Below are 72,089 nucleotides of genomic sequence, written 5' to 3'. Positions count from 1 at the left end.
GCCTTCTGGTCATTCATTTAGTACTGTAAGAAAGAACCATCTGATACAATGTATCGACGCATCCTTTTGGCTCACTGTATGACTGAATTATCTCTGTTTTTTGTCTTCTTGGTTTTGAACAGTAGGTTGGGAATGCATAGAGCTGAATAGGGTAACAACTTTGTTTTTCTTGGGACAGAATGATGCAATTATCACGTCTTTCTGGAAACCAAACAGAGTAGGGTAGACATTTCAGTTTTTTTTTGTGGTCAAATTCTTTTTTGTTTTAACAAATTGTTCCAACAACTGTGATTTTCTTCTCCGGAGATGTTTTAGTTAACTGCAGGTGTGTGAAGAAGTTATTGCAAGTGATGTTTCTTCCAGAATGTAAAATTCCTTGAGCCAAATCCATTACCACTTGCTCCTCCTGATTTACTTCCCTTCCTTGGTCTTGACATTTTTCCGGTGTACACCTGCATATCGTATGCATAGGAAGTTCTGTTGTCGCATATTGCCCATATTTTTATGCCATATTTCCCTGGCTTTGTTGGAATATGTTGTTTGAAAGGGCAACGGCTACAAAAAGGTTGTTCGTCAACTGTCATCGACTGTCCAGGATCAAATGCTTCAGAAAGAGTTTCCTCCCCACAGATCAAAGCATTCTCAAATGGGCTGCAACTTATCAGTAAAACCATTTTGTTGTCTGGCAGCAGCATCATTAAATCTCAGAACTCTGGAAATGTTCTGAAAGCGAGTTCTGCTCATTTATTTGTTGAATATTGGGGCGACCATGTTCTCTGCTCGATAAATGAGACACTTCTTCATTCTTACCCTTGTAGACGCTGATCAAAATGAGTACATCAATGAACTTGTACAATTGTATAGTTAGACCTTCGAGCTCTATATACAGCCGAACCTTCTTTATCGGTCCATTAACAGATAGTTTCAACAAAGGGTTTCTGTGAAAAAAGATTGTGTCTGTCTGTCTTTTTTGCAAAACGGCTGGCACCTGTTTTTTTTTCAAATGATGTTCACTTGCCTAGTTCTGCCTTGTGGAATTATGATAAGAACAGAATTCCATTTTTCATTCTTATCTTTTTAATAGTAAATAGTTATATTCGCAGATGAAGATGGAAAATCAGCTTGGGTGGTAGGTGCTGTGAGGTGCTATCATCAGAATCCGAGTTGTCTTTTACAAGGATGTCATCTACTTCATTTTCGTCATCCGATGGCTCGTAATCTGATGCATGATGATCTTCTTCAGAATCTGAGTTCAACAAACTATTGTAAGTATTTCTTCATTACTGAGGCGTTTACGAGCCATGATGAAACTACACCACCAAGTCGGGAAAGAATAACAAATCTTCAAAAGCTAAGAAAGCAAGTCCTAACATGCAGAAACATGTCCTAACTTGCAGACTAAAAATGGCTCACAGAGTGCAGTACAGTAGTCATGAGGCTTGAGGAGTCATACCAGAGAAACCATTGAAGAGCAACTACGGACTATGGGTCCGATGGACCCTGTCAGTGTACTATGCTATAATTAGAATTTACAGAAAAATGTAAATACAAAAAAATCATGCTTTCAGATTTATAACTGTCTAATTATCAGTAAAAAAGTCATAAGTTCTTATCAAATAATAAATTCCATTAAAAAAGCACAACACAAACTACCTACAGGGTCTGCTGGACCCTGCCAGTAGGCTGAGGGTTAACATACATAATGCTTTAACAAACTATATGTAGGTGCTGGACTACAGAAACATTGAGACATTTCAATCAGTGTACTTTCACTTTCTGCTGTTATGCTGAATGATGTGTAGCACTATCCCCTCCACTCAGCAGAGGGAGAACTTTAGCCAGGAAAGCCTTTAGACTTCTACATGTATGCAGAACACTAAGGATGATAAGAATTGTAGTCTGAAGCATCAATCACAGAATGGGATTTATAGACCTTTCCAACACAGCTCCCATAGGACAATGAGGAGGTAAGGGAGTGGTGGAACAGGTTTTACCAGACTGCACTGGAAACCTCACTGGAGGCAGCGCGGTACAGACCACAGTGACTGAATCTGCACACTTGCTGCAGAGAGACCAGAGCATCCTTCCATCCTCTGCTTCCCACTGCTGAATCTCCGGAAGCATTCTGTGGAGAGACTGAGGGGGCCCCCACTTTTTACAGCGAGAGGTCATCGCAGCATCCCAGGAACTGGTGCGAAGGCTATTCGCCCATTGCTGATACTGCAAGTAGGGACTTAGCCTCTGAGAGCAGGACACCAAGTTTACCCAATCCATACCACATCCATACTCTACTCTATACTGCACTTATTCCTAACCTAGACTGAACCTATACCAAACCTTTACCGCTTTATACCAAACCTTTACTGCATCTGAACAACATCTACATGGCACCTGTGGCGAGATTATACCATACCTATACTGTACCTGTACTGAATACAGGTTAACTGTGACTGTTTTTAAGTGAACCAGCACTCTTTAAGTGTCCCAATGATAGCTGGCAAAAGATGATCTCGAAGGACTGTACCTCCCATAATAATTATTCTACAAACCCTTTTGTTCCCCTGCCGCCCCTCCTCTACCATCCTCCTTTTTTTGGACAGTGCATACCTAGTCGGTCCAGGACCAGCATCACCATGATAAATGTGATACTCTGGCAGTATAGTTCTATCACTCAGTAGATTAAACTTTACTACTGTGTATGCTGATCAAGATGCTAAATGTATTTTTATGCCTAATCCTTACTGTTAATCACTTGTAATGCTAAATTGTGTTAATACAATTGTTAATTCATGTTTTACTTGCCAAGTTACCAACAATATTGGATGACAATATATAAAATTTGCCTTTACTACCTAGGTTGGTGCCTGTATTCTTTGATATAGCGCTACTACTAGATACTAAGAATTACTTAGTGATTTCTTACAATATTGTATGTTTGTACTCTCAACCAGATGTGTTGAAAGGGCTGGGGTTTTTTGGAAAAGGTTGATGCAAAGAACAGATGACCCATCCTAATCAGCAGCTCTTATATGTTTAACGCTACATAAAAAATATCCAGTTAGGGAAAAAACATGTGCCATACTACTGTGAATCAAAAAACATAATATAAACATACTGTATAAACTATACCCATATTAATTACATGCAAAATTGCAAAAAAAGGCCCAACGTTAATCAATTATGCATAAAGATTCAATGATGTGCAATAAGACTGCAAAGAAAACCAATCCACAACCTTACCAATTAATATGTGGTCAGATTATGTGTAATAATGATGTTCAGTGATGCCACAACAACTCCCTGTCTCAGTCTCATAGATCCACCAGGTCCCCCTTTTTGCCAATTTCCTCTTCCATTTACCACTCCTCCAATTTCTACGTGTTCTTTTAGTACCACAAAATTGTAAAACTCTAGGGTTTTTATTATAATGTGTGAGAAAATGTTTTCTCACACATGTTCCCAGTTCTTGTTGTCGATCCAATAAACTGGAGACCACTGGGACATTGCAATACATACAGTAAATGACACCCTCAGTGTCGCAAGAAAAGAAATAATCAATATTGACTTTCCTGCCCATAACATTTAAGATTAAGGCCCCATGCACACGGGACGTTTTTAACGCCGCTGTAAGCAGCGTCAGGCGTTTTCTTTTTGCAGCCTAAAAACGCCCCTCCATGTTATTCTATGGCCTCATGCACACTCAGACGTTTTTGAGCTGTAAGTGGCTTAGACGTTTTTAGGCTGCAACAAGAACCCACCACCTGCGCGTTCTGAGGACCAGCGTTACAGCGTTAAAAACGCCTGACGCTGCTAAAAGCTGAATAACTTTGCTATAACGTTGCTTAACGTGCGTTAAGCCACGTTATACGTTTTTTTTTCTTCCATTCAAAATCAATGGTTCCCTATGGGAGCCTATTGATTTGAATGGAGGTCGCACCGCAACACCGCAAGTCGGATCCGACTTGCGCTGTGGGAATCTTGAGGGGGAACGCCACGCCAAAATGGGAAAAAAACGGCGTGGGGTCCCCCCCAGGGTTCCAAACCAGGCCCTTCGGGTCTGTTATGGAATTTGAGGGTAGCCCCATGCCGAAAAAACGGCATGGGGTCCCCCCCAAAATCCATACCAAACCCTTATCCGAGCATGCAGCCCGGCAGGCCAGGAAAGGGGAGGGGACGAGCGAGCGGCCCCACCCCCCCTGGACCACACCAGGCCACATGCCCTCAACATGGGGGGGTGTTGGTGCTTTGGGGCAGGGGGAGCTCTGCACCCCCCACCTCAAAGCACCTTGCCCCCATGTTGATGAGGACAAGGGCCTCATCCCCACAACCGGGGGACGTCATCTGTGACATGAGGGGGCGGGGTCTCCAGATGACGTCATCGGGGCCACGCCCCTAATGGCTATATAATAAGCTGAAGAGACCGGAGATAGGCATAATCAGCGGAGACGTCGTCGTCGGAGGACCGGAGGAAGAAGACAGCCGACAGCCGACAGCAAAAGAGCAGAAGACCGGAGAGGAGAAGAAAAGAAGAGAGGACAGCAGAAGAGGGGACAGTAGAAGACCCCGGAGAGAAGAACACAAGAAGAGGGGGACAGCAAAAGAGCAGAAGACCCCGGAGAGGAGAAGACAAGAAGGGCGGACAGCAAAAGAGCAGAAGACCCCGGAGAAGACCCCGGAGAGGAGAAGACAAGAAGAGTCGGATGAAGATTTTTAATAAACTTTCCAAAACGTCTCTTGTCGTTATTTCCATACACTGCCTTTTATGGGGTGAATGGGTAGGGGTACAGTGTACCCCATACCCATTCACATAGGGAGGGGGTCCGGGATCTGGGGTGCCCCCTTGTTAAAGGGGGCTTCCAGATTCCGATGAGCCCCCTGCCCGCAGACCCCCACAACCACCGGCCAGGGTTGTGGGGATGAGGCCCTTGTCCTCATCAACATGGGGGCAAGGTGCTTTGAGGTGGGGGGTGCAGAGCTCCCCCTGCCCCAAAGCACCAACACCCCCCCATGTTGAGGGCATGTGGCCTGGTGTGGTCCAGGGGGGGTGGGGCCGCTCGCTTGTCCCCTCCCCTTTCCTGGCCTGCCGGGCTGCATGCTCGGATAAGGGTTTGGTATGGATTTTGGGGGGGACCCCATGCCGTTTTTTCGGCATGGGGCTACCCTCAAATTCCATAACAGACCCGAAGGGCCTGGTTTGGAACCCTGGGGGGGACCCCCACGCTGTTTTTTTCCCATTTTGGCGTGGAGTTCCCCCTCAAGATTCTCACAGCGCAAGTCGCCCCGCAAGTCGGATCCGACTTGCGGTGTTGCGGTGCGACCTCCATTCAAATCAATAGGCTCCCATAGGGAACCATTGATTTTGAATGGAAGAAAAAAAAACGCTGCTAAAAGCAACGTGGCAAAACGTGCAATAACGCCAATGGAAAAAGCTACTGAAAGCACGTTTTTACAGCTGCTTTTTCCGGCGTCAGAACTAACTTTGACGTACGTTTTTTCTAACGCCCCGTGTGCATGGGGCCTTATTCCTTCTTTTTCCTTATATTCCTGCATGCATAACACAGTTTAGATGCAAAGAAATCCTTCTGATCAAAGAATGTTACAATGTTAGCCAGTGGATTTACTTAACCACTTTAAGATTTGGCTGCTCAAAGACCGGGCCATATTTTGCGATTCAGCACTGTGTGACTTTAACGGACAATTGCACGGTCGTGCGATGCTGTACCCAAATAAAATTGATGTCCTTTTTTCCCACAGAAAAAAACAGAGCTTTCTTTTGGTGTTATTTGATCACCTGTGCAATTTTTAGTTTTTTTACGCTATAAACAAAAAAACAGCGACAATTTTGAAAAAATAACAATATTTTTCACATTCTTTTATATGAAATTCTCAAAAAAAATATGTAAAAATCAAAATTTTTTAACATTTTAGGCCAATTTGTTTTCTGCTACATATTTTTGGTAAAAAAAAATGGCAATAAGCCTATTTTGATTGGTTTGCGCAAAAGTTATTGCGTTTACTAACTACGGGAAAGATTTATGTCATTTTTATAATTTTTTTTTGTTTTTTTTTTAATAGTAATGGCGGCGATCTGCGATTTTTTGCGGGACTGCGATATTGCGGCAGACAGATCGGACCCCTAACTGACATTTATGACACTTTTGGGGGTACCAGTGACATTACTACAGTAATCAGTGCTAAAAATATGCACTGTTACTGTAAAAATGACACTGGCAGGGAAGGGGCTAACAGTATGGGTGATCAAGGGGTTAAATGTGTCCCTAGGGGTGTGATTCTAACTGTCAGGGGGTGTGGCTTGTGAAGTCATCACAGAGACATGCGATCCTATATAGCAGGATCACATAGCCTCTGTGATCACTTTAGGGAGAATGACAGACGGCTGTGTTCTACATCAGCTGTCTGTCCTTCTCTCTCAGCTGTGGGAGATCGCGAGTGGCCGGCGGCCATCGGAGCCGCCGGTCACACGCACTGGCTCCCCGGCTGATGAGCGGGGGCGGGAGTGCGCCGCCGGTGGCGCGCGCTCGCCCCCTAGAGTCTCCTGAGCGAGCGACGTAGTACTACGTCGGTTTGCCCAGAAGCGGCTGCTTGCCGCAGTAAATCTGCGGTAGGCAGTCGTTAAGTGGTTAAAAAAATAAATAAACAGATTTCCCCATCCACACAAGCAAGGTGGATAGAGGAATCCTGCCATTCTGACAACAGGGACTCTCTGCTGTCAGAATACACTGATCAGCGCCTGCAGTCTTTTTGCTGCAGGTGCTGATAGATAAACGTTTTCTAGCATGGCTGTTCGATAGAAGTCAATTCGACAGTTGTCCAGAAGACAGTCATTGACACCCTCCACAAGGAGGGTAAGTCACAAAGGGTCATTGCTAAAGAAGCTGGCTGTTCACAGAGTGCAGTATCCAAGTATATTAATGGAAAGTTTAGTGGAAGGAAAATGTGTGGTAGAAAAAGGTGCACAAGCAAAGGGATAACCGCAGCCTTGAGATGATTGTGAAGGAAAGGCCATTTAAGAATTTGGGGGAGATTCACAAGGAGTGGACTACAGCTGGTGTCAGTGCTTCAAGAGCCAACACACACATATATCCAGGACATGGGCTACAACGTTCGCATTCCTTGTGTCATGCCACTCCTAAACCACAGACAATGTCAGAAGTGTCTTACCTTGTCTAAGGAGAAAAAGGACCGGACTGTTGTTCAGTTTCCACAGTCAGTAATGATTTGGGGAGCCATGTCATCTGCTGGTGCTGGCCTACTGTGTTTTTTCAAGTCTAAAGTCAGCGCAGCCCTCTACCAGGAAGTTCTAGAGCGCTTCATGCTTCACTCTGCTGACCAACTTCATGGAGATGCTGATTTTCCAGCAGGACTTGCACCTGCCCACACTGCCAAAAGTACTAATACCTGATTTAATGATCATGGCAGTGGCGGCTGGTGCGTTGGGGGCGCAGGGGCGCCGCCCCCATCCATGCGTCCGGCCCCCAAATCTGCATGTGGGGCGCCGGACGCATGGAGTTCAATGTTTTTTTTTTTTATTAACCTGATTAGAGCCAGAGGCTCTAATAGGTTTTAGAAAAGGGTGGGCCCGGGGCGCAGAGCAGTGCGCCCCGAGCCCACCCATTGTGTGACAATAGCGAATGAAAATTCGCTATTGTCACACGGATCCTCCTCCTGGCCAATCAGGAAGTGGGTCCGAGACCCGCTTCCTGATTGGCCAAAAGGCAAAAACCATGCCATCAGCCGAGGAGGAGGCGGCGGGAGGACGCGAGGAGACGCCACCGCTGCAGGTAAGTGCACTGGTCTGTCTGCATTGAAGGGGGCACGGCACGCTGGTCTGTCTGCATTGAAGGGGGTACGCTGGTCTGTCTGCATTGAAGGGGGCATGCTGGTCTGTCTGCATTGAAGGGGACACGCTGGTCTGTCTGCATTGAAAGGGGGCATGCTAGTCTGTATGCATTGAAAGGGGGCACACTGGTCTGTCTGCATTGAAAGAGGGCACGCTGGTCACTCTGCATTGAAAGGGGAACGGCAAGCTGGTCACTCTGCATTGAAAGGAGCACGGCACGCTGGTCCCTCTGCATTGAAAGGGGCATGGCACGCTGGTCACTCTGCATTGAAAGGGGCATGGCACGCTGGTCACTCTGCATTGAAAAGGGCACGGCACGCTGGTCACTTTGCATTGAAAGGGGGCACGATGGTCACTCTGCATTGAAGGGGTCACACTATACCTTAATTACTGAAGGCCCCTTTCACACTTTTGTGACCGCAAAGTCACGCAATTTTTTACAGCCTTTTTTGCCGCAAAGCAATGCCTATTACATTTTTCTGTTTGCGCCCCCCCCCCCCCCAAAAAAAATTTTGAGCACCAGCCGCCACTGGATCATGGTATCACTGTGCTTAATTGGCCAGCAAACTTGCCTGACCTAAACCCCATAGAGAATCTGTGGGGTGATGAAAGACACCAGGCCCAACAGTGCAGACGAGCTGGAGGCCGCTACCAAAGCAACCTGGGTTTCCATAACACCTCAGCAATGCCATGGGCTGATCGCCTCCATGCCACGCCGCATTGATGCAGTAATTCATGCAAAAGGAGCTCCGAGCAAGTATTGAGTGTATACCATAATGCACATGAGCATACTTTTTAGTAATAAAAATTAACGTTCTGTGCTGTGCATTAAATTAAGCAGCTAACACTAATATGATGTACCCGAACAACATGAAATGATAAAAAATAGGAAAAGTGTAGCGCACTACATAAAAATGTATGTAAAAAAATTCCAAACAATTAGGTGTCCAAAGCATAGATCTTAAATGTGATGACTATCACTTGAAGGTGCAGTATTTAACATCATTCATGAATCACCACCATCACCAGATAAATTGGACACTCACCAGATTATATGGCTACCAATACAGTAGCTGTAATGCATTATACGTACATTTCAGGATTATTAGGGATATCGGAAGGAACAGGGACCTCCGCTGAATCACCACAAGTATATCCCACTAGGAATGAAGCCGTTGAGCCAGAGCCAGAAGGTGCAATCATAGTGTAGTATGTTTATTAAAAGCAACCATAAAACCAGTGTGAAACAAAAATAAATCACATATCACTCACATGCAATGCTGCTGGCATCCCGGAATCGCAGAGCAGTGGGGACATCAGTGCCAAATAGTCGCCCTAGGATCATCGCAGAGTTTGGAATTTTTTACAATAACTTTTTGGACTTATATGGTGCGCTACACTATTCCTATTTTTTATACTTTTTAGTAAGCAAACATTTCGTATTCAAAATCCTTATTTTTTTGGTCTTACGTAATTTATATTTTCGGGGATACTGAACTTTGGGTTTTCACTATTTTCAATATTTTAATGTGTGTCATGAATCTATATAATATGGTTTCATTTTTTAAATCGAATTACTGAAATTACATTTTAATGATATTCAATTTTTTTTAGATGCACCTGTAATTAGCACATATATTTGCATAGGAAATACATACAATACAAAATAGGGACTTGCAGTCCATTGGCAGTGGGCAAAAGATATGACTTATGTTTTCAGTTCAATAAATGTTTATTCTTAGATGCATTTATCAATATTATTAAGTCTATGTATAAGTTGGATATAGCCATGCTGGGACTTTTAGTCCATCTATAGTGGATGCAATATGTATGTGAAGCCTATCATTTGATATACATACTCTAGAATGCATTGGTCCCCTCTATTAGGTTTATATTGAAGTACAATAATTGTGAAGAAGATGTAACAGTCTGGTTCTGGTGCTGGATAGATTGTTTACAGTATGTCACTGTAGCAACTGTTCGATATAAAGATTGTGCACATTGTCTCCTAATTCATTTCCCTGATGAAGTCATCCATAATGTAATGTGTAGGGCAGAGCTGGGAGACAGGTTGATTTAGTCTATTTACACAGAGAGCTGATGAGAGCACATACCAGGATTGAAAGTGGTATTGCTGAACTATTGCTATTAAACCTATACTAGTGTCTGCTCATTGAATCTTGTGCGTGATCTGGGAGCACTATATCTTTATAGTTGTTTATAGTAAATTAATTGTTATGTAATGGAGAGCACTATGTAGTTTTTATTTTTTTTTTCTATCAAGCATTCTGAAAATAAAGGAAGCCAGCTCAAAGGGAGATGCTGGCTTTAGACCTTTCATAATTTAAGGTCCAACACATCAGATGAGAGTGTGTCTACTAGGGCTCTAAGGAGTGGTTGTGACAACACTGAATATTGTTATTACAAATCATCAGAGCACATATAAATAAAGAGGATTGTGGACTGATTTTTTGAAGTTTTTTTGCACATTATTGAATTTTTACACATACAGTATTTGATTAACTGTGGGACTTTTTTTGCAATTTTGCATTTGTTTATAATATGGTCACATTGCACTTTATCATAATATGGTTTAATTAGTATGTTTATATTATGTTATTTGATTTAAAGTAATGCAGCATTGGTTTTTAGTGTTTTGAAGCAGCTTTTTTGCGGTGGGATTGGCATGACATACACTCACATTTCGTTTTTAGATATATTTTAGGCATTCATAACAAATATTTATCTAACCTTAACCAATTGTTAATCTAGATCCTAAAATACCTTAAAACGGGATAAATAGGATTTGTATTACCCATGTTCTGTATGTAAGACAGCAGATGTCTGAACATTCTGCTGTACGCATGTTTGAAGTTGATAAAAGGACGAAACTGGGCGCTTATATGTTTCGAAGTTAAAAAAAAAAAAAAAAAAAAATACATGTCTCCAAACTGTCCCTTTGCCAAACAATTGCTATCCTACCCACCCTCAAGCTTTAAAGGTTAAGTCATCCTTTCAGAAAAAAATAATACATGCACATATATTTGCAGGAAAATAAAAACTGCATTTTTGACTTACTGTAAAATCCTTTTCTCTGAAGTTCATTGACAGACGCAGCTTCATATCTTCTTGACCATTGGGTTATACTGCCCCCTACAGGAGTAGGACACTAGGCAGGAAAAAGCTTTACCACGCCTATGGGGCTGTCCCTACAGGCATAACCCCACACACTCTGCTATAGCCCTCAGTTTTGTTGCAAGCAGTGTTTTATAAGACCGCAACCCCATTCAACTCATAAATAGAGGGGCGGGTGTTGCGTCTGTCAATGAACTTCAGAGAAAAGGATTTTACGGTAAGTCAAAAATCCAGTTTTCTCTATCCTTCATTGACAGACACAGCTTCATATCTTCTTGACCATTGGGACGTCCCAAAGCAGTATTTGCATGAGGGGTGGGAAAAAAACAATGCAAAAAAGAATGTCATTTCCCAAGGCTAAACGTAGCCAACCAGATAACATGGAGCTCAACCAGGAACAACTGGAGCTCACCCAGAAAAAAACATACACCCTCAAAGAGAAAAAAATTCTCTTTTAGACAGCAGCCTGCAAACCCTTGCGGCCAAATAAGGAATTCGAAGATGCCAACACATCTACTTTGTAGAATTTTGTGAACGTGTGCACTCACGACCAATTTGCCGCCTTGCAAACTTGCACCACTCACGCCTGATGGCGAAAATCCCAGGAAGCGCTCAGCGCCCTAGTAGAGTGAACCTTCACAGGGAAAGGAGGAACCTGACCCATCAGCAAATAAGCCTGAACTACCGTCTGACTAATCCATCTAGATATGGTCACAGGAGACGCAGCCAATCCTTTACGAGATCCTCTGGTAAGGAAAAAAAGAGCATCTGATTTTCTGAACGACTCAGTAGCTGCCAGGTAAACTCGAATTGCTCGCACCACATCCAAAGAATGCAATGCAATTTCCTTGGAATTCTTGGGCTTAGGACAAAGTGAAGGCAGCACAATATCTTCATCCAAATGAAAATCAGAAACCACCTTAGGAAGAAAAGACTAATTAGGTCGGAGTACCACTTTATCTCTGTGGACCACCAGATAGGGTGAGCAGCAGGACAATGCCGCCAACTCAGATACTCTGCGGGCAGAAGTAATAGCCACTAAAAAGGCAATCTTCTGAGACAAGGTAAGCAGAGGAATCTCCCTAATGTTCCCAAACTGATGTTTTTGAAGTACCAAATTCAGATCCCACGGAGGTAGCGGGGATCGCCTCGGGGGAGCCATGTGGCAAACCTTCTGAATAAAAGTGCGTAGCTAAAGGGCGTTGGAAAAACACAGGCAAGTGTCCAAAGACATTGAATCTTTGTTCCATTTGACGAGAATCTCCTTTTGTAAGAGTCTAATGTGGAACTGAGCAAACGGAAGCACCTCGAAGGTTGACACCATCAGACCCAAGGCCCGCATGCAAGTCCGCAGAGAGGACCAATTGTTTGCCAACAGCAAACAATTCACCCCCTGCAACTTCTGCAGCTTGTCTGGAGGAAGAAAGACCCTCGCCAAGGCGGAATACAGAGTAAGGCCCAGATAATCCAATCTTAATGCTGGTATCAGGGCAGATTTTTTTAAATTGATGTTCAAACCGAACTCTTGCAGAGTCCGTACCATGATCGTCAAGTCGCCCGACAGGGCTGAACAAGAGTCTGCTCTTAATAGATCATCTAGGTATCCCAGCACTGAAATCCCCTGTTGGCGCAGTAGTGCCAACACTGGAGCCAGCACCTTGGTAAAGACCCTAAGGGTAACGCCAAAAATTGATAATGCTCCTCTCCTACAGCGAAGCAAAGAAAACGCTGGTGTCCAGCGTAGATAGGGATGTGTAGATATGTGTCCTTGATATCTATAGAGGCCAAAAAAATCCCTTTGGTGTAGAGACGCCACTACCATTCGAATGGACTCCATTCAAAACTTCTGTACCCGTACAAAGTGGTTCAGAGCCTTGAGGTCTAAAATTGGACGTACTTTGCCTTCCTTTCTGGGCATAGTAAAAAGGTTTGAATAAAAACCTTGAAAGTGTTCCCGAGTGGGAACCGTCACAATCACCCCTCGTGAAAGTAGGTCTTTTGCCGCCTCTCATAGGTCCCTTAGCCGGTCTAGAGATAGGTGCAGATTGGACGGGAAGAAGCTTTCCGACGGTTGAGACCGGAATTTGATCTTGTAACCTGAACGGATCAGTTCGTGGACCCATTTGTCCTGAATCAAGGAAGTTCATGGTTCCAGAAAGAATCAAAGCCGTCCCTCCACCCAAGAAACAGGTGAGGGTGTCCCTTCATGCAGACGAAGATTTGTCCGCAGATCCAGACTGGTCAGATTCTTGCTTACCCAACGATGTCTTCTTGGAGCCCCCAGAAGACCAGAATGGCTTTGCTCCTTTCTCCTGCGACCCTGATGTACAAAAGGGCCACCTGTGAGCAGTGAAAGAGGCTCCCCATCTAGTACGTGGCGCCTTGCTCTTGGATGATTGTGGAAGAAGAGTACTCTTCCCATCCGTAAGGCCTTTTATCAGCTCATCCAAGGAGGATCCAAACAACCTGTCACGCGTAAAGGGAAGGTCAGAAAGAGCCTTTTTGGAAGCCTGGTCCGCAGACCAGCTCTTTAACCACACCATGCGTCTAATAGCAAACCCCACTGCAGACACTCTGGCCACCAGGGGAGCCGCATCCAGCGACGCATTACAAATATACAGCAGGGCTTGACCCATCTGGTCCATTAACTCAATCAGACCTGGAGAGAGCTGCTCCATTTCCAAGTCACCTTTTAGCAACTTCACCCATTCTGTAATGGTCTGACACCAATGTGATCACAAAGACCGGTTTTAGTATGGAGTCTGCTAACACATGTAAATAGCGGGACAGAGACTCAATCAGTCTATCAACAGGATCAGTAAAAGCCGGGAATTCTTCCACCGGAACTACCGTTGTTCAGTCTGGAAACTGAATGATCCACCTTAGGTGGTACAGTCCACCTAGTGGAAACCGCATCCGCGAAGGGGTAACGCCATTTAAAGGGCTTGGGCACCACCAACATCTGTTTGGTGCATCCCCACTGTTCATTGACAATGTTGTCAAAAAGATCTGGACAAGGAAACACCTTACCCGACTTCTGGGATTTGCGGGTGCCAAAAGACACTCCCAGACGCTGTAGACTCATCTGCCATTTTTAATGTTTCCCGCACTGATACTATAAAGGCTTCCATCAGCGCGCTTTCCCACGCAGCGGCTGACGAGGACATGTCCTCCTCACCATCAGAATGTGATGACACAGATCCACCAAGGTGGGGTGTGTCCGCAGCGGCCATATCTGGCTCAGAATCTGAGGATACCACAGAGGAAGGTGAAGAGAAAGGGCACTTTCAGCTAGCAGCACTTTTTAAAAACAAAATCCACTTTTGACACCAGGCTTTCCATAACTGCTGTAAAAGCAGACAGAGAGTTTCACAGCCACACTGAGGGGGTCTGTAGGTGAAATTTTGTCCTGGGACTCCATTAGCATTGAAAAGAAAAAAATGCAGTGTCACTTTAAAAAAGTCACAAAAACGCAATTCACACCACTGCACCAGTGGTACTACAAGTCCCAGCCTAACACAGCCTGCAGCAGTGTGAATGAGGAATGCCTACAGGGACCCCAAAAACATTACCACCAAACCGGTCTGGAAGCTTCAGGACGTTCCTTGCTGAAGATAGAAACGATCTGGCACAGAAAATGAAAAGCACCTGGGTCATGCCTAGAGCCTTTAGTGTCTCCCCTTGCTGTCCAGTGACTACAAGAAAATGGCCGCCCCATGCATTCCTATGGGGAACTAACAAAACACGGCCGCCCATGCATAGTAATGAGAAAACATTTTTACAGCAAGGCATAGCAGAAGTCTACAGCAAAATGGTGCCCCCCCTGACGCGCCATACGGTCTCCAGGATCCCCATGGGGTTCATCAGACCAGAGGCATCGGAGGGTCCTCAGAAGGAGACCCCACAAGAACAGACGCCCCCCCTCCACAAAACCGCCCCAGCAGCCGCAATATAACGGCCCCCCATGAGGTATGAACCTGCTACAGAGGCAGGGGAAAACAGCTAAGGGGGGCCTGGTGTGCCAGGGGAACCGAGGGATACCCAAGGGTCTGACTATTCCATGGAGGGGGCCCACGTCCACCCCAGACCGCCAGGGAATTGGGAGGACACTTACTCACCATACCACGGTATAAGGCGGGTGCCACACTGAAAAGACCACCTCCAACCCAGAGTGGGGGTGCTGACAGCCAGGGGGTACGCTGCAACTCAGAGCAACCCAGGTCATCCGCATCTCCATCCATCGGGGCTCTAGCGTGGCGAGGCCTAGTGCTGGACTATAACCTGCTCACACTCGCCGGCCAGGCTGGGAGACCTTAAGGATATAGAATATCCAGTGTGAAAACCCAGCCGGCTGTTGCTTGTAGTTCTCCAGGAACTCTAACTAAAAGATATTAATCAGAAAAAAGGTTCCCAAAAATAGACAGCTAAGACTGAAGTTCCAGCCGGGAACTTTGTCCTACTCCTAAACTAGGCAGAAACAAACTGAGGGCTATAGCAGAGTGTGTGAGGTTATGCCTGCAGGGACAGCCCCATAGGCATGGTAAACCTTTTTCCTGCCTAGTGTCCTACTCCTGTAAGGGGGCAGTATAACCCAATGGTCAAGAAGATATGAAGCTGCATCTGTCAATGAACGATAGATATGTATTAGGGGGTGTAGCGCTGATCAGAAGGATGAAACAATAAAGTTTCCATATAAAGTAATAGATATCCGCGTGACAGTATTAGATCACACTGACAGTCCTGGAAATGCAACAAGAGGTGCAATAGATCCTCCACCAAGAAAGATCTTCAAAATGCCTTTACCGGACCAATAGACCAAAAGGTCATAGGAAGCAGATGGTAAGGAGTTGAAAACCAACAATCTGAAACACCAATTTCTTCACTTCCTGCATATCATCTCAAGCCACTTATCAGCCTTAGTGATCTCTCAAGATATAAACAAAATTCCCTCTCATAGTGCAGTATTTTCAAAAACATTTATTATAAAATAGGAGAGCAGCTTACATTTCAGCAGAGTGGTAGCAGCGTATCTGTATAGTAACGATAGAGAAATGTACATTTTTTTTTCTATACCAACCTGCAAAACATTGCACCTGCAATCAGTGGATCACAGGTGCAATGCCAGGCTCTTGTAGACTCTTCTCCCAGCTCTCTGCTTGTGCTGAGGCATAGACTTTCAGCTATAGAGCTGGAGGAACTGTCAATGCACTATGAGCGTGGGGGTTACTGCACTCCTGTTTTATTGAGAACTACAAGCTGATCTGCCATGATAGCTGCCAGGGCTTGTAGTTCATTTATTCACAGATCCCTGCACAGTCGTGTCAATTTTTAAAGTGGCAACATCTGCATGGGAGAAGAACCCCAGCACGCTGTCACTGGGAGACACATCTGTACCATAGTACATTTTTCACTTTAAATGCAACATGAAACATGGTTCAAAAGGTGGAGTTAAACCAGAATCTCCCCTGCCTTAAAAAAATCTTTAAATACTAAGTTTTATTTTTTTCCCAACAGAAAAGGTTTAACACAGTGGAGGTTACAAATTTTGAGTAGCTCATTGATTTCAATTTCATCACACTTTCAATGCAGTTCAGGAGAATGATAGAAAAATACAGTTGTTGCTGCCATCTTCTGGACTATTATGTGAATGATTTTCTCACCATGCTAACGTTTGTCCTCAATAAGGATGAAGGAGTTCATCCTACTGCATTATAACTTATGCTTGTTGTTGCACTCTGTTGCAACTTGCTAATCTTTTATGTTGGTTGATTTTTAAGGTGCTGGCTTTTCTTTATCATGTCTTATCTACTGGCTCACTGCTCGGATTTAGACTATGTAGACTGGATGGTAGGGCCAAGTCATATTTTCAGTTTTCAGTTCAGTTATTCTAGTTATTAACAGACAGTCCCAATACCCCAGAAACTGTGATTTCAGAGTCAAACATTCAGGACTATAATTATCATGAATAAAGGGATGCTCAGGACTGCCAAATTTGAAGAATTTTCTGTTCTTTATTCAATTTAGTGTCAGAAGGGGTAAACATCCCCTCTCCTGTTGGACCCTTTCTTAGTGTATTCACCCATTAGCAGTCTCCTATATTCCCTGGAATAGCTCTCACCTTAGGATTAAAAGCAACTTGACATCTTTAAAGTCCGGAACTTGAGGATTTTTTTGATTATTTCAATGCTTGGATCATAAAGTCTTGGAGTAAGCCATCCTTTTGCCAGGCAATCCATCCATCTATTCTAGAGAAACTCATGTGAAAGGATATTGATCTCTCTGAATATGGATTTTATGCAGAAGTTAATCATTTACATGTATCTGCAATGCTTTATCAAACTAAGGCTAGGAGACTGCCTTAAACTTACAGTCAGTGTTACATTATGTATATAGGAAATGGCTTGCATAGAAAAAGGGAAGTGTCGCTGGTTTGGCTTAACCACAGCTATTTGTTATAGTGATCTACCGATATCCTTTTTTATTGCCGATACCGATATTTTCATACATTGAAAAACATTTTTTTTACAGGTACTCTTGTGGAGGGATCTGGGGGCCAAACCACTCCTCTGCACTTAAAATCATTCAAAACGCCAAGTTTGGCTGTTTTGAATGCTGTCATTTTTTTAAATCTGGCGCCGAGTACCCGGAAGTGATGTCATGACATCACTTCCGGGTTTTTACATGGAGACCTGATCAGAGCCAAATGCGCCTTTTGATTGGGTCTTCTCTTCGGCGGCTGGTTTCCCAGGTCTCCCGGTAGGACGGGAGACCCTGACGAGCCACGGAAGGTGGCGGAGGGGGGCGTCCCCTCCCGCTCCTTGTAATGACAGCCTAGCAGCTTCTCAGCCGCATCGGTTGTCATTATAAGACAGCCGACTGTCGGCTATGGACGCCGGTACCGGGGTGATGCCTCTAGCTGCAGGCATCACTCCGGTACAAGCACTTTCCCGAAATATCGGCAATATCGGTAACTTCAGGGGCCGATTCCGATATATCGGGAAAAATGCATATCGGCCCCCGATATATTGGCTTTGCCGATAATCAGTCAATCCCTAATTTGTAATATCATTAGGAACAAGAACACAATAAGTTTAGAAGAACATTTATGGAAAGGGTTTAGATGCAGAATTATAAAATGAGGGTGAATGTTTGGGAGTTAACAAACACACTCCACTGTGTTGAATGTGTCCTTATTTAGTACTATCATATGCTTAAGGAACACCCTTATGTCTTATCACATCCTGTATTGTACCTTTTGTCTTTTACCCTATAATAGAGGAAACGTGGAAATAAAAGTTTGAGTGTTGTACCAAGCTTGATTGTAATCTGTCTGCGTATCGCACTCCCAGTGCGGTCTCTGAGAATGCTGAATTTAGGTAAGAGGTAAACTAGAATTTGTATATGGTAAAATAAGGTAGAGACAAGAGGGGTATTGAAACGAGACTCTTACACCATGGATTGCACATTTAATCTCCCAATGTTCAGGGATTTAATTAACTTTCTTAGAGGATCAAAGAATTTGGTCAGTATTATTTGATGTGAACTGATGTGGTGGCAGTGGAGGAGACCAACTTTGACAACAGTAATGCTAAGGAAAAGAGAAAGGGAGTGGCTGCTTTTCCTAACCACTTAAGGATCGGAAAGATTTGCCCCCTTAATGACCAGCTAATTTTTGCGATGTGGCACTGCATTACTTTAACAGACTATTGCATGGTCGTGCAACACTCTACCCAAATAAAATTGATGTCCTTTTTTCCCACAAATAGAGCTTTCTTTTGGTGGTATTTGATCACATTTGGGGTTTTTATTTTTTGCGCTATAAACAAAAAAAGAAGAGTGACAATTTTGAAAAAAAAAAACAAAATATTTTTTACTTTCTGCTATAAAACATTCCCAATAAAAAAATAATAAAAAAATCCACTTTTTCATAATTTTAGGCCAATATGTAATTCTGCTACATATTTTTGGTAAGAAAAAAATCCCAGTAAGTGTTTATACAAACTAAGGGATAGATTTGTCATTTTTATTTATTTTTATAGTAGTAATGTTGGCGATCAGCGATTTTTAGCGGGACTGCGACTTTGCGGCGGACAGTGTGGCCAGAGGCTCTAATAGGATTCAAAAAAGGGTGGGCTCGGGGCACAGAGCACTGCGCCCTGAGCCCACCCAGTTGTGTGACAATAGCGAATGAATATTCGCTACTGTCAAACTGATTCTCCTCCCGGCCAATTAGGAAGCGGGTCCTGAGAACTGTTTCCCGATTGGACGAAAGGATAAGGCATCCTATTGACCAAGGAGGGAGTAGACGGCCGCCGAGGGGGGAAGCCGTTTGTCAGTCCCACGGAGCAAGGTAAGTAAACTGGCAGGGGGGGGGGGGGATATGGTGGTGCGGGCTTGAGTGATGGGGGGAGTTCGTCTGACGCCCCCCCCCCCCACCCCGGATTAATAGAACACCAGCCGCCACTGATTAGTGCTAAAAATATGCACTGTTACTGTACTGACACTGGCAGGGAAGGGGTTAGCACCAGGGGCGGTTAAGAGGTTAAATGTGTGCCTAGGGGATGCTTTCTAACTGTGTGGGGGTTGTAATCACTGGATGAACAGAGACCTGTGTTCCTATAAAAATGTACAGCAGGTAATTTTTATTATAAGGATTACATATGAGTAATACTGGAACCCTTTTAAGTGGGTATTGAAGGTGTGAAAAGCTTATCATTTTAATGAGGTCACTTCTCCTGAATTGTAAAAGGGGGTAGGTCTGACTATGTTTCCAACTCCTTGACTATTATAGTTATTATGGGTGGACAGTTTAGGTTATAAAATGAGGCTGGTGTTTACTTATCTTTATCAAGTAGGCAATGTGTTTCTTTGCTATGGGCAGTGAGGTGTATCTAAGACCTACTGTATAGCATAAGGGTGTGTGAGGTGAAGGATTTCACTTTTGGTAACATTTACAGTATGTGACCTGACACTTTGGCTTTATTGTTGAAATATGTTTTGTATTTTTGGGATGTCTCCTGCAGGTTGTGAAGAGAAAATTAGTACATAATTTGCAACAGTGCAACCCTTTTTTGACCTATCATTATGGCATGTAGAGGTGTGCGATTGACTAAAGAGATCTTGATAATGGCTCTATAGCTATGTTAAATAATAGTGGAGAAAGTGGACACATTTGTGTTCCTTTCATCATTTGGATTGGTTGTTCATAATGTAGATTCTAGCTCAGGGCGAACAATATGTATTTTAAATAAATTTAAAACTATGGCCCCAGAAACCCATAACGTGACACAGCCTAGTGATATGACTGTTATGCCCCCTTTAGGGTGTGTTTTAGCATATTCAAGACAGAGGATCTACCTTTTTACAAATCCAAATTCAGGTGCAGCAATTAAATTTGGGAGATCAGCAGCCAGACATGAGACTAATGCCCCGTACACACGTACCGATTGTCGGCCGTAAATATTCGGCCGACGACCGATCGGCCGATTGTAGGCTTGTTAGTATGATGCTTCCGACAGCCAACAGCGCATTTTCGGCCGAACAGAATCTGTCGTGCAAGCATTAAAATTTTTGTTGGCCAACACCAGAACGGCCGATTGTTCGCCAGTCAGTACAGAATTCGGCCGACAATCAGCAGATTTGCAAGACTGGGCATGCTCAGAAAAGAAAAAAACACACGGAAAGTTAACCATCACATGACATCACTTCTGCAGTCGGCTGTTGTTGGCCGACAAAATTCATGTGCAGTCTTTTGCAGTTTTCAACAGACACGACAGCCCTGGACAAAAGACGGCCGACCGTTCGGCCAACGATCAGTACGTGTGTACGGGGCTTCATTTTCAAGAGGATCTTAGCATCCGAGTTCAAGAGTGAAATAGGTTCATATGACGCTGAGGATATAGGGTCCTTTTTTTTTTTGGTGAAGTTTAAAGTGATTCTAAATCCGTCAAGATTTTTATGTTAATGCATTAAGGTAAAAAAAAAAAGAACTTTGTGTAACAAGATCTCCCCTTTATACTAAGCCGAATCTGATCGTGATCCGGCAGCTCTCTTCCCCTGCTCACAGGACAGATTAATAGCAACAGGCACCATTGCCTCCCGCTGTTATCAATCACATTCTGTGAAGTCAATGTGGACAGGATCGAGAAGAGCAGAGTCTGTAGACACAGAAAGTGTGGCTCAGGATCAAGCCTGCATGATTGCCCCCATAGAAAGCGGCTTTCTATAGGGGCACTCGCAGAAGAGAAGGGGCCAGGGGCGCCAGCGGGTGACCCCAGATAAAGAGGATCGGCGCTACTCTGTGCAAAATCATTGCACAGAGCAGGTAAGTATGACATTTTCATTTTTTTAATAAAAAAGTAATGTAAGCTTTACAATTACTTTAATGTAGGCTTCTGAGCCTACGGGCAGGTATGGACCACTCATCCACATGGTGTTGTGTAATGTGGTAAGAGTTGTTATAGTCACATTATAAAAGTCAGTGGGAAGACCATTTGATCCAGGAGCTTTGTTATTGGCCGTTTGATTAGAGTTGATGATTTTGCCAGGTGTTGTTTTGAGGTTTAGAACCCCTAGTTTGCATTGGAGTAAGGTAGGTAAAGTAATATTGGATAGGAAATCATCCTGTTGAGGGTCTAGTTGGTCCTGGAATATAGAGAGCTATAGTAATTTCTCAAGATGTTGAGGTTAGTTGGTGCATATGACTGAGTCTTCCTTTAATTTAGATATATGGGTAAGATATTGACTTTGCTTTTGCAGGGTTACTGTCACCTGATCACTAGAAGAGACCTCCACCCCCCACAATGGTTCATTGGCGCTCCTTTCCCCTGGGGACCCTGGGCCTGTGGCAAAAAATCAGAACTCCCCCACCCCCCCACCGGGGTGATGGAGGAACATCCATCCTCCTCTTTGATGAATGAAGCCATAAGCAAAAAAAGTTTTTAGAACAGTCTTTCCCTTAGGGCCTGTTCACACTACATGCAGTGCTTTGTTTTCTGCATCAAAAACATATGGAAAGTAGGTTTTATGGGTTTCAATGGCATAGTTCACACCAGTGCAGTGGGTTTCAGTTACAGGAAAAAAAAAAAAAAGTACAACATGCTGCTTTTTTCCTGCACATAACTGTACTGGAATGTGGTAAAAAGCATTAACAATGCATCCGGAAACGCATCAAAAACACGCATTCAGAAAAGCATCCGGAACAGATCTGGGGGACGTTTTTGTGGTGTGAACAGGCACTGAATGTTACAGCCAGGGAAGCAGCTGATCATCCACGATCTGTGGTTGATAAGCTGCCTTGAAGGGCAGAGGAGACATCTAATAATAAATTTAATCCCTATAAAGAGCACCTGCCAAGTCGTTACCACAAGGGGGCTTGTTCACCCCCCCCCCCCCCCCCCCCGTGATAGCAATAAAGGCAACTAGAAAAAAAAAAAAAAGGTTAAAAATGAAAATAAATGTTTTGCCGTGAATGTCACAGCCCAAGCAATAAATTTGAATGCCATAATTCATGGTTAACTTTAAACTGACAACCTGTAAAGACTTTTTAAAGTGTCACCTATGGACAGTTTTAGGTACCGTAGTTTGGCGTTATTTCACGGATGTGCACAATTTTAACCACTTCAGCTCCATGACCTTTTACCCACTATATGACCAGGCCATTTATGTGCTATTTAGCACTGTGCTACTTTAACTGGTTATTGCGTGGTCATGCAACAATTTACCCAAACTAAATTTTAGCATATTTTTTTACACAAATGTGGAGCTTTTCTTTTGGTGGTATTTGAATTACCAGTTGGTGGGGTTTTTTTTTTTTTTTTTTTTTTTTGCAAAATAGAGATGAAAAAGCCTAAAAATGTTGGAAAAAAAAATATTTGTTTAGGGCTCTTTCACACGGCCGCTCCGTGTGAGAGCCCCGCTGCGGTCCTTTTTTTTTTTTCCACGGAGCGGATGACATTTCTGTCATCCGCTCCGTATGCCCGCATATCATCCCATCCGTTTGCGGATGATATGCGGACATAATGTAAGTCTATGGGGGTTTGCGGATGTCAGCGGATGTCAGTGGATGACACCGCTGACATCCGATTTTCCTTCCTTTCCCTTTTTTTGAACGGAACAAAAATAGGGTTTTGTTCAGTTCCAAAAAACGGAACAGAACTGACAGGAAGAAAATCGGATGTCAGTGGGTGGTATTCCCATAGACTTACATTATGTCCGCAAAAAAATAGGATGATTTGTGGACATACGGAGCGCCCGTGTGAAAGGGCCCTTACTCTCTGCTATAAACACATACAATAGAACATTTTTTTTTTTTACACTACAGTGGACAGTCTTAAGGTAGTTAAATCTTGAAATGTTTGATGTCCATTTACGTCACACATCAGGTGTTCTATTTTTATCAAAAAGTGGGTATTCTGTGTGCACTAATATCTATTTAAGTGTATTTTTACCGCGTGTGATAAACAGCTGCGCAAATATTGTTAGAGATAAACAAATTGCAACAGGCACCATTTTGTTCTTCAGGGCCTTGGCTTTCAAAAAATATATAATGTTTAGGGGTTCTGTGGGTAATGCAGTCAAATGTATATGTGACAGTTGTATCTGCCAAAGAATTAAAAAATCTGTTCAGCCAGTCTTTAGAACCAGCACAGCCAGGTGTGTAACTTTACTTAATTCTACTGTATGTATAAATGCATTTACTATGAATTGATTTTGTGGGGACTTTGTACACTTTAATTCACTTGTCACTTTATTTGGTTATTGAACTGGTTAGACATTTTTATTTAGAGTGCGGTCAATTTTATTTTATTTTTCTTCTACTGTAGTTAGCGCAAACACTTGCCCATGTTTGACTGTACAATACAGGAGCAGCATCACACTGCAATCTCCACTACTCTAAGCATGTTCACAGTGTTCGAGTGACCGCACAATGCAAAACAGTAGTCTCGAATGGCTCAGAATTCTGACACCTCCTCTCCCTGTTAGTGCGGAGAACTACAGGGAAATCAAACACATGTTTAAGTACTTCTAGAAATTGTATTTGAAATCATTTTAATTATTTAATGAATAAAATGTTATCCTGTTGGTGCTTTCCTTTAAAGCGGAGTTCCGGGCACAAAATAGACCTTTTTTTTGTGCCCATCCGCTTTGTCTCCTTCACCTGAAAAGGAATTGGATAGTTAGGTATATTTTTTTTGTTTACTCACATTGTAATTGAAGATCGAAGATACTCACCTATTCTTCACTTCCTCCCTCTGCGCCGCGGCTCCGCCGTCACTTCCTGGCTTGCAATGATTCCTGGGAGCTGAACGTCATCGCTCCCAGGAATCAATGCGACGGCACCGGCCCGCACGACACTTCCGGAGTGACGCCGCATTCCCTGCTAAACAGCTTCTGGGCATGCCCAGAAGCTGTGGAGGAATGCGGCGCCGCACCGGAAGTGACGAGAGGGGCATGTGCAGGCGCATTCTGGGAGAACAAGACACGGAAGAGGACGCAGAAGAGGACCGCGCCGGCTTCAGCTGCCCACAACAGAGATGGCAACGCTGGAGAAGAAATTTTATAAGTGAGTATTTCTTCTTGCAGGTAAGTGCGAACCGGGACAGATCAGAGGCTAGCCATTGTGGAATGTACTAGCCCTGACTGTCCCGGGGGTATGTTCACTGAAAAAAAGTTTTCGTGCCCGGAACTCCGCTTTAAATCAGAACGGTTTGGGGCAGTGTGAATTAATGTGTTTTTCACACAAACAGGTGCATTTGAATTTTTCCTAGAGCTGCTGGACAGTCACTACAGCACTAGGCAGGCCAGTACTACAGTCCGTAAACCACTTGAGTATGATGAAAACGATACAGTTGTAGTATAAGAAAAGAAAATTGTGTTTTAACAAAAAGACAGACAAGGTGAGCACATGTAGCTTGAAATCATATATAAATATTATTTACATAATCCACATTAAAAAAAGACGAGAAATGATGAGAAACAATTACTTTCATAAGACAGGTTTGTATTCAAATCTAGATCAAACTCCATGATTGTATTGTACATTTTGTTTTTAATCCATGATTTAATGCCTTTTTGCTCATTTAGGAAGCAATAAGCAATTCCTGTGAACGGCGGACAAAATAAATACAAAAAGGTTAGCAAAACATGATCATAAATAGTAAAAAAGATGCTCCTGATCCTAAGCGTCATAAAAATTACATCCAATATGTCATGGTGACAATGACAAAATTCATTACTAGAAGAACATTTAAGACATGTTACAAAGTCAACTTTTAGTGTGCAGTTCCAACAGTCTTTCACACGAGTTTTCATAGCAGTTCAATGATCAAAGCAGTAAAACCCTAGTCACTGTAGACTCGCCCCTAACTTTTTATGATGCAGTATTTTCTTTAAAAAAAATAATTTTACATATTTATATATTATACGATTCCCACATGATTTCAGAAGTCAACCAATGAAAGTGCAAAATCAAGTATCCATAATCTGAAACATTGCCATCATGACCCAGAACGTATATCTGGAGGTCGAAGCTGACGCTCCCCTTCAGCCAGGAAGATTTGCATAGCTCTGTGAAGCATGTGCACTCCCAGACGCCGTCGGCGGGTAAGTGTCCAGTTCTGTGCTTGTCCATAATAGACTCCCTTTTTTTGGTTGGTCAACATTTTTAAACCTAAAATAAATACAAAAATCATAAAGATTACGCCATTTAAAGTGACACTAAAAACTATACCATTCTCCAAAAATAATCCATACACATCCACTACTTAATGACCGTCATCTATTTGTCATGAATTGGTTTTACTGTGTTTTTCTGCCTCCTTGTAACATCTTGTGTGAGCTCCAAAACCTTTCCTTTTCCCCCTACACTTCTGTTTGTTTCGAACTAGCAGTGCACGGTAGTTCCAGTCATGTGCACTGCTCTTTCCACACTACAAATCCTATTAACCACAGTCAATTGTCAATTTTGGCAGCAAGCGAGATTTCTGCATCTCTACATACAACGGGGCCACGGAGAACAAATGTAAACATCCCCTCTCAGGAAGTCAGATCACTGCTGCAAAAAAAAAAAAAAAAAATCAAATAAAAAATCAAATACATAGATAAAAAAAAAAAAAAAAAAAAAGAATTTGAAGATTTGGAGGAGACACAGAGCAATAGGTGCTTGGCGTCAGAAATACATATTTTAACAGTATTTCTTTTTTTTTTAACCACTTCAATTTCAATACGGGCACTTTTACCTCTCTCGGCCCAGGCCAATATTTTCAGCTTTCAGCACTGTTGCACTTTGAATGACAACTGCGCGATCATGCAACACTGCACCCAAATGACACAACAACACAACTAGAGCTTTCTGTTGGTGGTATTTAATCACCACGGTTTTTTAATTTTTGCTAAATAAAAGAAAAAAGACTGACAATTTAGAAAAAATTAGTTTTATTTGTTTCTGTTATATTTTGCAAATAAATATTCTTTCTTCATAAATTTAGTTCAAAGTGCTGAATTTCTTTGATGAAAATAACCCAAATCAATGTAGATTAGTCTGTATAAAAGTTAGAGTCCACAAACTATGGGACATATCTGAAAATTGATCAATCCTAATGTACTGACGATCTCATTTCTTCTTGAGGCCCAAAAATGCCTGGACAGTACAAATACCCTCTAAATGACCCGTTTTGGAAAGTATACAATCTAAGGTCTTAAGTAAGAGGTATGGCAAGTTTTTTGAAGTTGTACTTTGTCAAATTTATTTCTTCATTTTTCTAAAAAGGAATTTATTATATATATATATATATATATATATATATATATATATATATATATATATATATATATAAACATCCATATACACACACACACATAGTGGATAAAAAAAAAGTCTACAATCCCCTAGTGCAGTGTTTTTCAACCACTGTGCCGCGGCACACTAGTGTGTCGTGAGATATTGCCTGGTGTGCCGTGGGAAAAATTCCAATTTCATTCGAAGCTTTGGCAGTTCGCAGAACCGCCTTACTGACCATCTATCATCCGCTCGTGTCCTGTGGCTGCGACGCTGCTCTCTCTGCCTCTGTCCTGTGGCTGCGGCGCTCTCTCTCTGCAGGGAGCACTGGTTGCTAGGCTAGAGGCCGCTTAGCATCTAGCAACCAGTGACGTCACCCCTTCTGAGCCTCTTCTCCTCCAGGCCGCTGCCCTGCCGCCTCCCAGTCCCCGCCTTTTACAATTTGGCTCCGCCTCCACCCACTTTCAGCACGCACTGCACTGTCTGCAGGTGCGCAGCGTGGGACTCACTGTCACAGAACCTGAAGAAGAAGGCGTCAGACAGCACGTCATGGTGGTGACAGGCAGCCTGGGCAACATTATCAGGTAGGAGGACATTGTGGTGTGGTGCTGGGTCTTCAGGATTGAGGATGGCTCTACATTGTTGCCTGCCCTGATGTTGGAAATTGATGATGAATTTACTGTACAGCAGGAGACATTGTTTTTTATTTATGGAATTTTTAGTAAAACATTTTCATGATATGTGTGTGTTAATTCAATTTTGGAGGTTATTGGGGATCAGATATTTGGGGGCACCTTTACTATAAAGGGGTTTCCACTCTAATAGGCCCCCGGCACATGCCCGTGAGTCACATGATCCCTTCTGGGAGCAAGATGTAGAGATTACATCTTTGTCTCCTCAACCTGGGAACAAGTTGCCTTACAAAGAGGGGGGGGGGGGCTTCATTTTGAAAGGTACCCTCGCAGTGTTAAAAGGGATGTGGCCTGGTATGATTCAGAAGAAGGGGGTATGCTGCCACCCCATGCTCTCTGCGCAGCCTCCCCCTTGGAAGGCACCTTGTCCCCACCACCACGCATTCATAAGTAATTATAAAATAATTTCTTTGTGTTTGATTCCTACTCAAGGAGAATTACTTTATATATAGTCAATATAGGCACAGAGTTAATTTTTTTAACATTTTCTAATGGTGGTGTGCCTCGTGATTTTTTTCATGAAAAGTGTGCCTTTGCACAAAAAAGGTTGAAAAACACTGCCCTAGTGGATATAAAAAGTCTGCACACCCCTGTTAAAATGTCAAGTTTCTGTGATGTAAAAAAAATTAGACAAAGATAAATCTTTTCAGAACTTTTTCCACCTTTAATGTGACCTATAAACTGTACAACTGTTGAACAACAAACTGAAATCTTTTAGGTGGAAGGAACAAAAAAAAAAAACTAAAATAATATGGTTGCATAAGTGTGCATACCCTTAACCTAATACTTTGTTGAAGTACCTTTTAATTTTATTACAGCACTCAGTCATTTGGGTATGAGTCTATCAGCATGGCACATCTTGACTTGGCAATATTTGCCCACTCTTCTTTGCAAAAACACTCCAAATCTGTCAGATTGCAGAGGCATCTCCTGTGCACAGCTCTCTTCAGATCACAAATCAGATTCAGCTCTGGGTTCTGGGTGGGACATTCCAATACTTGAATCTTCTTCTGTTGAAGCCATTCCTTTGTTGATTTGGATGTATGCTTTGGGTCGTTGTCATGCTGAAAGAAAGTTTCACTTCATGTTCAGCTTTCTAGCAGAAGCCTGAAGGTTTTGTGCCAATATTGACTGGTATTTTGAAGTGTTCATAATTCCCTCTACCTTGACTAAGTCCTTTGGTCCAGCTGAAGAAAAACAGCCCCAATACATGATGCTGCCTCCACCATGCTTCATTGTGGGTATTGTGTTCTTTTGGTGATGTGCGGTGTTGTTTTTGCGCCAAACATATCTTTTGGAATTATGGCCAAAAAGTTCAACCTTGGTTTCATAAGACCATACCACATTTTTCCACATGCTTTTGGGAGACTTCAGATGTGTTTTTTGCAAAATGAAGCCAGGCTTGGATGTTTTTCTTCATAACAAAAGGCTTCCGTCTTGCCACTCTACCCCATAGCCCAGACATATGAAGGATAGGGGAGATTGTGTGGCATGTACCACACAGCCAGTACTTGCCAGATATTCCTGCAGCTCCTTTAATGTTGCTTCTAGTCTTTTCATTAATTTTGGAGGAACGTCCAGTTCTTGGTAATGTCACTGTTGTGCCATATTTTCTTCACTTGATGAGGACTGTCTTCACTGTGTTCCATGGTATATCGAATACCTAGGAAATTATTTTGTACCTTTCTCCTGACTGATACCTTTTAACAATGAGATCCCTCTGATGCTTTACACACACACACACACACACACACACACACACACACACAGTATCTCACAAAAGTGAGTACACCCGCTCATTTTTGTAAATATTTTATTATACATCTTTTCATGTGACAACTTCTCATTGGCGTCTTAATGAATCTCTTTCACTGATTCCCACTGGTTTTTGTTTACGTTTTTTCAACTTAAAGCGGAGTCCCACCCAAAAGTGTAACTTCTGCTCATTTGCTTCATGCCCCCCTCCGGTGGCACCTTTAGGGGGAGGGGGGGGGGGGGACAGGTACCTGTTTTTGACAGGTACCCTTCCCCACCTCGGGGAGACAGGGCAGCGGCGCCGTCCATCGGAGGGTCTGTCCTCCTTCTTCCCCTGCCACCGAGCCTATGAAAATGCGCAGCCCGCTTCGCTCATGCGCAGTAGGGAACCGGCCTTGAAGCTGAAAGGCTTCATTGCCAGCTACCCTTAGCAAGAATGGCGGCGGCAGCCCTTTTTTAAAGGGGTGAATGTATCTCCGTTGGTTCGCTTATTAAAAGTGATATTAATCTCCAAAGATCAACACTTCTTACCCAACTGCGCATGCCGGAGATGCATCTACTCCTTTTCCCCCCCAGTGTAAAACGTCTACGTGCTGTTGTATCTCTATGCAACCGTATCAAGTTGTTGGATATGGCCAAGATCTCGAAATCCTTGCTATGGGCTAGACAGAAGTTTTATGAATATGCCAACAAACCCCATAAAATGCTAGTCTGTAGGCCTAAACCTTGTCCTTCCCTTCCATACCTGACTTCTTACATCAACCAAATGGCACTCCTACCTATTGTCCCAGTACCATGTCCAAAGTTTTTGGTGATTTTTATCATAAAAAACTTTACAATTGTCTAAGCTCTGATTCACTTTCCCATTTTTTACAGGAGAAATTCGACAACTTCTTTGAATCTCTAAAATGACCTAAATTATCCTCAGCCAATCGTTCTAAACGTAATTTGCCTATTACAGCTGAAGAAATAGCAGAGGTTATCCAACACCTGCCATTGCACAAATTCCCGGGTCCCGACAGCCTACCTTATTCTAAAACCTTTCTCCCTAGTCTTTCTCCACATAAGTTAAGCCTCTTTACCTCTCCGATGAAAGGCAATGTTCCTCATCCCAAATTTCTACATGCTTTTATCACAGTCATCCCGAAATCGGGCAAGGACCCATCGACCACTGACAATTATCGCCCTATTGCACTAATTTGGAATTACAAAAGATTTACAAAAATCCTGGCAAATAAACTCACATTTACTCCCCTCCCTCATCCACAGGGATCAGGTTGGTTTTGTTTCTACTAGGCAGGCTGGAGACAATACAAGACACACTATTGATCCTATTGCTCTTTTGCCCAAAAATAAACGTTCTGCCATAGTTCTAAGCCTAGATGGTCAAAAAGCCTTTGATCGTTTAAATTGGCCCTTTAGGTTTGCAGTCCTTTCCCACTATGGCTTTTCTGGTCCCTTTATACATGCCTTACAAGTGTTATATTGCAACCCCACCTCCCAAGTGCAGCTTGCCTCTTACTTGTCGCAACGGTTCGCCTTGAGTAATGGCACCAGGCAAGGTTGTCCCCTGTCACCTTTACTTTTTATTCTCAATTTAGAATCGCTCTCTGCTGTTATTGGCTCTCATCCTGACATCTGAGGGGTATCTTTGCGACAACAAGAGTATAAATTATCCCTTTTTGCTGATGTCATCTTATTGAGATGGACCCATCCCCTCACATCTGTACCATTCTTACATAAGACTTTATCAACTTTTGGCTCTCTATCAGGCTTCAAGGTCAATCCCACTAAGACAGAAGCCCTCCTTATTAATACCCCCCTGACTCTCCTCCCCTCTCTCCAGCAAAATTTCAACTTTCATTGGTGCTCCAACACACTTAAGTACTTAGGTGTACATCTGACTCCCTCTTTTTCTACCCTTTATCAGGCAAACCTCTCTCCTTATTCAAAGAAATTAATCGCCTATTAAAAACACTGGACTGCCCTCCCTCTCTCCCTTTTAGGAAGCATTAACATTCTCAAAATGTCTAAACTCCTGAAGCTGTTGTACTTGTTCGAGACTCTTCCTATTTCGATTCCACTATCCCAATTGAAAACAATTCAGAGAAGCTTTCTTGCTTTTATATGGAACAACGATTCCCATCGGATAGCGGGATCAGTAGTCCAGGCTCTGCGAACGAAGGGGGGATTGGGGGCTACAGATCTATTGAAATATTACTACGCCACACATTTACGGGCTGTCATTTCTTTGACATCTAGATACGCTCCGAAAAGGTGGTCTGAAATTGAAATGGGGATTACATCCCCTGTACATCTGTGTTCTCTGTTATGGCCATCCTCTGATAAACACATACCTCAACTGAGAAGCCTATGTTTAGCCCCTAAGTTATTCACCCTAATGATCTGGGAGCGTTGTTCTGGAAAGTACTCCCTCTCTTTTACTTTTGAATGCCCTCTACTTTTGAATGTGTTATTTAATCCAGATATTCCTAAAGGCTTATCCTACAGCCGTATGCTCCCATGGACTCAGGCAGGGGTTTCCAACTCCATCATGTTGCCCATCCATTGAGCCGAAAATCTTTGTCCTTTGCAGACATACAATCTAAGCATCAAATTCCGAAATCACTTTTACTCATACTTATGGATTAAACACTTTCACCTCCAAATCCTATACTTTATCCTTAGACAAACCAATCGGTTTTGAATTATTTTGTGCCAGGGGTCCATACGAGCCTCATTTAATATCTTCCCATCTATAAAATTCTCCATGAGGCTACCCCCTTAACTGAATCCACTCATTCTAACATGGTCCCATATACTTCAACAGTCTATCTCGCTAGCAGATTGGGGAAAAATCTGGGACTCCGCTTCTAGGGTAACACGCCGTGTGGTGCAGAGAGACACGGCTTTCAAAATTCTCCTCTTCTGGTATAGGACCCCAGACATTTTACATGCTCGTAACCCAGAGGTATCCCAGAGCTGCTGGAGATGTGGCACTGATGTTGACACTGTCTCACATTTTTTGGGCCTTTCCCAGCATTAAGCCTTTTTGGGTCTATGTCCAAATTATCTTGCACAGTCTCTTAAATATTTCTATTCCCTAAAATCCTATACATTATCTATTGGGTCTCCCTTTTCCAGGCATCTCCAAGCCTTCCAGGAAATTTATGGCATTTGTTTTATTAGCAGCTAAACGTGTCATTCCATGACGTTGGCTGTCTACCTCCACCCCCCCCCCCCCAACATATTCTCAACTGATATCCACTATAGCAGACATATGCAGAATGGAACATAACTGCATTAACCAATTACTCATTATCTAGGTTTAATAAGATTTGGGAGGTTTGGGATAAATCTACTTACGGTCCTGAAGCAGTTTTCTCTGAACCTTAGGTAGACATAATTTCTATTAGCGAAATCCAATTTGTTTATATATACATATACATACACACACATATATATATATATATACATATACATACACACACACACACACACACACACAATATATATATATATATATATATATATATATATATATATATATATATATATATATATATATATATATATATATATATATATATATATATATATATATATATATATATATATATACACACACACCTTTCCATCCCGTGCTCCATGTGGTTTCCTTTATCCCTATATCCCTTTTTAGTTCCCCTTCCTTTTTTATGTTTGCCTTGCCTTTAATATTTGCAATAATGTACTCTCCCAACTTTTATATTTGGGTAAAAAAACTTTCATAGATGTATATGCTGTTTTTCTACTATATGAAATGCTTTTGCCGATTCTTATATTTGAGTCCTGTAAGGTTTTAAATAATAAAATAAATACAATAAAAAAAAAAAAAAAAAAAAAAAAAAAGGTCATTTGTGATATTGTGAGAGAGGGAGGGGGTAGAGGTGGGATGGTGGAAAGTAGCCCGGAAGCATAAAGGATAAACCATTTCTTCAATAAGAATGTACATTGCCCATTTAATGCCAAAATATCTCTACAATATCTTTTTGCTTTGGCACATCATTAGGGATGTTTAATTTTGAAAGCAGATGAGGCAAGTACAAATTTTCTATTAAAGAAACCTTGTTCTCACCACACCACCTGGGCTCAAAAACCTTGTTATTGATGTGAACTATATTGAAACTGTATTATCACACAATTTTACCAAAGTGTAAAAAGGCAAGTACAATTGTGCTGAGGGGACAGGCCAGTCCATAAAGAGCTACCTCAGGTGTCAAAGGTGAGGAAACAATCTTGTCTGGAACACATGGGTTTTATACCAAGGAGCATAACCAAAGTATGTCAGCAGAGTAAACAACTACCTCCAAGATTAGCAACACTGTACAAACATGCTTTAGTGGTCTTACCAATTGCATCCACCATGCAGGCTTCTCTTGTGTACGCCTCTACAGGGATTGTGTTCTGAAAACAATGAAGGGACAGCACACCCTGACCGCTTCTCCAGATGTCTACAATATGCTGTACTTTAGAACAAGGCTGAAATTGACAGAAAACAAGTTAACTATATGTACACAAAAGGATCTTACTATTGATTGCTTTGGCAAAACCGTTCTTTGCTTCAGTTCATTGAAACCTCAGCTCCGGGTGTATTTTACATCATTACAGATCATACTACTGCTCTATGCCTACACAAATCTATTACAGGACTTATGCAGAGGGAGTGAATATTACCTAACAGTGCAGAGTATCAGATTTATAAGCAAGCCAATGGGCACCTTACCTAAAGTATACCTGCGCTGCTAACAAAGCAAACTCATAAATAGATCTCAATAAATATAGTGTATAAATAATCTGTGTAAAGTGCTAGTGCTCAACTTGAAATACACATTTCTATATCATAAATCACAATCAATATATATCAATCAATATAAAAATTCAATAAATACAAATTTTATACATGTGAGAATAATAAATGTGAATAAAGTCTTTCAATAAAAGACGTGCTTAAATAGTGACAGTCTTATTGCAAAACATGTGTCCAAAGTGCTGCGTGCTCGTAAAATAAGTGCCGGTGCTCTCTCTACACGGGTAGGTGCTCCCCTCCTGGACCCCTACTCACCAGAAGCCAAATAATACACCGCTTTCAGAATATCCTGTTGATGGTCCAAGAAGGCTTGTCCTATTTAAGGATATTCTGAAAGCGGTGTATTAATTGGCTTCTGGTGAGTAGGGGTCCAGGAGGGGAGCACCTACCCGTGTAGAGAGAGCACCGGCACTTATTTTACGAGCACGCAGCACTTTGGACTCATGTTTTGCAATAAGACTGTCACTATTTAAGCACGTCTTTTATTGAAAGACTTTATTCACATTTATTATTTTCACATGTATAAAATTTGTATTTATTGAATTTTTATATTGATTGATATATATTGATTGTGATTTATGATATAGAAATGTGTATTTCAAGTTGAGCACTAGCACTTTACACAGATTATTTATACACTATATTTATTGAGATCTATTTAGGAGTTTGCTTTGTTAGCAGCGCAGGTATACTTTTGCACCATACACTTTATAAAGGCTCACCACCTTTTATACCAGCAGCAGCCCACTATACAGTGGTATCAGAATAATTGTAATCCTCAGCGCTAGCCCATAATCCTTATTACCTTACCTAAAGGTTCTGGCAATCCAAGCATTATCTAAACAAGGCCCATGGGTGGACACATTTTCACTGGAGTGAGTGGATAACTAGGAAGAAAGCAAAGTTGACTTTTACGAACTTCCTGCCCATGACATAAAGACAGTCCATGCTAATAAATAAGAGGAAAGCTTGCATGCCCACACCACTAGAGGTCAATTAAAGAGCAGGTGCACATGTCCACACACTAGAGGTAAAAATGTCATGCCCTGACCTGCAGCTGATATTTTTTTAGAGGACACAAAAGCATGGCACAGCAAGCATGGCATAAACAGAAAGGGTTGTACAATGGGATTATAGCCAGGCACCATAGGTCAAATTGACTCTAGGTGGTGGCTATTTTGGGTATTGAATCGCTTCCATTTCACCTTGTAAGCAACGCAAGAAAGCATTGTACATCAAAAATAACTAGTGTGAAAGGATTGCATGGAAAAGATTTCAGTTCTGCTGTCTAAATATTTTTATCCTTACTGCTTGTGTCTGCATTAAAAAATGTTCGTCTTTTTATCCCACTTCATGATGTATACCATTAATGGATATAGTACACTATATATACGATTTTCTATGCTCCTAAAACATTTTCTTTAGTTATTGTTTAAAGGTAATATACAAGATAAATATGGCAGAAAAAACTCCCAGTACCTGTTTGTTGCTACCCTTATAGTGGGCCAAAGACTCATACAGATGACAATATGGACGGGCTCTCTTTCCTTTGCCCACATAAAACACTGCTTGGACAAAAATGCAGAAGCACTCAGACATAGATAAGGTACGACAGCGAGATGGAAGGTTTCTGGTCACCCTAAAGAGAAAGGAAAAACAATGGAAGAATTGCAATATTGGTAAAATGTTCCAAAGAAATAAGACACCACACTCCAGGAAAATCAGTCATAATACCCGAAAGAGACCAGGCCACACCCCCTGACATGTTTCACCCCACTCACAAGGCTTAAAGAATAGGTGGAACACATCAGGAGGGCGCGGCCTAGGAGTAGGCAGGCAGAATCCGCATCTCACTTTCGTGTACTACAGCTGACTTTCTTGAAGTGCAAGGTCATGGAGTGATATTTTGTGCACAGAAAATGTCTTACAATATAAATGCCCAATATAAACTAGCCAATTTTGTACAATTTGAAATGCATAGAGGTGAAACAATTCATTCAAAGGATGAAAAATTGACTTGTATGCTTACATACGCCCACGACAGACTCCTCAGAATGTGGAGTCCATGGATCCAGAGCTTTTACCAGTCACTTCCTGCTGAAGACTTGACATTCAGAAGTTGCCTGCTGTGGAGGGCAGGAACCCCTGGCATCACTCCCTCCCAATCTCGCTCATCTACCCACCTCCTCTTCTTACTTCTTGTTGTACTATTTTCTTTTTTAAATTTTATTTCTGAATTTTAACTAGGTACACATATACTAACTACCTCATCACACCTACCTAAGTGACCTTATATAGGCTAGATCAAGGTTTCTCAACTCAGGGCACACTAACAGGCCAGGTTTGCAAGAAAACTGAAATACATCACAGGTGATACGATTTGCTGCTCAGTAATTACAGCATTCTAGTCTGCATCTCCCCAAGGTAATACTTAAAATATGGCCTGTTAGTGTGCCCAAGGACCAGAGTTGAGAAACACTGGGCTAGATGACATATCATGCCTATACTGCCCAGCTCCCTCTCCTCTCCTCTCCTTTCTGAGGTTATAGGCTCAATTACCACCCTATTAGTAAATGAGTGTTGCTGACCTTTCAGATTCAGCTGTATAATTATTTTGGTTAAAACCAAATAAAAATGTTTACAAATCATTGAAAATGTAAAAAGGAAAATTTCCATCAGGCTTTGCCAAAAAGATGGAAAAAAGGCAAAAACCAAAAATGCATGGCCAAATTTTTCTCATACAGGGAGACAAATTCTGAAAGGTCACTAAAGCCAATCAGATATTTCCTGGATCAACATTCTCCAGTGTTCTTTACAGTGGTTGTAAACCCCCTCATATACCCACAGTGAAGTGCATAGCCACAAATGATACACAAAGATAAAACACATCCTTCTACATACAGTATCTCACAAAAGTGAGTACGCCCTTCACATTTTTGCAAATATATCTTTTCCTGTGACAACACTGAAGAAATTACATTTTGCTACAATGTAAAGTAGTGAGCGTACAGCTTGTATAACAGTGTAAATTTGTTGTCCCCTCAAAATAACACACAGCCAATAATGTCTAAACCGCTGGCAACAAAAGTGAGTACACCCCTAACTGAAAATGTCCAAATTGGACCCGATTAGCCATTTTCCCTCCCTGGTGTCATGCGACTCCTTAGTGTTACAAGGTCTCAGGTATAAGTGGGATGCAGTTGTGTTAAATTTGGTGTTATCGCTCTCACTCTTTCATACTGGTCACTGGAAGTTCAACATGGCACCTCATGGCAAAGAACTCTGAGGATCTGAAAAAAAGAATTGTTGCTCTACATAAAGAGGACTTAGGCTAAAAGAAGATTGCCAAGACCCTGAAACTGAGCTGCAGCACGGTGGCCAAGACCATACAGTGGTTTAACAGGACAGGTTCCACTCACAACATGCCTCGCCATGGTGGACCAAAGAAGTTGAATTCCCGTGCTCAGCATCATATCTAGGAGGTTGTCTTTGGGATATAGAAGTACGAGTGCTGCCAGCATTGCTGCAGAGGTTGAAGGGGTGAGGGGGTCAGCCTGCCAGTGCTCAGACCATACGCTGCACACTGCATAAAATTGGTCTGCATGGCTGTCGTCCCAGAAGGAAGCCTCTTCTAAAGATGATGCACAAGAAAGCCTGCAAACAGTTTACAAGCAGACTAAGGACATGGATTACTGGAACCATGTCCTGTGGTCTGAGGAGACCAAGATAAACTTATTTTGTTCAGATGATGTCAAGCGTGTGTGGCGGCAACCAGGTGAGGAGTTCAAAGACAAGTGTTTCTTGCCTACAATCAAGCATGGTGGTGGGAGTGTTATGGTCTGGGACTGCATGAGTGCTGCCGCCACTGGGGAGCTACAGTTCATTAGGGGAACCATGAATGCCAACATGTACTGCGACATACTGAAGCAGAGCATAACCCCCTCCCTTTGGAGATTGGGCCGTAGGGCAGTATTCCAACATAATAACAACCCCAAACACACCTCAATGACGACCACTGCCTTGGTAAAGAAGCTGAGGGTAAAGGTGATGGACTGGCCAAGCATGTCTCCAGACCTAAACCCTATTAGGCATCTGTGGGGCATCCTTAAAACATAGGGTGGAGGAGTGCAAGGTCTAACACTCACCAGCTTCGTGAGGTCGTCATGGAGGAGTGGAAGAGGACTCCAGTGGCAACCTGTGAAGCTCTGGTGAATGCCATGCCCAAGAGGGTTAAGGCAGTGCTGGAAAATAATGGTGGCCACACAAAATATTGACACTTTGGACATTTTAACTTAGGGGTGTACTCCCTTTTGTTGCCAGCAGTTTAGACATTAATGGCTGTGTGTTGAGTTGTTTTGAGGGGATAGCAAATTTACACTGTTACAAGCTGTACATTCACTACTTTACATTGTAGCAAAGTGTCATTTCTTCAGTGTTGTCACGTGAAAAGATATAATAAAATATTTACAAAAATGTGAGGGGTAGACTCACTTTTTGAGATACTGTAGGTTTTACTAGTTTATCTGCCATCTTCTCTTCTCTACAAACCTTAAGAGCACAACTGTGATAACGTCCTTATAGATCTGTCAGTAGCACAGAGGAGGGGGCAGGGAGCTGCAGTTAAAGCTCTTGTAAACTGTGTGAGAGCTGATTGAAGGAAAGGGAGACACCCCTCTCCCAATCCTGTCCCTATAGAAAAGTAACTGAAGCAAGCCATACCTATAAAAGAAGGCAGTCAATACTCACCTTTCCCGCTTTCTATGGGGGCTTCTGGGTGGGCTTGCTCTCAAGCCGTCTTCTGTCTGGGTCTATTGACACAGACAGGGTGGCTTGGCCCTGCCCCTTCCCCTTGTCACAGAATTTGATTTACAGCAGCGGAAGCCAATGTCCCTGTAACATCCTTATAAGGAATAGTGGGGAGGTTGTCACTGAGACAGCAAGCATGGACACCAATAAAAGTCATTGTTAGATATTCCAATCGTCCACTACCCCCTCCTCCCCCATTCGCTACTAATTAAGATTTGGGTCTGAAGGCCTATTGGAAACATTTCCTGACACATCATGTCATGTTACAACAGAGAGGAGAAATCTTACGAAAAAAGGTACACAGATGGCAATAAAAACCTAACGGAGGCAGTTTCTTTTCGGATTATAAGTTCCAATGAGTTGGATCAGTTGATTTCCCAAAAAACTGCCAAATACGGTGTGCGCATTCTTTGAAACCAATGGAGAATTTGATTACCTTTTACTTCCTGCTACAGCCTTAGACTTTACAGAACATAATTTCCAAAGGTGCATAAAAAAAAAAAAAAAAAAAAAAGACCCAATTAAAGAGGTTTTTTTTTTTTTTACAGTAGCACTGATTTCTTCTTTTTTTTTTTTTATGCATTAGTGGATGTCCCTTTAACGTGCACAATGGTCTATTTTATGTATATAGATGCATACCTAAAGTGTATCAAATAGAAATTATCATAGTGTGTTAGGGTTTTAGAAGCCTTAGGTCTATTAAAAGTTTGTGAATATACAGGCAGTCCCCAGGTTACAAACATCCGACTTACAAATGACTCCTACTTACAAACGGAGGGAGACAACAGGAATTGAGAAAAAAAAAAAAAAAAAAGTCGACACCTAGGAAGGGGAATTCACTTCTGTAAGAGTTATCATGGGAAAAAGGTGTCTCCACTGAAGCTTTATCAGTAATCCTTGTTTCCACAACAACCCAAAAATGTCAAACTCCAGAAAGTGAGGTGAAATCTTCTGAACAGACAGCAAAACAAATGGTACAGGGGTGTAAACCCTTCCCTATGCTATCCAAACAAAAACGTAAAAATTATCTTTTGGCTGGGGCTACACTTAAAAAATATACCTGTTCCGACTTACAAATTCGAATTAAGGACAAATCTACAGTCCCTATCGTGTTTGTAACCTAGGGACCGCCTGTGTATGTACAGTGCCTTGCGAAAGTATTCAGCCCCCTTAAACTTTGCGACCTTTTGCCACATTTCAGGCTTCAAACAAAGATATAAAACTGTAATTTTTTGTGAAGAATCAACAAGTGGGACACAATCATGAAGTGGAACGAAATTTATTGGATATTTCAAACTTTGTTAACAAATAAACTGAAAAATTGGGCATGCAAAATTATTCAGCCCCTTGTAGAATAATATAGATAGCTACCAGGTAATTGGTTACCATAATCCCGTCATAAATTGGGGGTTTCTTTTTCAAATTATTCAGCCCCTTTACTTTCAGTGCAGCAAACTCTCTCCAGAAGTTCAGTGAGGATCTCTGAATGATCTAATGTTGACCTAAATGACTAATGATGATAAATAGAATCCACCTGTGTGTAATCAAGTCTCCGTATAAATGCACCTGCACTGTGATAGTCTCAGAGGTCCGTTTAAAGCACAGAGAGCATCATGAAGAACAAGGAACACACCAGGCAGGTCCGAGATACTGTCTTGGAGAAGTTTAAAGCCGGATTTAGATACAAAAAGATTTCCCAAGCTTTAAACATCCCAAGGAGCACTGTGCAAGCGAGAATATTGAAATGGAAGTATCAGACCACTACAAATCTACGAAGACCTGGCCGTCCCTCTAAACTTTCAGCTCATACAAGGAGAAGACTGATCAGAGATGCAGCCAAGAGGCCCATGATCACTCTGTATGAACTGCAGAGATCTACAGCTGATGTGGGATACTCTGTCCATAGGACAACACTCAGTCGTATACTGCACAAATCTGGCCTTTATGGAAGAGTGGCAAGAAGAAAGCCATTTCTTAAAGATATCCATAAAAAGTGTTGTTTAAAGTTTTCCACAAGCCACCTGAGAGACACACCAAACAAGTGGAAGAAGGTGCTCTGGTCAGATGAAACCAAAATCCAACTTTTTGGCAACAATGCAAAACGTTATGGTTGGCATAAAAGCAACACAGCTCATCACCCTGAACACACAATCCCCACTGTCAAACATGGTGGTGGTCGCATCATGGTTTGGGCCTGCTTTTCTTCAGCAGGAACAGGGAATATGGTTAAAATTGATGGGAAGATGGATGGAGCCAAATACAGGACCATTCCGGAAGAAAACCTGATGGAGTCTGCAAAAGACCTGAGACTGGGACGGAGATTTGTCTTCCAACAAGACAATGATCCAAAACATAAAGCCAAAATCTACAATGGAATGGTTCACACAAACATATCCAGGTGTTGCAGAATGGCCAAGTCAAAGTCCAGACCTGAATCCAAATCGAGAATCTGTGGAAAGAACAGAAAACTGCTGTTCACAAATGCTCTCCATCCAACCTCGCTGAGCTCAAGCTGTTTTGCAAGGAGGAATGGGCAAAAATTTCAGTCTCTCGATGTGCAAAACTGATAGAGACATACCCCAAGCGACTTACAGCTGTAATCGCAGCAAAAGGTGGCGCTACAAAGTATTAACTTAAGGGGGCTGAATAATTTTGCACGCCCAATTTTTCCAGTTTTTTTTATTTGTTAAAAAAAAAAAAAGCTTGAAATATCCAATAAATTTCGTTCCACTTCATGATTGTGTCCCACTTGTTGTTGATTCTTCACAAAAAATTACAGTTTTATATCTTTATGTTTGAAGCCTGAAATGTGGCAAAAGGTCGAAAAGTTCAAGGGGGCCGAATACTTTCGCAAAGCACTGTATATTGGGATTACCATAATGAATGTGCCTTGCTGATCCTTGGTTACTTCAAGTCTTCCATGCTACCTAAAGGAAACACCACGTATAATGCTGTAACAAGCCAAAGATCATGTAATCTTATCCCAGTCAAAACTGTACTTCCAAAAAAAATTTGCTGGTGATGTTTTTGGTAAATGTGTCAGGGAATGCGTGGGGAATTGAATTGCATGCTCTGAACCAAACTGAATGATATATTTTAAAACAATTGAAGATTAAGAATTCACACACAGAAACACAAGTTAATACAAGTGTGCTGTAATGAATGCCTCCTAAATATGTTCAAGTTTGTCAACCCAAAAATGAGAATCTTTTATTTGCTACCTTTTTATCTGTAAGAGCCGGTTCACATAGGGGCGACCTGTGAAGTCGCGGTGCACAGCGCGCACCACGACCTCGGAGCGACATGGGCGGACTTCATATCATTGAAGTCAATGCAGGTCGCTCCAGGTTGCCCCAAAGTAGTACAGGACCCTTTTTCTAAGTCGGAGCTATTAGAACGGGTCCTGTGCTAATCTATGGCAGGTGACCCACCGCGACTTGTCAGGCGACCAGGTCACCTGACAAGTCGCCCCAGTGTGAACGGGGTCTTAAGTATACTACTGAAAGCGTTTTTGTTATATAGCTGTTCAAAAACAGCAAGAAAGTACCCGTTAGAGTCGGTTCACACTAAGGCGACACGACTCTGTACTACTTCGGGGGCGACTTGTGCATTGCCATGCACCACGGCTTCGGAGCAACTTGCATGGACTTCACATAATGGAAGTCTATGCAAGTCACTCCGAAGGTCGCCCCGAAGTAGTACAGGACCCTTTTTCTAAGTCGGAGCGACTTTTGTCGCTCCTATTAGAACGGGTCCTGTAGCGGTCAATGGGCCGCAAGGGAACGCAACTTGTCAGGCTGACAAGTCGCGCTAGTGTGGACCGGGTCTAAATGATGTAAAAAATTCACAGCTCTTGTGTCCTGGACACACGTCCTGCGTTATCACAAGGAGTGTAAATAGACCTTCCAATTATCTTGAATCATAATAAAAAATTATAAATATAAAACAAAAAAATACAGTGATTTCCTTTGATCATTCGCTCTGGCTAGGGCCACAGTGCAATATATACACACTTTTTTTTTAAATACCTAAATAATCAGAAATAAAGTACTGCATTATGGCCACTAGATGGTGGGATGATCATAGGAAATCTCTGTATTAAAAAAAAAAAAAAAAAAAAAAAAAATACATCCAGTCAGAATTTGTGAAGGAAGGAAAAATGCTTGTTATGCTTGTCCAACAATATGCTTTGAGAAGTTTAGCACAAATCAACTGGGCAGGGCTGACACTACTCAGTTAACAAAAGTTCTGTGCATGGTCAGCCCACAACAGTACTCAGGAGCCGCAAGCGCAGTTCTGGCAGATCAATAGGTATTTTTCTGTAGTCACAATTTTTAAAGGTATTAACCTGGGAGAATGTGCATGTATTGTAGAGATGTACTGCATGTGGTTTTTTTTTTTGCCCAGACATCCAGTACACCTTCAAGGTCTCTCCACACATATCAACAGACATATCTTGAACAGAGGTATCATTTCAACCAATGCTACCACTAAAAACAAATGCTTGCATCCTTCATTTACCCCAGTAGTAAATTAGGCTCTTAATGGAACCAAACATGTCACAGAACATATGAAAGAAAAAAAAAAACCTGGTTCTTTAAAATCTTTTTTGCTGTCCCGTGAATTTAATTGCCTGATAACCTTTTAGCCACAAATGTGCATAATTTTATTCTAAATGAAACTTGAAAAGTTAAAAAAAAAAATAAAAAAAACACAACACGACAACTAATCTTTACCTGGGATCCAGCAGCAAGTAGTTAAAGCTAGATTTAAGAACACCTTCTCGCCACTTTTTTGTCTTGTCCGGTTGGTCAAACTCTCGAGAAAGCACAGCCTCATCATTGTTACAGTCTGGGATGTCATATGTGCGCAGGGCTAAAGAGAGCTCTGGACTATATTCAAAGGACAGACCTAATACAGAATAAAAATAAAGTGGTTGTAAATCTCTGAAATGAAGAGCAAAAACAGGAAAGAATATCCTTCTATAGGGTGTACTTGTCTCAATCTACAGAACTCAGTGCTTCATGTCTGCTCTCTCCTTCCTTTGCTATCTGCAGCACTTACTTTTCACAGTTTTCCCAGACACTGGGCAATTCTGAGAGATGACCGTGCTCTCCCCTAGCACACAGCAGGTGAATAACGGCGTTGGATGTGCATTTTTCCCAGTGGGACTGTGTAGATGGGGGGGGGGGGGGGGGTGTCCTCCTTTCACTCAGGTCTCAGAATACACTCAACTATGTATTGTGCATTGTATTACATTAGATCCCTGGGGCTCCTGCAATCTGAAAATGACTCTTTGATCTGTGTACTTTTGAAGGTTGTAGAGGAGACAGGGCTGCAAATAAACTGGTACATCTTATGTAGGAGGATTAAAAGCTCCACTCTGTCGGTCTGTGTTATGCATGTAGGAAGCCCAGTTATTCCAAAGGGATGCATTACCCACAAAAAAAAAAAAAAAGGGTCAGGGACTTTAACTGCGCCAAACTGATTTGCATGGTGTGTAGGCACTATTTGGTTTAGCACATGTAAAGAAAATGTTCTGCAGTTGTCAGTGTAGAAAAAACTTGGGAGTTAAAAGGCTTTAACCTCCCTGGCGGTATCATTGTTTCCGATTTTAGGTGCTGAAAGCGGTACCATTATTTTGCATGTAATTCTTAAGAACGAGCAGCCCAAACCAACTATTTACATAGGATTTTTTTTTTTTTTTACTGTGCGTTCTTCTTTATAACATCTCGGGTATGATAAAGTTTGAAACACAAAATCATATATTATAATATAATAACTATAAATAAGTTAAAGTATATATATTAGTAAAACTGCAGGAAAGGGCACTGGGGGGCAAACTAATGTGAATTTATTTTACTTTGCAATGTATCAGTGTGTTTGGTGTGTTTTACTGTTTGAATTTGCCACCGGTTCCACCCCCCTGCGAGCGTCACGTCGCAGGAGACGGAAGCCGGGGCACAGTGCATCGGGAGGAAGATACGGCCGCCGCACACTGCCGGGATACATCGCTGGATCCTGGGGACAAAGTGAGTACCCTCTCTTACAGGATCCAGCAATCTCCCTAGCGGTACCCCGAGTGTGGCTCGGGGTTATCGCTTTTGGCACTGAAATTTAACCTCAAGCCACACTCAGGAATACCACTAGGGAGGTTAAAGCTCTGCTTGTCTGCCTCCCCTCTGGTGCCACATTCTCTTGGGCCAAAAAAATATTTAAAAAGTGACAAAAAAAAAAAAAAAAAAACAACACACGGGCGTTAGGATTTAAAGCTCTGCTGGTCTGCCTCCATTCCAGTGCCACATTTGGCACCTTGTGGGGGAGGAACTTGGATGTGACCGCACTTCATGCTGAGTTTGTTGCGGAGTTCCTCCTGAGTTCGAAAGTTTGGCCTTCCACTGCCAGTTTCCCTTACCCAAGATGGCGACGCCAGCACCCGAGAGACGATTCAAGAATTGGCTTGGGTGAGGACACAATGAGATCCCTGGACAGATAAGTGTCCTAAGAGTAAAAGTCAGCAGCTACACTATTTGTAGCTGCTGACTTAATTTTTTGGTGAGGGGGGGCTGGAGCTCCCCTTTAAGTTCATGCTGCAATTGCAATTGCAAAGCCTTCATTGCTTTTGTGCCCTTTATTTAGATGGTATCTAACCTACAACAGAACCCCACACACACACCAAAAATATTTTGCAGCTTATAGATTGATATACTTGATAGAGATTTTCTTATTTTCACCTAGCAATCCTGCCAGTAACAGACTTTCTATTGTATTGTGGCTACACTCACTTCACTTGATCTACAGAGGTGCAGCTTTGTTTGTCTAGGCTGCACTCTGACTTGGGATACAAACGCATCCTTCTCTCTTTTCTAAATTACATGGGAGCAGGAGTACCTGTAGTTTACAAAAGGTAGCAGCTTAAAAGTAAGATAACATGGTTTTGGATTTCAATTTACAAGAACGCCACACAGAAGTCAGGGCTGTTCTATGGCTTGATGCTTCACACTTTGAACAAGGCCATTAACCAGGGAGTATTTGATATTAGGTTGTAAATTGATATAGGTTTGGCAAAAATAACACATTTGGTTAAATCTCTGAACTACTGCATGCCTAAATACTGTGTTGCCGACATATTCTAGGTTTCCACAAATCAATGAATAAAAACACACGCTCACCTATTGGGCCACTTGTTGCTTGTTCCTTTAAACGTTTGTCTAATAGCAAGATGCAGACCTTCCTTGTCTTGCTGTTAACTTCTCCAGGATCCTCTCCAAGTCGTCTCAGACGTCTGGCTATTTCATCATTGGACAGTCTGTAGAGTCCCACTGCTACCCGGCTGGGAGTAGTAGATGCTGGTGAGTCCTTGTTAATTTTTTGCTTGCAGCTGCTATGATTTCTCCAGTCATATATAATGGTATCATCTGAAGTGTCTGAGATGCTGCCAATAGACTGATCAGTGCATGGTATGTGTCTTTCAACAAGAGCATGTCCTTTTTCACTGTCCATATACAGATACTCTACTGGTTCAAAATGAGCTACATTCACTGGACGACCACCTGGTGATAACTGTGCTTCCTCTATAACAGAGTCAGGTATAGTAGCCAACTTTATCCCGGTTTCATCAGCTTTTTGTACACAAGAAAGTCTACTGAAGCTGTAACGTGGACCTTTCGAATTTACAGCAGTCTCTTCAATTAATGTACTGTGAAAGAATGACCCAGTCTGTGAAGCTGCAGACAAAGCTCCACCTAGCTTGTCAGAGCCCAACTCTGTCAATTTATGGTAAGCTTCCCCACTACTTTCAGTGCTTCCATCCTCTGTAAGCCACACACTTTCAGATATCCTGCTTTCAATATAAGGGTCAGTAGAGGTTTTCTTTACTTGCAGAGTAGACTTTACTTCCGTTTCTGAAGATGACAAGTCATCTGTGAGAAAATTGCTAATGCTGACAGTGGTTTCAGACTCAGAAGCATTGCCCCTGGAATCCTTAGGTGCTTGAACTAAGCAGCCATTATTCTGTGCTACACATGTCTCTAAAGTGGGTTCATTCTGACACGAGCCAGTGTTGCTGAACCTCTTTTTAACTTCAAATGATGGCACCAGGGACCCTGACATTCGGTCTGGGCTCCTTAGTCTCCTGCCTCTTTGAGGCATTTCCAAAGATTCTTCAAAAAGAGAGGAATTCGTGTGGCGAGATTTGGAAGACAGAAGTCTGCTTCTTGTACGTTCAGTAAAGAAGCATGGACTATGTTCCTCACTTGGGATGGGGGATACAGGATGGATAACCTTAGTTGCCAACAACATTTTCTTTAAATCACATATTTCGGAATCTAATTCTCCTTTAATTTTAGAATCAGCTGATTCAACTAACAGTGTGTCTACAGATGTATTCAAGCATGTTGAACCTACCTCTTTCAAGTTTTGGCCAATAGGTGGATTTGCTTCATTAATAATAGGACCAGTGTTGGAACAAGAGGATTCACTTGTGTGCCTTAAACGAGTAAAAGGTGAAGGCTGATTAACCTGTTGTTCCAAGTCTAATCCACAGCCCTTAGCTGAAAGTAATAAATTCTTTAACCTAGTTCTTAAATCTTGACTGCAACTTTCATAGGCATTAGTGTCACCTACAGGTAAAGTGGGAGATTGTGAAGTGCACAGTATCTCTTTAGTTCTGGCCATTCCGCTTTCATGACCATCAGACACCATATTTTGACTTGGTAAATTTGGATTTGGACTTGGAGATTTGCAATAAAATGTTTGGGTACAAGTGCTTGTTAAGTCTTCATTATCCGTGTCTTCCCTTTCTTGCAAAGAGTTAACAGCTCCTGGCACTGAATCCTCTACATTCACACTACATAAATTTGAATTTGTTGTTCCATCTATAGCCCCCAAATTTTGATTGCACACTTGATTACGGTTTGAATCAAGCAATGATTTGCAAGGGACATCAGAATGCAAACTTCTTTCACTAGTGGCAGAATTCTCCATAATAGTTGTGAAACTAAAACAGCTGCTATATTTGCTGCTTGAACTAATTTCCTGGCCTACTAAGCCTTCATCTTCAGTCATTTCATCACTTCTTGGTAACACCAAAGTCTCTTCCATGTCACTTTCACTATGGTCCATGCTGTAAGTGTAAACATGATCTGGAGAAGTCACATCTAATCCTTCCCATCCTTCCAATATAAACGGTGATTCTGGTAACCTTCTTGAATGGTTCAACAGTGAATTGGCATAGGTCTTTTCAATTCTATTCACTGCCAAGTTTTCCTGAGAGCTGGAGTTTAAACTTTGAATTATTATTTCTTCTGCTTGGTTTCCAGAGTTACTTTCCCCAGTATTTGCCTTCTTGGAATCAGCAACATTTGCTAAATAATTTTCAACAGCAATATTTGGATATAAGTGATTAGAACAGTTTTTTTTACATTGCCAATTTTGCATGGTCAAAATAGCATATTTGGATTCAGCATTATTTTCCTTTAAGTCACTACTGGTTATTTTGTCATTGAGCTGCAACTCAGAACTTTCCATACCAGCAAATTTATGTTCATGTTTTTCTGATCTAGCCTTTGAATCAATGCCTAGCAGTTCTAATTGACTTGATAATAGAGCATAATCAGCACCCTTTTCTGTGCTTCCAGTTTTGGGGGCAGATATGAAAGGAGAGATTTTGGTGCTGCTACACGGAGCCACTTCATAGGCCGATTCAAGGAGGAGAGTAATACTACTCATCTCTGGGATTTCGTCAGATTCATAAGAATTGTTCTTGTAATAATCTGGAGGGAAAAAAAAGACAGTTATAAAAAGACTCAAACTATTGTTACCTATTGGTAATTTAAAAACAGGTTACATGTGTTTACTTTGCAAACAGTGAAAAGGCTCCATTCACACCTGAGCGTATTGTTTTCAGGCATTTTTGCAGGTAGGCATTGACATCTGACCAAAAACGCTTGTAATCTGCCAAAAAAGAAACTCATGCAGGCGACAAATCGCTCATATGTGAACAGGGCCATTAAAATGAATGGGGTTTTGCTTGTTGGGCATTTTGGAACTTCATAGATAAGCGTTTTAAGACCTGAAAAATGCTAAGGGGTGAACAGGGCCTAAGTTATACTAAGGATACTTCCTTAAAGTGTTTTTTACTAAAGTAGAACTAAAACTTTTTTTAGTTTTGGATAGAGTGGAGAGGGATTAGAAGCTTGTCAGTTTTTACTGCCATCTGTGTCCCCATTATAGGGATTCCCCCCTCTCAATTTGTCCTGTTTACCATGATCATGGAAAGTAAAAAAATAAAAAAAAAAAAAAAAAAAAAATACACCAAATTTTGGATTGTCCCCAGAAAAGTAATAGGAGGAAAATGTTCCAATGAGGACACTAGTGACCTGGGGGTCCCCAAGGAATTCCCTCAATTTGCAGGGATTTGCTCTCACTTCCTGTTTAGCCATGGGACAGGAATGAAGGGAAATCTCTGCAATAGGATCTATCTATCTGACAGAGATTATAACCCTCCCTTAGTGCCAGTTCACACTATAGCGATGTCAGAAATCAAATGTGATTCGCACCGCACTGCTGTGCAAATCACATGCGAGGTCTGTGTGATGCAAATTCAGCCATACAAATTGTATGGCTGAATTCACATCGCATTCAGACCAAACTCATGCAGGACCCTTTTTTTTGATCCGCACCAGAATCGGATCGCATGGGTTTTCACACCAATGCAATCCAATTCCTGTCTAAATTGACAGTTTGCACCGCTATATGCAAACTAACCTGGGGGTGTCATTAACTTTGTATTGAAACTCTCAGCAGTTTGCATATGGCATGTGAACTGCCTGTGAGTCGGGTGCAATGTGGGAACCCGCATTGGATTCGCAGGGTTCCCGCATTGCAGCAATGTGAACTGGCACTAATTTGATCAAAAACTAAAAATGTTTTGCCTTTAGTTCTTCACCCTGGAAACAAAATATTAAAAGTCAGCAACTACAAATACTGTAGCTGACTTAAAAAAAAAAAAAGGACACTTACCTATCCAAGGATCCAGCACTGTCCTCACCCAAGCCAGATTATTCACTGGTCTTCAGTACCTATGACTCCCTGCAGCTTTACAGCTGGCTGCGCTTTGTGAATGGTTCTGTAGCCTTTTGGGACCGGTGATGTGTGTCAGAAGGCTGCGGACAGGGAGGAAGGGAGAACTTCTCGTGCATCCACTGTGGCGATCGGAAGTAGGAGCTGTGCTGACAATAATCGCTGTCTGTTCTGACTATGGACAGTATTCCCAACTGCTGCCTGGACTATTCCTTTCACTGAAGGCCCAAGAAGCACTAAGTGCCCGAGTAGAACGTGCATGCCATCACATGGAAAGGGGGGAACCCTACCCGTAAGCGAATAAGCCTGGGTCACCATCTGTCTGATCCATATGTAAATGGTTTCAGAGGAAGCCCCTTCCGTAATCACAAAGAGAGTCTGACCCCCGAAGGGACTCAGTGTCTGGCAAATAGCTTGAACATCATCCAGAGTATTCAAGGCAAATACCCTGGGATGAGCCAGCCTGGGACACAAGGACAGCATTGCAATGCTCTCAAACAGAAATCAGAGACAACCCTTGGAAGGAAAGGCTGTGGTCGCAGGACCACCTTATCCCAGTGAACCATCAGATACATCAGATATAGAGAACAAGACAAAGCCGCCAACTCCGACACCCTGCGAGCAGAGGTGATCGCCAGCAAAAAAAAAAAAAAAAAAAAAAACACCCTTTGAGACAGCATAAGGAAAGGGATCTCCTGTATGTTTTCAAAGGGAGGTTTTTGAAGAACCGACAGAACCAGGTACAAATCCCAAGATGGCAGAGGGGAACTTACAGGCAAAGTAAAATTATGAACCCCCTGAAGGTTTGTACACCCTGATGAATGGGAAGCAATGGGTGTCAAGGCAGACACTTTGACTTTCACGGTGCTCAAAGCCAGTTTCTGATTCAACCCCGTTGAAGAAAGGCCAGATTCTGAGCCACCGAAAAGGAATGAGGATGGACTCCTCGAACCTCATACCAGGAAATGTACGCCTTCCACATCCAATGATAAAGCTTTCACGATGTAGATTTCCTCGCCTTCAACATGGTTGGAATCACCGAGCCGGACCAGTCCCTGTCCTTCAACACCTGGCTCTCAACACCCAAGCCGTCAAAGCCAGCGACTGTAAAACAAGATAGGAGATCAGCCCTTGAGACAACAGATTGTCCCTGAGAGGAAGCCTCCAGGGGACATCGGCAACAAGTCGCACCAGGTCGGTGTACCAAGACCGGCGAGGCCAGTCCAGAGCCACCAGAAGACCAGAATCCCTTCATGCTCAACCCTGCGTAGAAGTTGCAGAAGAAGCTGGAACGAAGGAAAGGCGTAAATCAGATGGTACCGGTTCCATGGAGCCACCGGAGCATCTGCGGCGTCTGCCAGAGGATCTTGCGACCTAGCCACAAACCTTGGCACCTTTCTGTTGAGCCATGATGCCAGAGCCACCTCGGGGGTGCCCCACCGCAGATAGATCTGATGAAACACATCCAGGTGAAGGGACCATTCCCCCTGGTCCAACACCTGACGACTGAGGTAACCCGCCTGCCAATTTTCCATGCCATCAGTACTACCTTTACCAGATTTTTTGACTGCGAGATGCTTTCATATTGTTATGCAATAAACTTATGTACAGTATTCTTGATAAAAATCCTAGAAAGAAATTTGCCATTATATTACTTTTGAAATTCAAATACAATAAGTTATCAAGACGCTCTTAAAATATACTCTCTATCCCTCAAAAAAAAAGAATCTTGATCAAATGCCTAGAGGCAGCCTGATATTTGCAATAGTCCAAGTAACAAAAAAAACAAACGGTCACTTAACACAATTTACCATTTATTCGGTTAGGACAGATTTCTTCATTTCTTTCATTATATTCCTGAAGAGCAACAACACATCTCCTGTTCTTTTCCATCAGAGCTAAATCAAGTGCTGTATTCCCATCCTATGACATGAAACACAGTTATCAAAACAAAGAAAAAAAAAAAAAAAAAAACTTTGCAATTGAATTGGAAACGGGGATTGAGATTTGAAGGCACACCTGGTCTTGAATATTGGGGTCACCGCCTTTTCGAAGCAAAAATATCAGTGCCTTACAACAACCCCAGGATGCAGCTACATGTACTGGAGTAAGTTCCTCTATTGATCTGCAACAGAAGAAGAATAGTTTGAAAAAACATGTAGATCATCATGGTAGAATAATTAGCGTTTTCTTATTTATTGGTGGATCATTTGGATACATAACCACCTGGACATATAAAATAAAATCTCTCATTAGCCTTTGTTTATTTTGAACTACTTCTCACACCCATATGCCCACTAGAGATTAGAGCAATTTTTACACTTTATGCTATGGGCCTGTTTATTCACCATCATGTCATCAATTATGATAACCAAATTAATACATACATCTTTTATATGGATAAAATCAAACACATTTGGACATACACACCCAGGAAAGCATAACCCCATATCAGGAAAGCATAACCCCATATCAAGTTCAAGGTGGGCCTACCTGGAGTCCGCTGTTGGTAACTTATTCTGTTGATTGTATTTCAATATACTTGTTTGAGGCACTCCTTTTTAAAATGCTGCACCTGCTCCTGTTACACATACAGCTGTGGGGGAGCCTCTCCACAAAAACCACTGGCCCCTCAATCCCCCTTCATCCTGCTTTTTGTAGGATGTTACAGTTGTACACCCCCTAGCAGCTTCTCTGGGCTTTTTAAAGGATACGCTCACTTTGAAAATTAATAAAAAAGGCACTTTTTTTTGCAAAAATCGTGTGGAACATGTAACATGCTCCTAAAGGTTAACTTATCCTTTAAAGCGGAGCTCCACCCAAAAGGGGAATTTCTGCTTTAAGCACTCCCACCCCCCGCTCCTATGCCACATTTGGCATGTCATATTTTTTTTGGGCCGCAAGCTGTCACAGCCGGGTGCCCACACTTGTAATGCCGATGCCGGGGAGAGGAGATAGAGGGGAACCGACGGTTCGGACAGCCAAATCGCTGGTTCCTGGGACAGGGGAGTGTGTGTTTATTAAAAGTCAGCAGCTACACTTTTTGTAGCTGTTGACTTTTAATAAACCCAGAAACTACTGAAACTCTGCTTTAAATTGTGCCCACGCTCATCGCACTCTCTCTCCTTCTCTAGAGTTGAACCACTGCAGCTAGAGAAGGAGAGAGCGATCTGAGCATACACAGTTTGAATGTCCTGAAGTGGCCACTAGGGGGTGTACAAATGTAGCATCAAGCCCATCCTGAAAACAGCAGACCAGAGGGGGATAAAGGTGTCAGCAGTTTTTGCAGAGAAAGCTCCTCAAAGCTGCATGAGTAATAGGAGAAGGTGCAGCACTTGAAGGAAGGAGCACCAGCATGTACTATTCAGGGGATAAGGAATTGTATATGGGATTTTTGGAAAATTTTGCGAAGGGTGAACACTTAGAGCCGGTTCACACTACCACGACCAGAAAGTCGCCCCGTGACTTGAAGAGACTTGGAAGAGACTTGGAAGAGACTTGGAAGAGACAGGCGACTTTGTCTGTGGGGAATGCCTGGCTAATCTCTTTCTTCTTCCTGGAAAGTCTGATAACAAGTCGCTTCAATTAAGATAAGGAGGCGACTCCCATTGAAGTATATGGGACAGTCGGATCACAGGTCGCCTCAAAGTAGTACAGGACCCTTTTCTGAAGTCGGAGCGACTTCAGTAGTGCCAATTAAGACGGCACTGATTGATTAAAATTGCTTTTGTTATGTCAAGCGACCTGGGGCTACACAAGTCGCCTCACAAGTTGTGCTAGGGTGAATGGGCTCTTACACTTTAAAGCAGTTGTAAACCCAGAAAAAAAACCAAAAACAAACGAACCCTGCAAGACAAAGGCATGTATGCATCGCATACTAGCTCATTATGAATTACTTACCTTAGAACGAAGCCCCGACACAGACCCCGGACACCGCTGCGGGTGCTGACATGATCCCACGGCGTCTCTTCCGGATTCGGCGGATCCGGCGCTGTGATTGGCCGGAGCCGCGATGACGTCACTCCCACACATGCGCGCGGGAGTGATTTTCCGGCAAGCTCCTGGCAAGGGAAGCTGAAGGTCCGCCGCTCGCGTGAGCGGCTGCATGCACTGCAAATATCTCCTAAACCGTGCCGGTTTAGGAGATATTAATTGTACCTACAGGTAAGCCTTATTATAGGCTTACTTGTAGTTAAAAGTGAAAAAAGCGGGATACTACCGCTTTAAGTCTATGCTCTCTAGCTTAATTCCCTATGGTGCTATGTTCTTTGTGCTTTTTTGTACAAATGAGTATAATATTTTTGTATGGCTTTATACCAAATTTTTCAGGTTGATAAAATACATGAATTGATCTTTTGGTGTGCTGAAACTTTTATTAAAGGGGATGTAAACCCAATTCATGAAATTTGACCCAAGAACAAATATCTGTAGTGTTTTCTTATCTCTCTCCAAAGCTCTAAAGTCCCATGTATTTCTGCTGTTTTATTGCTTGGTTATCAGAATTATAAAGGTCAGACAAGTTCTCCTTCAACCAAGATAAAACCAGGCTGACATTTGTGTCCTGGGAAATTGCTATAAATAGGATTAGCAGAGAGCTTGTCTTGTCACAGCTCTGCAAGTCTCTGCCTATGTGGAGGGGAGTGTGTGCCTTTCCTCCAATTAGCAGTCTTAGCTGTATGCCAAGAATCCACTGCCAGTGCTGAACAGGAAAAGAACATCTCGAACACGATGTGCACTTTCTAAAGAATACATACAGCTGAAGACAGCAGATATGCATGTAAATCTTATGTAGGAAGATTTGTTTAATCTCTATGCATCATCTGAGGCTGTTCACTTCACTGGGTATATGTGAGGGTTTACATCCACTTTAACCACTTCAGCTCCGAAAGGTTTTACCCCCCTTAATGACCAGCCCATTTTTTGCGATTTGGCACTGCGTTACTTTAACTAACAATTGCGCAGTCGTGCGACACTGCGCCCAAATACAATTGATGTCCTTTTTTCCCCACAAATAGAGCTTTCTTTTGGCGGTATTTGATCACCTCTGCGGTTTTTAGATTTTGCGCTATTACCAAAAAAAAAAGAGCGACAATTTTGAAAAAAAAAAAAAATATATATATATATTTTTTACTTTCTGCTATAAAACATTGCCAATAATTTTTTTTTTTTTTTTTTTAATATCACATTTTTTTTTATCAGTTTAGGCCAATTTGTATTCCGTTACGTATTTTTGGTAAAAAAAAATGGTGGCGATCAGCTATTTTTAGCGGGACTGCGACATTGCGGTGGACAGATTGGACCCCTAACTGACATTTTTGACACTTTTTGGGGACCAGTGACATTAATACAGTAATCAGTGCCAAATAATATGCACTGTTAAATGACACTGGCAGGGCAGGGGTTAATACAGGTGTTAAATGTAAGCCTACATGTGCTTGCTAACTGTGGGGGGAGGGCTCTGACAGGCACAAAGAGATCAGTGTTTTTTCGGCTTAGCTGAAACACAATCTCACTGTGCCTGTCTGACAGAAGAGCCGCCTGCTTTGTTTACATAGGCAGACGGCTCGCCTGTCAGTTTCTCTGAAGATCGCAGGAGGCCAGCGATGATCGAGCCCGCTCCTCCTGCGGTCTGGCTCCCGCTGTGTCTAATCACAGCCGCAGTAATCTGCGTGGGGTGGTCGGCAAATGGTTAGGGAACTCTCTAATGTAAACACCACAGTATTTACATTTGTGATTGTTGTGATTGGTCAACACAGTGACAGAGCAGCTTTCAAATCCGCTTTGTACACTGTGACTGATATACAGTACGATTTACAAATTGCACTGTGGAAATAGGCATCTACCCCTTTGTTGTTTGTAGATGTATGGCATACTTAAAGCAGAACTTCAGGGGAAAGGCAAAGTTCTGCTTTATAACTCCACCCCCCCCCCTCGTCTTCTTATGGAACTTTTTTTGGGGAGGTACTAATTCCCACTTCCAGTTGGAGCACCTAGGAGGTTACACTGAAAGTCTTCTGGGACATGTTACAGGTCCCAGCAGGCTGCGGGCCATCACACAGCACAGCGTGGCTCACGCATGCACAATGGAAAGCCAGTTGTGAAGCCGCAAGAAGTCACAGCCAGCTTCTCACACTAAACATACTGGTGCTGGGGACCTGAAGATTGGCAAAGAACTGGCCCAGATGGTGCTGGATCCTTGGACAGGTAAGTGTCGGTTCACACTATGGCAATCCGACTTCGGGGGCGACCTGTGAAGTCGCGTGCACCGCGACTTTGGCGTGACTTGCACAGACTTCAAATAATGGAAGTCAATGCAAGTCGCTCCGATGTTGCCCCGAGGTAGTACAGGAACTATTTTCTAAGTCGGAGCAACTTGAGTCGCTCCTATTAGAATGGTTCCTGTAGCACAGAATGGACCGCGACTGGTAAGGTTGACCAATCGCGGTAGTGTGAACCGGGACTTAAGGTTTGGATCTGCAGACTTAATTTTTTCCAAAAGCAGAGCGAAGAATTAATTTAGGTGGTAAAGGATCTATTGCTGGTAATGAATAAATCTGAGTTTACAATTAGTAGGCTTGGTGTGAACTTCCAAAAGGCAACTGTCATAAAGACAAGATACAATGTGGCAAGTTTGCAATATAATGAGAAGTATTTCTTACCTGACATTGGGATCTCCACCCTTCTGCAAAATCATTGTCAGACATCTCAGAGCACTCTCACTTTCCTTCCCTGAAGCTAGATGAATGGCTGCAATTCCATCGGGTAGAACCAAGTTTGAATCAGCACCACAGTTGAGAAGATTTTCAACTTCCCTGGGAGTAAATAAAAACACTGAATGATTTTATATTCTATCAAGAAAAGCAATACACTCAAAACCTATTTAAAAAAAAAAAGATCTGGCTAAGGCTGGCTTCGTATCCCTGTGGTTGATTCCCTGCTGTGCTTTCAATTGAAATCAATGAAAACACATCAAAATCGATGTCAATGTTCAGTGTGAAACGTCAAGTGCATTAAAATGTATTTCAATGCGCACTGACGTTTATTTTAATTTATTTCAATGGAAAAGTGGGTATCAAAAAGCCAAGGTGCAAGTCTAGCCTAAATGATCAAATAAATACTGTGACCTTTGTTTAAAAAAACATTAAAAAAAAAAAAAAAAAAAGTAAAAACGATCTGTCATTTCTAATCTGATTTTAAGTGCCGGTTCACATTTGTGCGATGCGGGAACGCTGCGAATATACAGCGTATTCCTGCATCGCATCTGCACCCCTGGCAGTTCACACTGCCATATGCGATACGCTGGGGGTGTCAATTAATAGTTAACGACACCCCCAGATCAGATTGTATATCGCAGTGCGATCTGAAAGTTCACACAGAATCGGATCGCACTAGTGTGAACCGATTCTGCTGCGGACCAAAAAGAGGGTCCTGTGCATGTTTTAGTGCGATTGCAGTTTGTATGGCTGAATTGGCACTGCACAGAGATCGCATGTCATTTTAGGAGCAGTGTTCTCCGAATTACAAGCGATCTCTGTGATCACGCAAATGTGAACCGGCACTTAAGTTGCTGGCTCCAGAGACATCACCCTGTTCCAGGCATCACTTTGTATTTGGACACTGACTGGAACAAGCATGCAGTCAGCGAAGTCAATAAAATAGGGGCTGATTTACTAAAATGGGAAAGTGCAACAGCTGGTGCAGCTCTGCAGAGAAACCAATCAGCTTGCATGTTTTATTGTTAAAGCTTTATTGAACAAGCTGAAGTTTAAAGCTGATTGGCTACAATGCACAGCGGCACCAAAGTTTTCACTCTCCAGTTTTAGTAAATCAACCCCATAGTTTGAACTATTAACTTGCCCCATAAGCACTGCGAAACAAACACTTAGGCCCCTTTCACACGGGCGATCCGATCAGACTGTCAGTTTTTCAGGCGGATCTGATCGGATGCTCCATGCATCCCTATGGGGCAGCGGATGTCAGCGGAGACATCTCCGCTAACACCCGCTGCAATCTGATTCGATCCTGTCTGTGAAATCCGGACTGATGGAAACCCTATTTTCCATCCGTCTGGAGGATCGGATCGGATGGGATCAGATGAGAACGGACAGGCAGTCCATTCTCATCCGATCTCCCCATAGAGGACAGTGGGGATCTGACAGCTCCGTCTTTGCACACAGAGCGCAGACGGAGCTGCCATCCACTTGCTCAGCGGGGATCAGTGGATCGATTCTGCGCTGAGCAGAACGGACTCTTTCGGGCGGGGTGAAAGGGGCCTTAAGGTAAAATTGCCACAAGATCTATAATACAAGATGGTTCTTGTATGACTTGTTTTGCTTTAAAAGGGAATATAAAATATTGTGGTTATCTAAATTTTTAAAGCAACAATGTGCAATAATCAGTTTAACCCTTCTCAAACTTCGACAACCAGCTGTCATTAGGCAGAAATAATTCAGATCCACATTGTCTGTACTCCATCATCTTCAAGCATTTGCAGTGTCTGAGGTACATCCAGTATTTAGACCACCATCTATGTACCCAACAGTTATTTCAGCAACTTCACTGAAGTTTATTAATTGCAGCCCACATCTTTAGTAGTTCTAGGGTCCTACAAGAAACTAAATGCTGAAATCAGTTTGTGGACACACCGTATACTGGAAACACTGCTACTAGGTCAAAGTCAGAAAATGTACCCAACTCTGCCTTTTCACAGCACTTCTTGCAGAAAAAATACATACGGTAATAAAGGTATTTTGTGGATATCCGATTAACACAGGAAGTCATGGGTAGGGTGTTCTGGTTAAGGCCAGCCAGAAATAATGCAGGGGCCACAGACCACCATGTAGAGATGTGTCAAGGTTAATGTAAAACAAAAAAGTGATAAAGCAACAATAGCACCAGGAATAACAAATTTCAGTAATTTTATGGTATATGAGAGTACGCTGGCTTTCAGAGATCCCGGTCCGGGCACTTGGTAAGGTTTTGGCAGGAATCTGTAAACACCTACCAAAGCCTAGCCAAGTGCCCAGGGATCTTTAAAAGCCACTGTACACCGATATGCAATAAATGACAGAGAAGGAAAGACTACAATAGGTCCCCCTCCACCAACCAAGCCCTCCATCATGTTCAAAAACAAACAGCCAAAAGCAGAAGAGGCAATCCAACCATCAACATTCCTGTTCCTAGTTTGCATCTACATATCAGAATGCACTGGATTTTAGGTGACCTGGGGTGCTTGAGAAAGCTTTGGCATGTCATTTTTTTTGGGGGGGGGGGGGGCGGTTACCTAGTTTTGACAGGTACCTAGCCCCCACTTCCACTCAGAGTGCCACGGTGCTCCGAGCTGAAGTTCTCCTATCCCCCTCCCTCCCTGCAATCTTCTGGAACATGTCAGAGGTTCCAGAAGATTGCCCAGCCATTCAGGATGCACAGCGCGACTCGCACATTCGTAGTGCACACCTGGCTGTGAAGCCACAAGCGGTCACAGCTGGGTGCCCACACTAGTAATGCCAGCCCCGCCGAGAGAAGAGGGAGAGGAGCGAGGCTTTTCCCCTCTGATTTCATTGCGGCTTGCGATGTCATTTACCAGAAGTCTATACAAGTCGCAATGAAATCCCAGAAAAGTAGTGCAGGAGCCACAATTAGAATAGTCCCATTGCCGGCAATGGGGTGCAACTGGTCATGTGATTTTGAACTGACAAAATCACACCAATGTGAACCAGGGCTCACTGTGCAAATGTATTTATTTGTCTGGATGTAGTCTCTCATGACTACTGTAAAAAGGAAGCAGGGAGCTGTAGAGCTGCCTGGAACACTTTTACTGTACAGCTGATTGCCACCTGTAAAAAATAATGCCAAGCTCATGACTGTAACCATAAGCTTAAACACATTGAGGGTGCAATCACAATTGCAAATGTGCCTGACACCGATTACATACGAGAACCCCAAGTGGGGGTTCCTGGCAATTAGCTATGTGAGGCAGCCCAAATGCAAGCAACCGGAGGCTGCTGGCTCTGGCAACTAAGGCCTGGTTCACCCCTATGCATTTTTTAGTGCATTTTAAGCTTTGCAGAAACACACTACAGTCCATTTAACATGGTTTCCAATGGGTCATGTTCACATCTGTGCATTTTATAGAAAGGGTCGGGGGCTTTTTTTCTGGCTTTTGGTTCCACAGACTTCAGTTGATCAAAAACATGTAATAAAAAATGCAAAATGCACCTGGGACTGCAACCTGCATGGGTGTGAACCAGACCCAATTGTGATCACATGCAAGTGATTGGCCTTGGATGCAGATTGCCTGTGTCTAAGGGCCCTTTCACACAGGCGGACCGTTCAGATCTGCCTGTCAGTTTTTTTGGCGGATCTGAACAGATGCCCCATGTATCTCTATAGGGCATCGGATGTCAGCGGAGACATGTCCGCTGGCATCCGATCTGTCAAATCTGAACAGATGGAAACCCCATTTTCCATCCGTCCAGCGGATCAGATGAGAACAGACCGATAATCTGATCGTGTGTACGAGGCTTTAGTCCAGGACTTCTTAAAGTGGAGTTCCACCCTAAATTTATACTTACCTCCATCTTCTCGCTCCGGGTCACCTGAAAAACAAATGGATAATCGCAATTTTTATCTTTTTTTTTTTTTTTACTTACCTTGTTTAGAAGATAATATACTTACCTTACTTCCTCTTCCTCCCCTTGGTGGCCACGGCGAGTCGTCACTTCCGCTTTGCAATGATTCCTGGGAGCTGAACGTCATCGCTCCCAGGAATCAATGCGCCTGCACCGGCCCCGACGTCAGTTCCGGTGCAGGCGCCGTCATACCTTGCTAAACAGCTTCTGGGCATGCCCAGAAGCTGTGCAGGGATGACGCTGCGGCACCGGAAGTGACGGCGGGGCCGGTGCAGTGCATCATGGGACCAAAGAGGACACAGAAGAGGATCGCGCTGGCTTCAAGCTGCCCACACCTGAGATGGCAGCGCTGGACAATACATTTTCAAGGTAAGTATTTCTCCTAAAAGGTAAGTGCAACCCAGGACAGATCAGAGGCTAGATATTGTGGAATGCACTAGCCCTGACTGTCCCGGGGGTATTTTTATTTTTTAAAAAAACGTTCCCAGGGTAGAACTCCGCTTTAAGACGTCTGAAGATTATGCAGTGGTTGAACTGAAACTATTTTTGAAAAATTGATGACAGGTAGGGTTTTTTTTATGACAAAAGAGAGCCTATTGGTCTCCTATGACAGAAGAGAGCCTATTGGTCTTTTCTGTCATAAATGCACCCCTTGCCTGTCAGCTGTTGTGCACACTGAGCCGTGCATGCACAGCTCAGAGTACATTTAAGCTCCATTCACATCTTGTTTTTGGGCGATTTTCTGCTCTAAGCCGCAGCTCTAAAAACGCCCATCAAGACAAATTCCATTCATTTCAATGGCCCCTGTTCACATTGGAGCGTTCTGTCGCCATAAACAAGATGCCCGTCATTCAAAAAAAGTACATGAGCTTCTATTTGGCAGATTACAGGCATTTTACTGTTTTTCATTGGTCACTTGTCAACTCAAAATGCCAGCAGAACACTGCAAAAACGTTACCTGAACACCAGAAAAAACACCCGAAAAATGCCTATAAAAATAGCAACACCTACATGTGAACGGAGCCTAAAGCCCCGTACACACGTACCGAACGTCGGCCGAACGATCGGCCGTCTTTTGTCCAGGGCTGTCGGTGTCTGTTGAAAACTGCAAAAGACTGCACATGAATTTTGTCGGCCAACAGCAGCCGACTGCAGAAGTGATGTCATGTGATGGTTAACTTTCCGTGTGTTTTGTCTTTTCTGAGCATGTCCAGTCTTGCAAATCTGCTGATTGTCGGCCAAATTCTGTTCTGACTGGCAAACAATCGGCCGTTCTGGTGTTGGCCTACAAAAATTTTAAAGCATGCACATCAGATTCTTTTCGGCCGAAAGTGCGCTGTCGGCAGCATCATACTAACAAGCCTACAATCGGCCGAATATTTACGGCCGACAATCGGTACGTGTGTACGGGCCTTTTATCCTTTAGACTTACCAAAACCATATAATATGAGATCAAACCTAAACACTTTCAATTTGTATGCAATCTGGCAGGCCCTTGCACTACATAGAAAAGGTAAATCTGAAGGAAATCTAACCACAAAAGATAGTGTGTATCCAGCTTTAGGCTTCATGCACATTGGCTTAGAAATCGATGTTTCTACAGGAGTTTTGTGTTCTGCCTGTAGAAGCATCCTAATGTTCTCTCAAGCCCCGTACACGCGTACCGATTGTCGGCCGTAAATGTTTGGCCAACATCCGATCGGCCGATTGTCAGCTTGTTAGTATGATGCTTCCAACAACCGACTCCGACTTTTCGGCCGAACAAAATCTGGTCTGCATGCTATAAAATTTTTGTTGGCCGTCACCAGAACGGCCGATTGTTCGTCAGTCAGTACAGGTTTCGGCCGACAAAAGTCAGATGAGCAAGACTGGGCATGCTCAGAGAAGAAAAAACACACGGAAAGTAAACCAGAACATGACATCACTTCTGAAGTTGGTTGTTGTTGGCCGACAAAATTCGTGTGCAGTCTAGAGTACATTTCAACCAACACAACAACACTGGACAAAAGACGGCCGATCGTTCGGCCGACAATCGGTGCGTGTGTACGGGCCTTTATGTGTCCATGCACATTAAGAGTCGGTTCATACTATGGCGACACGACTTCGGGGGCGACTAGTGAAGTCGCCGTGCACCGTGACTTCGGCGCAACTTGCACGGACTTCACATAATGGAAGTCAATGCAAGTCGCTCCGACTAGAATGGTTCCCATAGCACAGAATGGAGCACGACTTGTCAGGCAACCAAGTCACCTGACAAGTTGCGGTAGTGTGAACCGGCAGTTAGACTATTACAGGCATACAGTATCTCACAGAAGTGAGTACACCCCTCATATTTTTGTAAATATTTTATTATATCTTTTCATGTGACAACACTGAAGAAATTACACTTTGCTACTATATAAAGTAGTGAGTGTACAGTTTGTCTAACAGTGTAAATGTGCTGTCCCCTCAAAATAACAACACACAGCCATTAACGTCTAAACTGCTGGCAACAAAAGTAAGTACACCCCTAAGTGAAAATGTCCAAATTCGACCCATTTAGCCATTTTCCCTCCCTGGTTTCATGTGACTCGTTAGTGTTACAAGGACTCAGGTGTGAATTGGGAGTGGGTGTGCTAAATTTGGTGTTATCGCTCTCACTCTCTTATACTGGTCACTGGAAGTTCAGCATGGCACCTCATGGCAAAGAACTCTCTGAGGATCTGAAAAAAAGAATTGTTGCTCTACATAAAGACAACCTAAGCTATAGGAAGATTGCCAAGACCCTGAAACTGAGCTGCAGCACGGTGACCAAGGCTATACAGCTGTTGAACCAGACAGGTTCCACTCAGAACAAACCTCGTCATGGTCGACCAAAGAAGTTGAGTGCACGTGCTCAGTGTCATATACAGAGGTTGTCTTTGGAAAATAGACATACGAGTAGAGCTGCACAATTAAAATCGATAAGAAAATCAATCCCCCCCCCCTCACAATCTTAAAACTGCATGTCCTTGATTCTAAAGCCCCGTACACACGTACCGATTGTCGGCCGTAAATATTCGGCTGCCGACCGGTCGGCCGATTGTAGGCTTGTTAGTATGATGCTTCCGACAGCGCATTTTCGGCCGAACAGAATCTGTCGTGCAGACTTTAAAATATTGGTTGGCCGTCACCAGAACGGCCGATTGTTCGCCAGTCAGTACAGATTTCGGCCGACAGACAGCAGATTAGCAAGACTGGGCATGCTCAGAGAAGAAAAAACACACGGAAAGTTAACCATCACATGACATCACTTCTGCAGTCGGCTGTTGTTGGCCGACAAAATTTGTGTGCAGTCTTTTGCAGTTTTCAACAGACACGACAGCCCATCGTTCGGCCGACGATCGCTACGTGTGTACAGGGCTTTAGGTTCCATTCACATATAGGCGTCTCGGATCACGGGCAGAATTGCTGTGATTCTGCACGCGATCCCGAACCATTGCCAGGACGCCCGTGTGATTCCCGTGCCTTGCAATGACACCTCAAATGTAGCGCGATTGTCGTCCGACGAATCACAGTAAAATCATGCAAAGAGAATCACGGACACCTGTCGTCCCAAAGAAGGTCTTGTACTTTTTGGGGCAACAGGCGTCCCGCGATTGTGTTTGCAGATTTTACAGCGATTAGTCGGGCAACCATCGCAGCAAAATCGCGCTGCATTTGAGGTGCTATGGCAAGTCACGGGAATTGCACGGGCATCCCGCTACTTGCAATGGTTCGGAATTGCGGAAATTCTGTCCGCAATCCGAGACGCCTATATGTGAATGGAGCCTTACAGGGCTGTTCTCTGCTCACTCACAGCTGTAAAAAAAAAAAAAAAAAAAAAAAAAAAAAAAAAAAAAAAGGGCCTCCAGCAAATGTTTATAAACATTTTTACATAACTATAAACATAATGCATTACAATGTATCTTAAATCTGCTGTCAGAGTACTTTACCAGCCATGGCCACTGAATACAGTAAAGAGCACACACCAGCAAATACAACTAGAAAATAACAAACAGGAGAATTGACTGAAAGTCAACAGCTGTGCAAAGTACCCAATCAGCTTCCGTCTTCAGCTCGCTAAGTTACCTTTTCAAAAATGAAAGAGTGAAGCTGATTGGTTGCCGAGGACAGCTCCTCTAGTTTGGATACATTCCTCCCCTTTTCCTATTTTGGTTTCCCTTCCATAGAAGCACACACTGCTGTAAACACGTCCGGACATGTCATGCCATAAACAAACACGCACTGGTGACATGCTAGAAAGCTCGGCTTAGGGTCTATGGTAAAGTCAGGCAGCGCTAGTCACAATGTACGGTGGACTTACTGAGCGTCTTCATTCTCCACCGCTTCACACAGCTTCCGAGCCAGAGCCGCCATCCTCCATTCACAGCGAGGACACCTCACAATGGGCTAATGATACGATAACCGGCCGGCTCCATCACCGTACGTTCTTATTCACCATTGTATACAACACAGGCCCCGCCATTCAAACTTCCCTCGCCAGCCACTGATCAATAGCTTCCACCGGGACTCCGCCCTCACACACCCCTGTGCCCGCCCCCCGAAGCTCGGTGTACACTGCCAGCGCTCGTGGCCCCGCCTCTGGCCCCGCTCTTCTGTCTTGTCGCACACAGCAGTGGTGACAGGAAGACGTGTGTCTCATGACAGGGACTGCTGCTGCTGGCTGCACTCATACACTATGCTATGGGATAGGTTCCCATAGCTCCCTGGGCTTGCTGTGAATTCTATTTAACCACTTCTGTCTAGGGCTGCCACCTCATCTCTATAAACCAGGAGACATATAAATGACACAAAAATAAATATAATATAATGCACATAAGGCACTAAGGGAGTTTAACCACTTAAAGCGGAGTTCCGGGCACAAAATCAATATTTTTTTTTGTGCCCGTCCGCTTGTTCCCCTTCACCTGAAAAGGAATTGGATAGTTAGGTTTTTTTTTTTTATTTACTCACATTGTAATTGAAGATCGAAGATACTCACCTAGTCTTCACTTCCTCCCTCTGCGCCGCGGCTCCGCCATCACTTCCTGGCTTGCACTGATTCCTGGGAGCTGAACGTCATCGCTCCCAGGAATCAATGCGACGGCACCGGCCCTGCACGTCACTTCCGGGGCGACGCCGCATTCCCCTGCTGAACAGCTTCTGGGCATGCCCAGAAGCTGTGGAGGAATGCGGCGCCGCAGCGGAAGTGACGAGAGGGGCCGGTGCAGGTGCATTCTGGGAGAAGAAGACGCGGAAGAAGACGCCGAAGAGGATCGCGCCGGCTTCAGCTGCCCACAAGAGAGATGGCAACGCTGTGGAAGAAATTTTATAAGTGAGTATTTCTTCTAAAAGGTAAGTGCGAACCGGGACAGATCAGAGGATAGCCATTGTGGAATGTACTAGCCCTGACTGTCCCGTGGGTATGTTTGTTGAAAAATGGTTTCTGTGCCCGGAACTCCGCTTTAATGACCACCCACCGCAGGTCGGCTCTGTCCCGTGAAACTACACGTGCCTTTTGCGGCGGCGCGCATGCCCATTCGTCAGTGGGTCCAGTGGCCGCGATGTCCGCCGTGCCCCCGCGATCGCTCCCTGTGAAGAGAACAGCAGTCTGCCGTTGTAAACACAGCAAACCGTTGTTCTGTCAGTAATGACCACAGGGATCCTGTGTGCCTCTTATTTAGGAACACATGTCTCTGTGTTCATGCAGCAAGCCCACCCCAAACAAATTCTTGCGTTTTTGTAAAATATGCAAATTAGCATTTCTCTTACGTCCTCCGACAGTCACCGCCCACTCATACAGTCTTCACCAATGGGTATTGACTTCCTCTCCACAGGAGTAGCTAGGCATAAGACTTGTTAAAAACAAAAGCATTTAACATAGACACACCCATGGGGGCTGTCCCACTGGTCAATACCCCCCTGCAATAAGCCATCCCAACTCAGTTTGTCTTCTGCCTAGCGTTAGGAGTAGTCAGGCTTCCCTGTGCTGGGGCTACAGTCTCAGCTTTCTAATCTTTTTTTATGATTTTTATTTGCAAGATTGTCATTTTTTTCTTTGCTTTACTAGCTGTTTATTTTGTCAGCTTTAGTTTAGTCGGATCTTCGGATGAAGATGGATTTTACGGAGCTGGGAATCGGACTGGTCGCCCTGGTTCTCCAGGGCAGAGGGTCAGATGGATCCCCAGCCCGCCATCGAGCGTTCAGCCATGTGTTCGCCCTGGCATTACGAACGACCAATCCCTGTTCGCCGGGATGCAGCCTGTGAGTTGGCTACCTCACTGGACACATCTGCGGTTTCTTTGCATGTTGCTGCGTTTTGGCTGACGGCATTCCCTGCCATCTGAGGGCAGCAGCTTTCCGTTTAATGAGAGGCACCCCACGCCATCCGGTACAAGTAAGTACTCTCTGTGTGGGGCCTCTGTCTGGGGTGGCAGTCCTGTGTGCTGTGGTGTCCCCCCATGTCTGTGCGTTTGTGGGGCTCACTGATGCGATCCCTGCGGGGGTCTTTTTTATTTGCACTGCTGGCGCTGTGTGTGTTTTGGGGGCCCCTCTCCTGTGTCACTTCGGTGTTTGGAGGTGCAGACTGTGTGTGTGGCGGCCACTGCGGGGTAAAAATCGTGCGGTCCGCCATTTTAGGTGTGGGCAGCAGGTCTGGCTTCACTATGGGCTTTTTACACAGCTTCTATGTAGTGGTTTTGGTGCCATCCGGCGCCATCTTGTCTGTGGCGAACGATCGTTTGGTGCACATGTCGGCGGCCATCTTGCCGAAGCCTCCCATTACTTCCTATGGGCAGCCATTTTCCCTTAGCCTGCAGCATATAGTTCAGTCTCTGGCGACCTCACTTCCTTTTCCTCTGGAGTAACGATCTGTGTGGTAACACTTTGTGGGGCTCTGCAGACTGTCCTTTCCATTTTCCTCTGTTTTATCCTTTCTGGCTCAGTTTTGTCCCTGCGGGGGGTCTGTGTACACAGTCTATTTAGCGGTGGGCTGCGGGATCCGCATCGCTCTTAAAGGGCCAGTAACTTGGAAAAATTGTGTTTTTCTGCAATGGAATCTCGGGACAGCAAATTCCCCCCAGCCTTGGTGGGGGACCCCAGTTCTACTGAATCCCCTGCCCTGACTAATTTGGCCGCTGTGGTGGCAACTTTAGTGTCCAACATGGAGGTGCTGATGGCTGAACGGGCTGCTAGGATAAGGCCTAGGATCTCTTTCTCTTCTGATTCAGAAGGTGATGCGGTTGCTGTGGGTGGCGTGCCCTTTTCAGGGTCTGGCTCTTCTCAGGACCCGTCTGAGGGGGAGGCGGATGTGGAGGGGGTAGATGATTCTCCCCCTGGATCGCCTGAAGAACGCGCATCTATGGATGCGTTAATTTCTTCTGTTAAAGAAACACTACATTTGGAGGATGAGCCCAATCCTCCGGGCATTGTGTCCTCTTTTGGTACACATAGAACCCGCAAGTTGGCGCAGGTTTTTCCCTGCCCCGCTGAGTTTCATCACATGGTGAATGAACAATGGCGCAGTTTGAAACGCCCTTTCACGGTGCCAAAACGGTTTCAACTGCTTTACCCCTTTACGTCTTCTATGGATTCGCGCTGGTGTGTGGCTCCCCAGGTGGATCACACTGTGGCCGTGTTAAACAAGGCTACCCTGGTTCCCACTGAAGATACCCCGGTGTTCCGGGATCCTACGGACAGGAGGTTGGAGTCTCTTGCCCCCCATGCTTACATGGTGGCAGGTTCCATGCTAAAACCTATTTTCGCCTCTGTCATGGTGGCTCAGGCGGTGGCGGATTGGACTAAGGTGCTTAGACGCACTCTCGTGACTGATTCTGCCCCCCTGCTACGCTGGAGATGGTGGACCAAATTCATCAAGGGGTCATGTATTTGTGCGATGCGGCCTTGAATGAGGCCCCTTTGGCTGCGCGCCTGTCTAGTGTCGCGGTAATTAACCGTCGACTGATCTGGTTGAAGAGCTGGTCGGCTGACCAGACATCACGGAAAACGGTGGCTGATTTTCCTTATGCGGGGTCTCGCCTTTTTGGTGAGGCCTTAGATACTTTAGTTAAAGGAGTCACTGGGGGCAAGAGCACTTTGTTGCCCCAAAATCCGAAGAACAAGTCTTTTCGCGGTAAGCGGGGTCGTGCCTTTAAACCCAATCAGGGATCCTTTCGTGCCTTCAAGGCACAGAAAAAGGGCAAACCTTTCAAGGGCCAAGGTGGCCAGAGAAAGCCCTGGGCGGGCAAGCAAAAGACCGGCCACGCCGGTGCGGCGGCTCAGTCCGCCTCTGCCTGAATGGACGCCCTCACCCGTTTCAGGGGTGGGGAGACGTTTGCACGGTTTCCTCCAACCTTTGCTGCTCCGAATTCCGGACAGGTGGGTCCAGGAAATCATTCGATCAGGATACAAGATCAAATTCCTTTCGCGGCCGGCGGACAGATTCTTTCCCTCAAATCTTCATTTGACCCCAGAGCATTTACAAGACCTGCATCGAGCGGTGCAGGACCTCCTTGCCCAGGGGGTGACTGTCCCGGTGCCTAATCGGGACAGGTTTCGGGGGTTATACTCAAATCTGTTCACTGTGCCCAGAAAGGAGGGCAAGGTACGTCCAATCCTGGACTTGAAAGCTCTGAACCGCTTCGTGCGAGTTCGAAAGTTCCGTATGGAATCTCTCCGCTCGGTGGTGGCCTCCCTGAGTCCAGGGGAATTCCTGGCCTCTATCGACCTGAAGGATGCGTACCTGCACATCCCCATTTTCGAAGGTCATTAGAGGTACCTCCGATTCGCCATAGCGGAGGACCACTATCAATTCGTAGCGTTACCTTTCGGTTTCGCTTTGGCTCCAAGGGTCTTTGCCAAAGTGCTGGCGCTTGTTCTGGGCCTGTTGCGGGCCCAGGGCATTGCGGTCTTGGGATATCTGGACGATCTCCTGTTAAGATCTAGTGCCAGTCAGGGCCTGTTGCGCGATCTGTCGACTACGGTACAGACGCTCCAGGAGTTCGGTTGGACCATCAACGTTCAGAAGTCGACTTTGTCTCCTTCGGTTCGTCTTCCCTATTTGGGAATGGTTCTGGACTCTGCTCAAGCGAAGGTGTTTCTGACAGAGGACAAGCTCCGGACCCTACAGAACGAGATCAGGTCCCTCAGGGACAACGAAGTCTCGTCACTCAGGACCTGTATGCGGTCCCTGGGGTTGATGGTGTCAGCCTTCGAGGCGATACCATTTGCTCAGTTTCACACATGGTCTCTCCAAGCGGAGATCCTGGCCAGGTGGGACAGACTGCCTCAGTCCTTGGATCTGAGTGTCTCGTTGAGTCGCCAGACCAGAATGGATCTTCTCTGGTGGCTTCAATCCCCGGCTGTGTCGGAAGGGAAATCCTTCCGACCGTTACTGTGGACAGTGATTACCACGGATGCCAGCCTGTCGGGCTGGGGTGGAGTCCTGGGCAACCTGTCTGCCCAGGGCACTTGGTCGGAGGAGGAATCCTCCCTTCCGATCAACATATTGGAATTGAGAGCGATCAAACTGTGTCTCTTCCAGTGGTCAGATCGACTTCTGGGCCGTCCTGTACGGGTACAGACGGACAATGCTACCGCGGTGGCTTACATCAACCACCAAGGGAGCACCAGGAGTGTCCGGGCAGCCCGGGAGGTGACCGACATTCTGTCTTGGGCCAAGACTCACGTCCCGGCGATTTTGGCAATTCACATTTTGGGTGTGGAGAATTGGCAGGCCGATTATCTGAGCCACCAGACCCTGGATCAGGGGGAATGGTCCCTACACCCGGAGGTCTTCCGAATGCTGTGTGCGAAGTGGGGATCCCGGATGAGGATCTGTTCGCATCTCGACTAAACAACAAGGTGGAAAGGTTCGTGGCAAGAACACGCAATCCTCTGGCGGACGCCTCGGATGCGCTGGTGGCCCCTTGGCATCAGTATCGTCTGATGTATGCCTTTCCTCCGATTCAGTTGTTATCCAGGTTCCTTCGCAGATTGGCTTCGGAACCGACATTGGTGATTCTGGTGGCGCTGGACTGGCCACGCTGGTTCTGGTACGTGGACATCGTTCACCTAGCCGTCTTTGGCGGCTCCCGCCGGGGGACGATCTTCCGTCTCAGGGACATCTTCCATCCTGCTTTACAGTAGCTGGCTTTAACGGCATGGCTGTTGAAAGCCAGGTCCTGAGAGACAGGGGTCTCTCCTCAGAGGTCATTCCTACTTTAATCAAGGCTAGGAAAGTCTCGTCTGGTAAGATTTATTACCGTACTTGGAAAGCTTATTTTGCCTGGTGTGAGTCCAGGGGCTTTTCTCCTCATACATACTCGGTGGCGAGAGTGTTGGCTTTCCTCCAGTCAGGTGTGGACCAGCGTCTTGCGCTGGCCACGATTAAGGGCCAGGTATCTGCACTGGCTGTTCTTTTTCAACGCCCTGTGGCATCTCATTCTTTAATTCGCACCTTCATTCAAGGTGTGCGCCACTTGGCCCCTCCCCGGAGGGCGCCTTTACCTCCATGGGACTTGAACCTGGTTCTGTCAGTTTTACAGCGTCCTCCCTTTGAAAACATCCGGGAGATATCGTTGCCTCTGCTGTCTAAGAAGGTTGCCTTTCTAGTGGCGATCACTTCGGCTCGCAGGGTGTCGGAGTTGGCGGCGTTGTCTTGCCGCTCTCCTTACCTGGTGGTTCATAAGAATAAGGTGGTCTTGCGACCTAACCCGTCCTTTCTCCCTAAGGTGGTGTCTGATTTTCACCTTAATGGGGACATTGTTTTGCCTTCGCTCTGTGCGAAGCCTAAGCATCCTAAGGAGATTGTATTGCATTCCTTGGATGTTGTCAGGGCGATCAGGGTTTACCTGTCGTCCACTGAATCCTTTCGAAAATCGGATTCTCTCTTTGTCCTTCCTGAGGGACCTCGGAAGGGCATGGCTGCGTCTACGGCGACCATTGCCAAATGGATCAGACAGACAATTGTTCAGGCCTATGCTTTGAAGGAACGGGTTCCACCCTTCCCTGTTAAGGCGCACTCTACCAGATCGATGAGTACGTCCTGGGCCTACCGGCATCAGGCTTCGGTGGCCCAGGTGTGCAAGGCTGCGACTTGGTCATCGGTGCACACCTTTTCCAAATTCTATAAGATTGATGTTCTGGCATCAGCTGATGCCTCCTTTGGCCTCAAAGTTCTCTGTGTGGCAGTGCCTTAGGGGACCCTGTTTTTTTTTTGTGGGTCCCTGGCTGTTGGGGTTGTTTATCCCCTGTGTAGTGGCCCCTTTGGCATTGAATGAATAACGAGAGGAGAGCTTCTAACGGGTGCAGTACTTTTATTCTTTTGCATCAAAGGTGTGCAGGAGGGTTGAACGTTAATCTCTTTAGCACCTTGAGTACCGTAAACCATAAGCATAAGCACCATAGCACCGTGAAAACTGTAAACGACATACAATACATTTGTTTACAGTGATCACCAAAAAGGGGGTTACAAGGTTAATTACAAATGTGAAGTTACAAG

General features: G+C 43.8%; 1 protein-coding gene across 1 annotated transcript; it reads right to left on the bottom strand.

The window, feature by feature from the left end:
• Positions 1–25,176: 25,176 nt before the first annotated feature.
• LOC309544813 (uncharacterized protein) lies at positions 25,177–64,986 on the bottom strand. The gene is made up of 9 exons (XM_082243792.1): positions 64,914–64,986; positions 56,618–56,770; positions 51,978–52,083; positions 51,770–51,881; positions 46,049–48,649; positions 43,613–43,787; positions 35,550–35,709; positions 33,613–33,742; positions 25,177–25,667 (listed from the first exon to the last, which is right to left on the bottom strand). Exons 1-9 carry the CDS (start codon positions 64,964–64,966, stop codon positions 25,495–25,497), a joined length of 3,663 nt encoding a protein of 1,220 aa, XP_082099918.1. The 5' UTR covers positions 64,967–64,986; the 3' UTR covers positions 25,177–25,494.
• Positions 64,987–72,089: the final 7,103 nt, after the last annotated feature.

This window comes from Pelophylax lessonae (genome assembly GCF_965119305.1).
Source record: "Pelophylax lessonae genome assembly, chromosome: 1".
In the NCBI taxonomy this organism is placed as follows: domain Eukaryota; kingdom Metazoa; phylum Chordata; class Amphibia; order Anura; family Ranidae; genus Pelophylax; species Pelophylax lessonae.
The sequence above is the reverse complement of the archived record's forward strand: the minus strand, read 5'-3'. Positions and strand labels throughout refer to the sequence as shown.

Excerpts from the sequence above, each read along its gene's own strand:
- LOC309544813 (XM_082243792.1), bottom strand. The coding sequence starts at position 64,966 with ATGGCGGCTCTGGCTCGGAAGCTGTGTGAAGCGGTGGAGAATGAAGAC. Across the intron at positions 51,882-51,977 it reads ACCCCAATATTCAAGACCAG|GATGGGAATACAGCACTTGA; the intron begins GTGTGCCTTCAA and ends TTCATGTCATAG. Across the intron at positions 35,710-43,612 it reads TACTTGCTGCTGGATCCCAG|GGTGACCAGAAACCTTCCAT; the intron begins GTAAAGATTAGT and ends CTTTCTCTTTAG.